This window comes from Rattus rattus, chromosome 2 (genome assembly GCF_011064425.1).
Source record: "Rattus rattus isolate New Zealand chromosome 2, Rrattus_CSIRO_v1, whole genome shotgun sequence".
NCBI lineage: Eukaryota > Metazoa > Chordata > Mammalia > Rodentia > Muridae > Rattus > Rattus rattus.
In genome coordinates, this window is record NC_046155.1 from 1,760,295 (window position 1) to 1,828,585 (window position 68,291).

Genomic DNA, 68,291 nt, shown 5'->3' on the forward strand with positions numbered 1-68,291 from the left:
AGCTCCGAAAAAAAGAACCAAAAAACAAAAAAACAAAAAAAAAACATTATTTTAAAAACCCCAGAATTATGGCTGGAGAGATGGCTCAGTGGTTAAGAAGGTTGCCTTCGGGATTGGGGATTTAGCTCAGCGGTAGAGCGCTTGCCTAGCAAGCGCAAGGCCCTGGGTTTGGTCCTCAGCTCGGGCGGGGGGGTGGGGGGGTTGCCTTCTCTTCCAGAGTGCCTGGGTTTGATTCCCAGCACCCACATGACAGTTATATACTGTCTATAACTCCAGTTCCAACTCCCTCATACAGATAACGTACGCAAGCAAAACACCAAAGTACATGAAGTTAAAAATAAAATCATTTTAAAAAAAACAACATAAATGAAGTTTGTCACATATCCCAAATAAAAATTTTTTTAGTTTTTTTTTTTTATTTAAAATTTATTTTATGTATGTGAGTACACTATCACTCTCTTCATTCACACCAGAAGAGGGCACTGGATCCTATTACAGATGGTTGTGAGCCATCATGTGGTTGCTGGGAATTGAACTCAGGACCTCTGGAAGAGCAGTCAGTGCTCTTTTTTTTTTTTTTTTTTTTTTTTAAAGATTTATTTATTTATTTTATGTATGTAAGTACACCATTGCTGTCTTCATTCACACCAGAAGAGGGCACCGGATCCCATTACAGATGGTTGTGAGCCACCATGTGGTTGCTGGGATTTGAACTCAGGACCTCTGGAAGAGCAGTCAGTGCTCTTAACCACTGAGCCATCTCTCCAGCCCAAATTTTTTTAGTTTTAAAACTAAACCACTGGGCCAGTTGTGGTGGTTTATGCCTTTAACCCTCGCACTCAGAAGCAGGTGGTCTATAAACGAGTCCAGGATGGGCTGTTACCCAGAGAAAGCTTGTCTTGAAAAACAAACCAAAAACTAAACCACTGGACTAACCAGACATAGTGGCATGGTAGCTTAATCTGTAATCCTAGGTAGAAGATCAAGACTCTGGGGCCCCAGGCGATGGTGGTTCATGCCCTTTACCCCAGCACTGGAGGCAGAGGCAGGTGGATCTCTGAGTTTGAGGCCAACCTGGTCCACGGAATGAGTTCCAGCAGAGCCAAGGCTACACAAACCTTGCCTTGAAAAACAAAACAAAAACAAGAGAGGTGAGGCCAGCCTCAGCTACACATTGAGTTCAAAATTGGAAAGGACCTTCTAAGGACCTGTGAGTTGCTTAAATGTATAAAGCTGTAAGAAGTTTGAGGTTCCAGAATGGTGGAAGCCAGGGGGCTGGACTCTGAATCATGAGTTTGTGTAGCCCCATCTGTCAGACATCAATGCACTCAGCCGGCCCACGAGGATGACTTGAGTCCTGGGAACCAGCCCAGCCTGTGCTTGAGAGGAGAGAAAGGGAAGAACACTCACTGTTCTGCTAGGAGCTGAGACATGGTTATTAGTCCAATTCAGCTTTGGGAGGCTGGCAGGGGTTGGGTATTATAAATTCACCCATAAAGAAAGCATTGAACAGCATTTGAACCTAAGAGTCACAGGGCAAAGGTCGGGATTGGAGGAGCATGGTGGGGATCTGGAGCAAGGACTGGGAAACCTCCAAAGACGTCCAAGATGGGCTCAATCAGCTGGGTCCCGCCAACTGGCCACCTCTCACTTACCCATAACTGTTCTGCTCCCTGTGGGAATGCCCTGGAAACGCCTAGGGTCCTAGAGTACACTGCCCTCAGACCAGACTGAACCAAAGCCAGCTCCACATTCCCAGCCCCACCCTCTTCCAGCCCCAGGCTCCTCCGAGCCCAGAGCCAGCCTGACAGCTGAAGGCCTGCAGCTGCCCTGGCCCAGAGGCCCCTCAGAGGTCTTAAGGACAGCTGCTCCCCATGACCCCAGTGACCCTGGTTCCTGGACACTTCTCTCTGAGAGCCCAGCCAACTCTGTCTCCACTGCCCACTCCACACTCCTGATCATGCCCAGAGCCTCCAGGGCTGTCCCCACACACAACGGGAGCAGGAACATGACGGGAGTCAGCAGCAGGAGCCATCAGTCCACCTGGCAGGAGCAGGACTGGGGAAGGAGGCTCACCTCTGACCATTACTGCACTGAGCGTATTCCAAGCACTCTCTTGCCAGGCGGGCCACAGGCGACCCCTCACACAAGCAGAGATGGACAGGAAAGTCATGCCTGACCCCAAGCAGTGTTCTCCTAAAGCCTGCTGTTCCCACAAGTGCCTGAGGCCCCTAGAATTTTTCTGATAACAGAAGGTGCCTCTAGGGATATATACGGGTCACAGGGTTTGGGGTTATCCCTATATCCTGTTCAAACTAAATGTATGGCTGAGACTGGCCTTGAATTCCTGGTCCTCCCACCTCCTGAGTGCTGGGATTACATGGGCATGCCACCATGCCCGGTTTATTCAGTGCTAGCGGCTGAACCCAGAGCCTCGCTCATACTTGCCAAGGATTTTGCCAACTGAGCTACATCACCAACCTTTCGGTTTTTACATTTATTTGTTCGTTTGTTTGTTTGTTCGTTTGGATGGATGGGGCATGCGTGCTACAGCCAGCTTATGGAGGTGAGAGACCCAACTTGTGAGAGCTGGGTCTCTTCTTCCGTCATGTTGGTTCTGGGGACTGAGGTCATCATGGTTTCTAGTCAAGTGCCTTTACCTGCTGAGCTATCTCACCGGCTTCTAAAAGACGATTTATCTTTATTTTTAACTTGTGTGTGGGGCGGGGGCTATGTGTATGTGAGTTTAGGTACCCTAGGAGCCAGAGGTGTTAGAACCCACTGCAGCCAGAGTTCCAGGCAGTTTCGAACCACCTGACTACAGATGCTGGGGATCGCACTGTGAAAGAGCAGCTCTCGGCCGCTGTGCCACCTCTCCAGCCACATCCCATCCTTGCCTTTAACAACAAAAATAGTCACAACTTTCTTGCCACTTCATTCCTGAAGTTCTCCGTAGCATGTCCCTTATGATATTCACTCGATCTCCAAGAACAAGGACAGTCATGTTCTCTGTTGTCTTAGTTTGGATAGAGTTCGAGACCAGTCTCAGTACCTTGTGCTGGGATCACATTCCTGCACCACCGTGCCTGGCTGGAATTAAAATTCATCCTGAGCATACTCAGGGAATGGTGCATATCAAACCACAGCAAGCAGTCTACAAAATATATTGCCAACAGAAAACAGCAGAGGCCCCACAAGAGATGGTTTTCCCCATCCCCTTCAGAATCATCTGTCTCCAGCAGTGCCTTCCCTGGGGCTTCCATTAGTCCCTGCAGGATTTGGGGGTTCAACTTGTCTAAATGTTTAGTATTTGTGTAAAAAAAAAATATGTTTACTAATAGTTCTGGGAGAATCTGTAAAAGCTGGTCATGCCATCATCTCTGGGAGAAGTGGATGCCTAGAGGTCAGGGGTGACTGGGAAACGACTCTTGATATGACTGAGTTTTGGGCCACATGATACCAAAAGATACCTTGTTGGAAAAAAAAAAAGAAAAAAGAAACCTGAATCTGGGTTGGGCATGGGAACGCAACCTGTAATCCCAGCCTTCAAGAGACAGGGTCAGGAGACTTAGACACAAGTTCAAAGCCAGTCTATATGGTGGGTGTCTTTTTTTTTTTTTTTTTTTTTTTTTTTTTTTTTTGGTTCTTTTTTTTTTTTTCGGAGCTGGGGACCGAACCCAGGGCCTTGCACTTCCTAGGCAAGCGCTCTACCACTGAGCTAAATCCCCACCCGGTGGGTGCCTTACTTAGAGTTTCTTTTTTCTTTTTTAATCCAAAATGTGTTTATTGGGAAGGTTCCCACACATCTTGAATCAGGGGCTCTCAGCGCTGCTTCCTCCTGAAGAAGCACCAGCCTTGCTTTTCCAGCTGTAGGTGGACAGAGTGCATCGTAGCCTCCAACACACAAGACTACCGTCTGTGCATGGCTAAAGACCGTGGTGATTTTTTTTTGGGGGGGGGGTCTTTTTTTCGGAGCTGGGGACCGAACCCAGGGCCTTGCGCTTCCTAGGCAAGCGCTCTACCACTGAGCTAAATCCCCAACCCGACCGTGGTGATTTTATGGCATTCTGGGTATTTCATGTCTATAAAGTAGGAATTAGCGCTCAGCACCTGGCACCTTTTCTTGTGTTTCCTCTTCTCCTCTCCTGGAGAGGGATGAAGGAGATCCTTTTCAAGAGGCATGTTCTCATGGGGAAGTCATCGCCACCAGAAAGGTTACTTAAGGTTTCTATTGCAGTGGCAATGAAACACCATGACCAAAAAGTGAGTTGGAGAGGAAAGGGTTTATGTGACTTACACTTTCATATCATTAAAGGAAGTCAGGACAAGAACTGAAACAGAACAAGAGTCTGGAATCAGGAGCTGATGCAGAGGACATGAAGGGGTGCTGCTTACTAACTTGCTCCCCATGGCTTGTTCAGCCTGCTTTCTTATAGAACCCAGGACCATCAGCTCAGCCCCACCCAGAGGTAGCTCTATAACGGGGTTCCCCATCAATCACTAATTAAGAAAATGCCCTATGGCTGGATCTTATGGAGGCATTTTCTCCAATTGAGGTTTCCTCCTTTCGTCTAACTCTGGCTTGTGTCAAGTTGACGTAAGACTAGCCAGTGAGTTTGAGACCAGGCAGAGCTACATAGTGAAACCCTGTCTCTAAACAACAAAAAGAATGCCTGGTGGTGATGGCACATGCCTTTTAATCCCAGCATTTGGGAGGCAGGGGCAGTTGGGTTTCTGTGAGTTTGAGGCCAGCCAGGTGTGTTCTAGGACAGCCAAGGCTGCACACAAAAACCCTGTCTGGAAAGATCAAAAAGGTGGAAGGGGGGTTGGGGATTTAGCTCAGTGGTAGGCGCTTGCCTAGGGAAGCGCAAGGCCCTGGGTTCGGTCCCCAGCTCTGAAAAAAAAAAAAAAAAAAAAAGGTGGAAGGGGGGAAAGAGGGAAAAGAGGATGAGGAGGAGGAGGAGGAGAAAGAGGAGGAAGAGGAGGAAGAGGAGGAAGATGGAGGAGGAGGAAGAGGAGGAGGAGGAGGAGGAAGAGGAGGAAGAGGAGGAGGAGAAGGAGGAGGAGGGGAGAGGAGGAGGAGGAGGAGGAGGAGGAGGAGGAGAAGGAGGAGGAGGAGGAGGAGGAGGAGAAGGAGAGGAGAAGAAGGAGAAGAAGGAGAAGAAGGAGAAGGATCTAATTGTGGGATACCCCTGTAGGACACCTATTGTCATTCCCGACACATCCAGCAACTGTCATGACTATCATCTCTGGTCCTTAGTCACACAATGAGCCTTTGCTTCTCAGTGACAAGTGACAGAAACCATACCAAAAACTCCGAGCAAAACCTGGAATTTGTTAGCGCACACAGGGAAAACGCATTGGGTATGTCTAGGACCAGGAGCACAGTCTCACAGATTCACTTTCCTGGCTCTGCATTCTTTATGTGGAGGGAGGGAAAGGCAGGTTTTGAGTAGTCTAGACTAACCTTGAACTCAACTTGGAGGCTGAGCCTGGCCTTGAACTCCTGATCTTCCTCCTGCACCTCCTGAGCTCTGGAATTACAGCTGTGCAGCCACACAGGAAGTACCTCTGCCTCTTCCGTGCTGCTCTGTTCTCAGGCAGGCCCTTCCCTTACAGCAGCAGAGCTGGCTGCCAGCATCCCTAGTCTTGGCCTTTGGAACCCTCACAGTCCCAGGATTTCCAAAGTTCGTGTTTACTGTTACCCCATTTCCACCCCTGAACTATCACTTGGCTCAGACTGGCCAAGTAAAAACCTCCACCGTTTAGAAGTTGGGGTGTGGGCTCACTCACACTGGAACCCAGGAAGTTGGGACGATAGCCAGCTAGCTTTCGCTACAGCCCAGACCCTCCTGCTGAGGGATGGTGCCGCCCAGTCAACAGTCTCAACAGTCTCCGGATGACATGGTCACAGCCAGTCTGATCGGATTTGATGCTTCCTCTTCTCGGGTCATTCTGAGTTGTGTCAAGCTGACTGCATCTTGCTCTATTGAATGTTGTCTCATCTATGGTCACACCCTGTATGTGCCAAGTCCTCTTGATCTTAGTCTCTCTAGGCTTCCTCTGCTCTCTGCAAACTCCAGCTCACCCATTAATACCCACTCAGTACTCACGTGTCCCCTTTCCTTGGAGCCCTGTTAACCCTCCTTTTTGTTTTTCTATTCCTGGCAGCAAATCCATCTCTGCAGTTCTGTTTTGTAGTGTGTGTGTGTGTGTGTGTGTGTGTGTGTGTGTGTGTGTGTGTGTGTGTGTGTGTGTTTTCATGGTGCACATGTGGAGGTCAGAGGATAACTTTTGAAAGTTGATTCTTTCCTTCCACCACCCTCTATGGTGTGTCCTAGGTATTGAACTGAGGTTGCTGGGCTTTGCAGCAAGCACCTGTACTCACTAAACCATATTGCAGGCCCCTTCTTTTGTTCTTTTGATACCCAGCCACTGACTAAGTCTTCCTGGCGGTGATTCAGAGCTTGATGCTGAATCACCTGGGGACTACATGATGTCACATCCAAACTGATTTAGAACTGATGTTTACATCAGCTATTCAGATGTTGGGTCTAGCTTGGCCACTGTGTCTTCTCTAGACTAGCAGGTCCTGAGCTAAAGGTCACATGCAAAAATGGCTTTTTGGCTCAGGACTCAAAAGACAGAGGCAGGCAGGTCTCTGTGAGTTAGAAGCCAGCTCGGTCTGCACAGTACATTGCAGGGCAGCCAGAGCTATGTAGAGAAACCCTGCCTCACAAAAAGGCCTTTTAGGATCTCTGTCGGCATGCACCTGCAACACCACCAGCCAGAGAGAGGTGGGAGGGCTGAGGGTGAAACTGTGATCAGAATGACATCCTAATAATGACGAGTCACCTAGGAAGTCTATACCGGAGATCATGAAGGCAGCCCCTAATGACACTTTCATTTATTACCGGTGGCAGCCATGGGGCCAAGACACTCCCAAAGGCTTCTAGGAGGAAGTGCTTGGGCTTGTCCCTACTAGGACAGGACTGTCACCACTCTGGAAAACCCCATGATACTGCACTAGAGGCCAAAACCCAAAACCTAAAGGAAAGTCCCCCAGGAAGGCCCTACCACCCAATTCCCAAGGAAGGCTCCAGGGCAGAGGCCACCATCTAGGGTGACTCCATGTGTGACTGCTCATCTGGAACCCCAGCCTTGGATGTCAAGTTCTCTGAAAGGGAACGCAAAGGGAGGAGGGGAGGGCAGGGCTTGGCAGGAGTCCCGGGGAGGAAGGAAACACAAAACAATCAAAGAAAAAAATCCAGCCCAGACCTGGGGTGGGCTCAGGCCACAGGCACTGCAAGCCAAGCTGGGCTGGGACATCAGAGGCTCCCCAGGGGTGCACACAGCTACTTCACCATTCCCAGACACCCCGTGACCCAGAAAAGGCGCTCACACACGTCTTGAGAACAGTGTCTTCCCTGGATGCCCCCAAGATGACTGCCCCTGACGTCTCTGGCGTCTTATCTACTTCTCGGGACCCTGTATTTCCAAGACGTGGAGAGCTGGCTCCAGCCCAGCTGAGAGGACTGACGGACTTCGCTTCTGTCTACCCTTGGGGGAGGGCTTCTGACTGTATCCTCTAGGGCCCGCAGAGGTCAGGGTCTAGGATGAGGGCAATTTCCAGGAAGAAGTGGCAGGGACGGGAAGGAAGGACTGAGTCAGTCTGTGTGGTCATCTCCGTGGGGAGGAAGCTGTAGGGCTGGATCTAGTGGGCCCGTCCGTCCTGGGGCAGGGAGGCTGGGGGCTGAGAGTGAAGCCAGATTCCCTCTTCTAGCCAAGCCATCATGGATTCCACTGTCTTTCTCTGTACCTTCTGGGTCCTACTCCTCAGTCACAGCAGTGCCCCCCAGAACTTCCCCAATGAGCACATCATATCCCAACTGGGATGTCCGACCTGAACACGGGGTCTAGGCTAGGAGCTGTCCCCAAAGAGTTAAGCTAGTCCAGCTCCACCCTACACACACCTAGATCTTTACACCACGTAGCCTGGGGTGGATGCGGAGGGGTTGTGTAAAAAACTAATTTAGTAACTGAAAATCTATTTTTTTTTTTTTGAGACACAGGGTATCATTCTGTAGACTAGCCTGGAACTCAATAGGTAGCCCAAGTTGGTCTAGAAATTATGGCAATCCTCCTGTCTCAGCCTTTTCAGTGCTAGGACTAAAGGCACATACCAGAGTGCCCCAACTAAAAATTCCATTCTATAAATGATTAGCTGTGAGACACCAAATGACAATGCCAGGTATGTCCGCACAATCCCATGCATGCACAGCCCAGCCCGCTGGGACTCTCTTCAAGGACTCTCTGTTTCTAGCCTGTTCATAAGCGGAGGAAAAGCTAAGTGTCCTCCTCAAACCCGTGCACAGGACTAGGTCGGAACCCAGGGCCAGGCCGTTCTGGGCACAGACCAGGTCATTGCCTTGCTCAGGATAACAGCAAGAGCCAAGCAGCCATCCAAGCAGTGTGAACAGCTCTGAGCAAAAGCTTTTCTCATCCAAGGTGACCGAAAACAATTCCCAGAGTGCTTTGTAGCTCCCTACTTACCCTCTGCAACCCACCATCCACCCCTACAGAAGCTGGCTACCCTGAGCAAAGAGCCTTGAGGTGCTTGTTGCCAGTACAGCCCTCGTCCTTGGAGAGGAGCTTAAGACCCCCCAGCCTTCCACGCCTGTAACTTCCTGTCTTGTTGTCAGCTCTGGTCCTGGAGGCTGGACTGTCTTGAGAACATCTGGCTAACAGCTGGCATCTGGTGAGGGTCCTCATATGGCTTCATCCCCTGGCAGAAGTCAGAAGGGAGACTGGGTAGGTGGGGGAGAGGGAGAGAGAGAAAGTGGGCTCGCACCCTCCAACCCTTCCAAGGCTGGAACTAAACTTTTTGTGGGCTTAGAGCCCTCTGACTGAAACAGCCCCCAGCAGGCCCCACCTCCCAACATGGTTGCCATGGGGAGTAAATTCCCAACATATCTCTTTCAGGGGCATATTCAAAGTTTAACTTTCACCCATACCACAGTGTGGCCCAGGACTCTATCCTGGACTGTCCTTGGCTTTTCTCTAAGCCATCAGACTAGCACTGATACATTCTGTGGAACTGAACATGAAGTACTGTCAGCTGAAGATTAAACACTGCCAGCCATGCTGGCACACAGAGTTCCACGTCAGTCAGGACTACGTACGTAGTAAGACACTGTCTCAAAAAAAAAAAAAAAATTAAAAAAAAAAAAAAGCGGGAGGGGGGGTTGGGGATTTAGCTCAGTGGTAGAGCGCTTGCCTAGGAAAGCGCAAGGCCCTGGGTTCGGTCCCCAGCTCCGAAAAAAAAAAAGAACAAAAAAAAATCCAAAAAACAAACAAACAAAAAAAGCGGGAGGGGGAGGGGGACGGGGACGGGCAGGAAAAGATTAAATTCTCAGCTTCCTTTATTTCATTTTCCACAGATTCTGGAACAAATTAACACAAGCTTGGTGGCTTAACACAGTACAACGGGGCTGGAGAGATGGCTCAGTGCTTAAAGTGCTGCTCATGCCAAGCAGCTGAGCCTGGCTCCCAGAGCCCAATGTCAAGCAGTTCCCAAACACCTGTAGTAAGGTCTTCTTCAGGTACCCTCAGAGGCTACCTGCACACATCCCCACAGAGGCAGGCATATGAACAGAACTTAAAACAATAACAATGGAGCCACAGAAATTCATTAGCATGTCATGTAGGTCAGAAGGTCAGTGAGGCTAAGGGGAAGGTGTTAGCAAGGCTGTTCACTCTGGAAGCCCCAGGGCAGAACCTGTCTGTCTCTGTCTTCTCCTGCCGTTGGAAGGTCCAGAGGTCCTCGGCCCCCAAGCCCTTCTTTCATCTCTAAGAATAGCACTCTGGTATCTTCCTGACTTGCCCTTCCCTTCGTTTTACAAAAATGACGTGTTTATTGATGTGTGTACAGGTTGGCAGAAAGCCTGTGGGAATTGGTTCTCTCTCCCACCATGTGGGTTCTGCAGCTCAAACCCAGGCCATCAGGCTTGGGGATAAGGTGTTTGGTTTACCAAGCGCTTATGGAGCAAGCACAAAGCCCTGGGTTCTGTCCTGAGCACTGAATAAACAGCATGTGATGATGTCTGTCTGTAATCCTGGCACTCAGAGGATGAGCTGAACCTTTTCACTGTGCCCCTCTCCCCTTTTTCTCTTTTGACACTGGGTCTCACTATGTTGTAGCCCTGCCTGGCCTAGAACTCACACTGTACACCGGGCTGGCAGTGCCTCTGCCTCCCAGCCTCCCCAGCCTCCCCAGCTCTCTAGCACAGGGTCACCAGCTCCCTGTCAGGTGGCTTCTGCTGCTTCTCTCATTCTCTTGCTGCTTTATTTGTAAGGGCCTTTGTAATTAATTTTGGCCCGTTCTTTATTCCTTTTCTTTCTTTAAAAAAAAATTACACTGAAAGCAGAGGCAGGTTAATCTTTGTGAGTTCAAGGCCAGGCAAGGCTACATAGTGAGTTCCAGGTCAGCCAAGGCTATCCAGAGAGACCTGCCTCAAGAAACAAATGACACTGACCTTTGTGGAGGTGGGGGGCGTGTGTGTGTGTGTCGTGGAGCACACGGAGATCAGAGAAAAACATTTAAACATTGGTTCCTTCCCCCCTCCACCATGTAGGCCCCAGAAATGAAACGGAGGTCGTGCGGCTTGGCCGCAAGCACCCTGACCTGATGAGTCTTCACTCAGAATGGTCTTCTTTTACTTTAGGGCTTGAATTTACTATACAGCTGAGGAGAATAATTTTGAAATCCTCATCCCCCGCCTCCACCCTCCGAGTGCTGGGATTACAGATATGGGCCATCACATGCCTAACCTAGGACAATCTCTGTGTTAAGTCATCTGAGCGGGACACGTGGCTCACATCGATGGTCCCAGCTCTTGGGGAGGTGGAGGAAGCTAGACTGCTTGAGCCCAGGAGTTCAAATCAATCATAATTCCTAGTAATTGAAATTCCCTTTTCCCACGTGACAAAATGGTCCCAGAGGTTAAAACATGGAGCTCTTGATCTAGTGGTGCATGTGTGTAAGTGTAAGAGTATGTGAATGTATGCGTGTGTGTGTGTGTGTGTGTGTGTGTGTGTGTGTGTGTGTGTGTGTGTGTGTGGTGTCCGTACATGTAGGACTGGGGATTAAACAGAAGAACTGACATACAGGGGAACTCACTGAGCTCCTCTGAGCTGTACTCCCTGGCCCAGAAGATGGTCATCTTAGGGAAGAATGACTCAGTCCTTCCCATTCTCCCCGCCTTTCTGGCTTGCCTGACATACTCCCCAACCCTAGCTTCCCTCCCTCCTATACATATACCCTTTCACATCTGCTCTCTGGAAGCCAAGCGTCCTGATGTCTCTCCTCCCAGAATTGTGCGCCTCTTCTTTTGCCTCACTCCTCTTAGCACTTATCCACCTGGAAGGGTACCAGCCTGTGCCTGGAACCTCGAATTTCTTCAGTCCTGACCCTTCAGCTTCCCTAATCACAAACACTCAACTAATTTACTCACAAAACGGAGCAATGAGAAGTTTCCTTCGGTTTATCTCGGACCTGCCCTTCAATAACTGTTTCTGATCCTGTCCTAAACCGCCCACCTCAGAAACCACCTAGCGGGACAGCAAACTCAGGCAAGCTCAGGCTGAGTCTCTGTTTTTCTCTGCGCCTCCGGACCCGGAATCTTTCTCACACCCTTCATCACTCTCTCTCCTAGGTTAGGGTAAACTCTTCAAAACGCTCCTAAGTTTGTAAGGCCCCTGCAAAGTCCAATTCATTCTTGTAGAGTCACAGTGCAGGCACCTCCCGGGTTCCAGTCCTTCCGTCAAGGAAACCCATCCAAGGATGCTCAGAGATTTCTCAAGAATTCTTTCTTCCGGCCTTTGTTGGCCCAATGCTTCTAGCCTAAAGTTTTTATTCCAACACGAACAGCTGGGGTCCTCGTGTGTATCCACCCTTGTTACCCCTCGGTGATCGCTCTCAGCGGTCTGAGGCTGAGGCTCTGGACTCTTGGAATCCGGCTCTGAGCCTCTGCAGAAAGGCGAGAACCTGGGCGGTGCCGCGGTGGGCGGGGATGTGTGGGTGGGGGATTCGAGAGGGGCGGCCCGGGATTGGCTCCTGGTACTGGGGGCGTGGCTTAGGCCCAAGGTCTGCACTGTAAGTTCCCAGGCCCTCCGTGGTCCTCTATCCTAGCCGCACAGCTCTGCTGCTTTGCCCGCGCTCCTCAAGGTGAGTTCGGACTGGGGTTTTGCGGGCCTCCTGTAGCTCCCTAGAGAGTGCTAGTCAGGAGGTACTCTGTTCTGGCCGAGATCAGGTCCATTACCTGGAGTCTGGGTTCCCGCCCCCTACCCATGACCTCCGGCAGAGCTCAAGGCGCTGCGCTGTCAGTCTCGCAGCTCCTAGCTGCTTGTCTTTGCCAGTCGGAGACCCGGGACCGGGGAACATCCTCTCTTCCGCCGGTGTCCCGGCCTGGGCTGAAGGCCATATTTTTAGCGGATGGTGAGGTGTCCTCCTATCTTTAGCTGCAGTATTACTGAAATGGATCTGGGCCGCTCTGGGCAGCGCTTGACTGGGGACCTGGAGGGGTCGGCGCGGGAACACCAGCCAGGGCTGAGCAGCCGGACTCCCGGGAGGGCGGGGGCCTGCACGTCCGAAGTCTGGCCGTGCGCCAAGCAGACATTGAGACTTAGCCCAGGCGGAGAAGCTCAGGCAAGGCCCCTCCCAGATATCGGGAATCTTGGGGGCAAGGTCCTCGATAATTGCAATTCTACCCTCACTGTGGTCCGATATGCAACCCAGAGAAAAAGGCCCTATGGGCGATCCACCTCGGGTACTGGAGCACGCAGTTCCTCGGTGGGCGTCTGCCTGGAACCGTGTATGCTCCTTGGGACCCTAGAACGCCGCTTTATAGCAGGGGCGCGCGCGCCACCTAGCGACTTTGTACTACAGAGAGACCGCTACAGGAGAGCCAGATTCTGAGCTGGCTCTGTCAGGGCTGGCGAGAGGAGACCCACGCCTGGGAAGGGTTTGGTTTTTATTCTTGTTGAAGCCACTACTTGAGGAAAGCCCTGCAGATATTTCCTGAATGTCCTTTGACAGTGACTATAGATTCATCTGTTGTGCAGAGGCCTCTTGTTTCCAGTATAGCAATGGGTCAGCTTATTTTAAAGATAGAGGTGAGTCCAGTCCCAAAGAGGAAAGGTTCATTACCTAAGGTCACAGAGTTCCAGGTGGAACTAGATTTCAAACCATTCCTCTTGGGCTGGCAAGATGTCTCAGCGGAAGCCTCTTGCTGAGCAAGCTTGGAGATGAGTTCCCATCAAAGGTGAACTCCACAAAGTCTTCTTCTGACTTCTACACACATTCCGTATTACATACACACTTGCGAGTGTGTGTGCACTCACACACATATCATGATACACTCACACAATAATAAAAACTTTGTTTCTTCTTTTCTTTCTTTTTTTTTTTTGTTTGTTTCTAGAAGTAGACAGATCTCTAAGGTTTTTTTTTTTTTTCTTTTTTTTTTTTTCGGAGCTGGGGACCGAACCCAGGGCCTTGCGCTTGCTAGGCAAGTGCTCTACCACTGAGCTAAATTCCCAACCCCCAGATCTCTAAGTTTAACTGGTCTGGTCTACACTACAAAGTGAGTTCCAGGATTCCAGGACAGCCAGAGCTACACAGAGAAACCCTGTCTTGAAAAACCAAAACCTAATAAATCTTTTTTTAAAAGGGGGGGGGGGCGCTGGAGAGATGGCTCAGCGAATAAGAGCACTGACTGCTCTTCCAGAGGTCCTGACTTCAAATCCCAGCAACCACATGGTGGCTCACAACCATCTATAATGGGATTCGGTGCCCTCTTCTGGTGTGTCTGAAGATAGCTATAGTGTATGTGTATATAATGAATAAATAAATCTTTTTTTTTTTTAAAGAAAAAACGAAACCATAAAACTTTTCAGTAAACCTTTAGAGAAGAGGCAAACGTCACACCTAGAGCTGGGCATGGTGGCACACTTTCTTTTTGTTTTGTTTTTTTTTTGTTTGTTTGTTTGTTTTTGTTTTTGAAACTTGAATTTTTTTAATTTTTTTTTCCTTTTCTTTTTTTTTCAGAGCTGGGGACCGAACCCAGGGCCTTGCGCTTGCTAGGCAAGCGCTCTACCACTGAGCTAAATCCCCAACCCCTGAAACTTGAATGTTTGACAGGGTCTCACTGTCCTGGTACTCACAATGCAAACCAAGCTGGCCTTAAACTCATAGAGATCTGCCTGCCTCTGTCTCCCAAAAGCACTCATCACCATGCCTGGCTGGGTGGTACACTTTTAATCCCAATACTTGGTTGGTGGAAGAAGGTGTGAGTTTTAGGACAGCCGGGTCTACACTGTAAGATCCTGTATTTTTTTAAAAAAAGTGTGTGGGAGCCCATTAATTTTGAAGTGTCTATGTAGAGAGGGGGATTTTCATGAACATCCAGAGTAAGCAGGGGCTAAACATTCTCCATGAGCAGAGGTGAGCTGCCCCTAGGAAGTCATTTTCTCTGAGGGAGGCGGGGCTTGTCCAGGGTAACCCATACAACTGGAATGCTTTCATCTCTGCCTTCCAGTGGTGGAGGAAGCTCCTCCTGGCAGCCTTGCCCTAATCGGAGCTCCTTTTAGCACAGCACAATTGCAAGCTGGGGAAGTGGCAGCCAGGAGATCTGACTATATGGACGAAGCCTGGAGACATGATCGCTTCTCTCCTGTCCCCCATTCCTATCACCATGGGTATGGTCCCTTGCCTTGGAACCACATGGACTGGCCTTGGCACCAGAGTTTTCCCTTGCTAGTTTGATGACCTTGGTAAAGTTCCTTAATATCTCTGCGGTTCCCCTCCAGCAGCTATCCACGGCAGTAGTGGCACCCACCACGACGTGCCTTATAGAGTTAACATGTAAGAACTCCATGGCAGGCTGGAGTCCCGGGTCCCGAGGTGGCCAGATCTTCTATTTTGCTGGTTGTTATTCCCAGCTTTCTCCTGGGTGGTTGATATTGGCCCCACCCTTCCCTTTAGCCTCTGTTCTCCTCACATCTGGATTTGGGCGGGAACATCTGGCTCAGAGTGGGACAGCTGTCAGGGACACCCAGTTTGCTGTGGAAAAACCCAAGCTGTCTTGTCGATCTAGTGTGATGGAGTGAGGGTAGGGAAGGACCTGGCCCAGGTTCTCAAGTCTCACCAGTCATCCCAACTCTCCCTCAGTGGAAAGGAAGGGAGAGTCACCCAGTGCCTCACACCGGCAAACTGAACAGACTAGGATATTGTCAGCCTCTAGTTTGGTGTGGTGGCCGCAAGATCCTAAGACTTAGGGTGTGTCTTCCCTAGACTTAGGTGGAATCTGCCACTAGAAAGTCATTCCTTTGTTTCCTGCTGGCTGCAGGTGCTCTGGGGTTGGAGGTGTCAGCTTCTATGGCTCATGACTGGCCTGGGACGTCTGGCCTTGGGGCAGAGTTTCCTGAGCAAGGTCTTGTTCAGGGATGAAGACAGTTAGGACTCTGCCCTGCCCTGCATACTGCCACCTTCTTCCTGCTCGCCCTTAGCCTAGGCAGAAGAAATGGTAAATGCCTCTTTTGCTCAGGTGTGGAGGAGGATGGGCTCCTCTGGCTTCAATCCTGGCCCTGCCCCTAGCTGCTATGTGAGCTTGGACAAGTTTCTTTGCCTTTTGTACAGGATTCTGCATGTAGACTTAAATGAGCTTGAGGGGACCAGTCAAGCCCTCCACATGCCAACCCCTCCCAAGGAACTGGAGGGTACCGCTCCACTTCCTTCTTTGTTAAATCAGCACGACACACGTTCACAGTGCATTTTTTTCCACCTTAAAAATAGCTTTGGTTTTTTTTCCTGACTACATAAACATTAAGAAACCCGATGGCTGGGGTGTAGCTCTTCCTTTCTTTCTTTCTTTCTTTCTTCTTTTTTTATTTGTATTTATTTTGTTTTGTGTTTTTAGACAGCATCTCAAAAAAGAAAATTGCATTTATATAAAACTCTGAACACTGTAACAGCATATACACTAAATTAGACAATACAGAGGTGCTCAGTGTGACCCCTGTGCAAGGATGACACTCACACTTGCAAGGCATCACACATTGTTTTTTAAAAAGATTTCTCAAGCCTGGTAGTAGCATTGGCGGCTGTGCACGCCTTTGACCCCAGCACTCAGGAGGCAGAGGCAGGCAGATCTCTGAGTCTGAGGCCAGTCTGGTCTACAGAGTTCTAGGACAGCCAGGGCTACAGAGAGAAACCCTGTCTTAAAACACAACAAAACCCCTAAATAAATAAACAAGATTTCTAATTTTATTTATGCGTGTAAGTGTGTATAAGTCTGGACACCTGTGGCATCAGATCTCATGGAATCTGCAGTTGCCATGTGGGGTCTGGGAACTGAACCCAAGTCCCCTGGAGTAGCAGTAAATGGTTTTTTTTTGTTTTTGTTTTTGTTTTTTTTTTTGATGGACATGAGATATGAGTACACTGTCGCTGTCTTCAGACACACCAGAAGAGGGCATCAGATCCCATTACAGATGGTTGTGAGCCACCATGTGGTTGCTGGGAGTTGAACTCAGGACCTCTGGAAGAGCAGTCAGTGCTCTTAACCACTGAGCCATTTCTCCAGCCCCAGTAAATGCTCTTAACCACCAAGCCATATCATTATTCAGTGCACCCCCTGCCTTATTATTATTATTAATCTGGGTGTGGTGATGCTCACCTTTAATCCCAACATCCAGGAGGCAGATACAGATAAATCTCTGAGTTCTAGGCTAGTCAAAACTACCTAGTGAGTCTCAGTCCCCCAAAAAGGTCTAAACAAGAGAGGGAAAGTCAGTCTGAAATGATACCATTACAGCCCCTCACACACATGTGTATTATATACATTACTTTATTATAGCAGTGGGGCAAAGTGTAGCAGATCACTCAGCTACCGGGGACAACCTTCCTTCCAACGCAGTGACCACACACCTCTCTCTCAACCCGTGTGGCGACCTTCCTGTTCTTTCTCATTTCTCATAAGACAGGATCCTATGGGGCTGGAGAGATGGCTCAAGGGTTAAGAGGATTAGTTGCTCTGCCAGAGGATCTGGGTTCAATTTTCAGCACCCATATGGCAGCTCACACCTGTCTATAACTCCAGTCCCAGGATATCCAACACGCAGAGTGTACAGACGCACATGTAGGCAGAACACCCATGAAATAAAAATAAAGGTTAAAAAAATGAAAAGGAGTCAGAGGCAGGAGGATCTCCGAGTTCAAGGCCAGCCTGGTCTTCAGAGTGAGTTCAAGGACAGCCAGAGCTACACAAAGGAACTCTGTCTCAACAAAACAAACAAAAGACAGGACCGTATCCAGGCTGGCATATATGGAGGTGGACAGCAGGTACACTGGTAGTCAATACTCTTAATACATGGTGCCCTCTCAGGGCTGGAGAGATGGCTCAGTGGTTAAAAACACTTGTTGCTTTTGCAGAGGTTGGGTTCCCTGAACCCACATGGTAGTTCACAACCCTCTGTAACTCCAGTTCCAGGACATGCGATGCCCTCTTCTGACCTGTGGGCACCAGCTGTGCATGTGGTACACTCACAACCTTGCAGGCAGCCACTCATACACGTGAATCTAAAAGCAAAAGTTAATAGCCTCCTTTTGACCACGTTTCCGAATTTTCCTGTGGGAACCCAACACATAGCTGATGCTTCACACTTGCCTCGCTCTGCTCCTCCGTTCCTCCGTAGGCATGGCTCTGCCTGGGGCTGCATGGCAGCCCAGAGAGTTTTAATGTTCGGGTGGGGGATCATAGGAGGGTTGTGATAACGTGTTTGCAAAATCTCAGCAGAATGCCAACCACTCACAAAATATTTGTACACCCTACTTCATCTCTCTCAGTGCTGGGACTGGAAGGGGGTTCAAACAGATTCCATTAGACCCAGCCTCGCTGCTAAGGACCTGACCTCACGGAGGAGAAAAGGGAAACCTCCAACTAGGAAGTGATGGATCCAGTGTGAGGTACTGACCATTCACTAGGATGGACCTGTTCCCAGCTCTGGACCAGGCCCAGGTAGGAGAGGCAGTTTCCAAACGCTCCACCCTCAGTTGAGTAGGGGATTAAGAGCAATGATGAGACTCCCATACAATGAGGCACTTCCTGTGTGGCAGAACATACCTGGTGGAGGTCCCGGATGCAAGTGAATACCTGGGCAGGAGCAATGAGCAGAGCCAGGAACCAGGGAAAGGAGTCTGTAGGATCTACCGTTCAGACTCTGGGCCTCAGTTTCCCCTCAAGAGAGTCTTGGGGAGGGCTAACATTTTAATTGCAGCATTTGAGAGGCAAAGGCAGGTGGATCTCATTGTGTTCCAGATCACCGGCGAGTGCTAAGTCAACCAGGGCTACAGAGTGAAAGGCTGTTTAAAAACAAAACAAAACAAAACAGGATTGAGGGGCCTGGCATCATTCTGTAAGACACCATGGGCCTGTAAAGACACGTACTTTTTATTAGGTGTCCCCTAAAGAGAGCACTGATACAGGGAGAGTAGAAATGAAAAAAGTTATCAGAGATGCCTCTTTTTTTCTTCCTGAGACAGTGCTTCTTTGTGTAGTCCTGAATGTCCTGGAATTCTGTTTAGACCAGGCTGGCCTTGAACTCACAGAGATCAGCCTGGCTCTGCCTCCTGATTGCTGGGATTAGAAGTTTACACCACCCGACTTTTTTTTTTCTTTTTCAAAATAGAGTTGAACTACATAGACCTGGCTGGCCTCAGAGTTAGAGGTCTACCTGCCTCTGCTTTCCTTGTGCTAGGATTAAAGGTGTAATCCACCAAGCCCCACAGGAGAGTTGGCTTTTTTAAAAGTTAATTTTATTATTATATTGTGTTTGAGAGTGTAGGCACACGTCATAGCCTCCATGAGGAGGTCCGAGAACAACTCCCGGAACTCAGGTCTCCAGGCTTTCTCTACCAGCAAGTGTTTTCCCCACTGAGCCATCTCACCTGCCCCTTTCCACTCATTTAGTTTTCTCCATCCCTTCAGACGGATCCCTGTATACCTGCAGCGTCACAGCCAGAAGTTGGTATGTAGTCAGGGATGAGCTCTTTGCCTCTACCTTGCAAGTTCGAAGAACACCAGGCATGCATGAATATAGGACCAGGGCTAAGCTTGGGCTCCTGCACATGAGGCAATCACTGTGACTGAGCTACACCCCCTACGCTTCTTGTTGTGTATTGTTTTGAGGCAGGGTCTTATGTAGCCTAGGCCGGCCTTGAACTCCTGATCCTCCTGTCTATGCCTTCTGAGTGTTGGGGTTATTGGTATACACCTCACTTCAACTTAACAGTTGCTTTGTCTGTCATCTTCCTGTTCCTCACGTATGTGTTCCTTTATTTCAGCTTCTCAACTCTGGACTAAGGAGAGAATCTTGGAACAAGAGCAAAACACATCGCTGCTGAGAAGATCTCACCTTTCTGCCTCCGGTTCTCCAACAGGAATTTCATCCACCTGGGAAGAGAGTGGGGTGCGTTCACGACCCTGTTTTTGTTGGCCTTTAGCTTGTTCTGATATCTTGGGCCAACTTGATCACATCTCACCCTCCGGTTTTTGTTTTGTTTTTGGCAACAGTGGACATTGGCCTCTGGAGCCTGTTGTAGGCAGACGGTGTTGAGAGGCACTGAGGACTGAGCAGCCAGGACTGTGTGCTGAAGTCACCATGTCCACCAAGGTCCCCATCTATTTGAAACGTGGCAGCCGCAAAGGCAAGAAAGAGAAGCTTCGGGACCTGCTCTCCTCAGACATGATCAGCCCGCCACTTGGGGACTTCCGTCACACTATCCACATCGGCAGTGGTGGTGGAGATGACATGTTCGGGGACATCTCCTTCCTTCAGGGCAAGTTCCATCTCCTTCCAGGAACAGCAGTGGAAGAGGCTGAGGAGGATGGCAGCTTCGACCTTCCCTTCCAGTTTACCCGCACTACCACGGTGTGTGGGCGAGAGCTCCCTGGTGGGCTGTCACCTTTGCTCAAAAATGCCATCTCCCTTCCAGTAATTGGTGGACCTCAGGCCCTCACTCTGCCCACAGCCCAGGCTCCACCTAAGCCTCCGCGCCTGCACCTTGAATCACCACAGCCTTCTCCAAAGTCCTCCCCACAGGAGGCAGGCAATGTGGACGTCTGGAGGGTTCCAGAGGCTGGCTCGCCCCACAATGGGATGAGCCCTGAGCCAGAGGCCGAGGAGCCCTTCCTGTCCCATGCCAGCTCTCTGCTGTCCCTGCATGTGGACCTGGGGCCTTCTATCCTAGATGACGTCCTCCAGATTATGGATCAGGACCTAGGCCGTGTGCAGATCCCCACATAAGACCCTTGGCTGACCAGGCAGGTCACCCAGGCTGTGGTGATGCCTGGAGACATCTATGGACAATGGCCCTAACCTAGGAGTCAGGGTCTCAGGTCACACCTATGGGTGCTGGCCAGTGACTGTCATTTTGAGCCTTTGTTTTCCCTACTCTCAATGGACAGAGTATATCTTTGTTTTCATCTAACAACATCCACAGGGGACCCATGCAGAAGTTGCCCTAGAGACTGCTGAGTCTCTTTGGTCATTTGACCCGCACTGTCAACTGCCCCCTTTCCCTCAGGTCCCTTGTGGGGAAGACTCTGCTAAAATGGAGCCCACCTCCTCTCCAACTACCTTCCATGTCAGCATCATTGGGTATGCTTCCCACCGGTCTGTGTGCGCTGGTCCATAAAGCATGCCATCTCCTGTCTGTGTCCTGTTCTGTCCCTTCCTTACCTGACCAGGGGATTCTGGTTGCAATAAAACGTGCTGCTGCTGTTGGCTGAGCATCCTGTTCCCTTTTCCCTGGTTTCCTCCTGAAGGTGGGCCAGTCTCCATGAACGCTGTGCTACATGGGAACAGCCCACCCTAGAAGATTCTGTAGCGGTTGGACCTTCCCTCCAGGGGTTATACTGCACCCACAGTGGGAAGGAAATAGACTAATCTGCCCTGGTTACTTTGTCACTGTGACAGATAGCTGATGAAAACAGCTTCTGGAAGGTTTACCTTGGTTCCTGGTTCCTGGGTACAGTCCAGTCCATTATGTAGAAGAGACATGAGAGCAGGCTTGAGGCAGCCAGTCACCTTGTGTCCACAGCCAGGAAGCCAAAAGTGATGACTGTGGGTGTTTCAATTACTTTCTCTTTTATTCAGTCTGGGACTTCAGTCCATGGGATGGTGCCACCCACAGTCAGGGTGGTCGTCCCCCCACCATTAACTAGATCTAGAAAGTCCTTCACAGATATCTCCAGAGTTTCCATACTAAGTCTGATCTCATTAAGTTGACCACCAAGACTAACTACCATCCAAACCAAGTGTCCATGGTGGCTATTGGACATTGATTTAGATGTGTGGCAGGGAGGGGCTGGCAGGGGCTGGAGAGAGATGGCCCACTAGCTAAGAATGCTCTGTTCTTACAGAGGGACTGGGCTCAGTTGATGTGGTGCTGTGGATTGAACTCAGAACGTCTCCCATGTTAGGCTGGTACTCTATCAACTGAGCTACATGTTTGCCCTTCAATTAATGCTATGCCATAGTTTCTAAATTACAAAAGATGGAGATGAGCTGATAAGGGAATGGCCACAGGAATGGGCAGAAGCTCTGTACTTGTGGTAAGACCTTTGTGTTTTCTGACAGGAAGAAAGATGCACTGTCCTGTGTATCTATGGGTTCTGCATTCATGAACTGGGCAAACCGTGGGTCCGTATACTTTTTTTTTTAAATTGCAGAGGACTGGGGCTGGGGATTTAGCTCAGTGGTAGAGCACTTGCCTAGGAAGCGCAAGGCCCTGGGTTCGGTCCCCAGCTCCGAAAAAAAGAACCAAAAAAAAAAAAAAATTGCAGAGGACTAGAGATGGCTCACTGCTTAAGAGAATTGGCTCCTCTTCCAGAGGATGAGGGTTCAATTCCCGGAACCCAAAGGACAGCTCACAACCGTATGATGCCCTCTTCTGGTCTTCCTACTACCCCACACCCCAGCACCAAGCACATAAGTGATTCACAGACAATTCCTGCAAACAAAACATTCATACGCATAAAATCAAATTTAACAAAAAAACCCCGCACTTGAGAGAGATGTCTCAATGGTTAAGAGTATTTGTTGTTCTCCAGAGGACACTTACAGAACACATTCACACACACATACACAAACTAAATCTTTAAAACAACAAACAGCAGATGCCCATGCCTTTAGTGCTAGTACTTGAGAGGCAGAAGCAGGTGGATCTTTGTGAGTTTGAAGCTAACCTGGTCTACATAGTGAGTTCAGGTACAGCCAGGGCTATGTAGACAGATCCTCTTTCTTTTTTCTTTCTTTCTTTTTTATTTTTTTTTCTTTTTTTCGGAGCTGGGGACGGAACCCAGGGCCTTGTGCTTGCTAGGCAAGTGCTCTACCACTGAGCTAAATCCCCAAACCCGACCCTCTTTCAAAAAACAAAAACAAATACAAATTTTAAAAGTCAGTGTACTGGGGTTGGGGATGTAGCTCAGTGGTATTGCACTTGCCTAGCAAGTGCAAAGCAAGCTGGGTTCGGTCCCCAGCTCGAAAAAAAAAAAAAAAAAAAAAAAAAGAAAAAAAAAAGCCAGTGTACTGTAGGAACACTTGACATTGTTAGCTGTCCATTAAACACTTGTGTGTGCTTTGGGACTTCCTTCTGATTATGGTATATTTGAAGGTCTGGTGCCTAGACAAGCTAAGGAGGGAAGGTCCTTCTACTTCTAGCTACCTCAGTGTAAGGAGGTGCCTGAGGTCAATGAGTTCAAAGCCTCAGGTTATCACTCTGACACAGGAGCTCCACGTATGGCTGGTGTCTGTCCCAGAACCCAAGGCAATAATGTCCTCTACCTGTGGCTCCTCTAGCTTCAGCTCAGGTCTCGAGTGAGACTGCATGAGTAAGAACATAAGAAAGGTGCCTCTCTTTTACCCTTCCCCACCCCGTCAGAAGAGAGGCTACGTCAGCACTGAGGCTGCAGGAAAGTGAGACATTACAGACTCTGCCAGGGCCTGCAGTTAATCCTGCATACAGTTGGTAGCCATGTGTAAGCTTTGGGGGTCTGTGGTGGTTTGAATATGGTTGGCCCAGGGAGTGGCCTTGTTGGGGGAGGTGTGTCACTGTGGGGGTAGCCTTGGAGAGACCTTCCTCCTAGCTACTTAGAAGCCAGTCTTCTCCTGTTTGTCTTCTGAAGAAGATGTCAAACTCTCAGCTCCTCCAGAGCCATGCCTACCTGAATGCTCCCATGCTTCCTGCCATGATGATAATGGACTGAACCTCTAAAACTATAAGCCAGCCCCAATTAAATACTATGCTTTATACGAGTTGCCTTGGTCATAGTATCTCTCCACAGGCGTAGAAACCCTAAGATAGGGTTCCATTGAGCCAGGGTGTCCATAAGTAGGTCAAAAGAACTGTGGGATCCTGGAGTTGGAGTTACAGACAGTTTTTTTTTTTTTTTTTTTCTTTTTTTCGGAGCTGGGGACCGAACCCAGGGCCTTTTGCTTGCTAGGCAAGCGCTCTACCCCTGAGCTAAATCCCCAACCCCGTTACAGACAGTTCTGAGCCTCTATGTAGTGTAAGCTTAGGTTTTTCAAAACCTACTTTATTTAGGGTTCTTAAATGCTTCAACCTCCCTTTTAGCCCACCGACGAGAGGTAGGGAAAAAGGCAGGTTAATAGGCAAAGGGGGTTTCGGACAGAGGTACCTAAAGGACTGGGTACCTCCCTGAACTTTCCAATCCTTCCCTATGAGTCAACCATGTGGCTAACGGTCAGCTAGGCAGGACACTGTTGCTCCTTCTAGCTCATCTGCGTGGCCTTTTCACTTTCTCACTTTCCAACCAAGCCATGTAGACTCTACTAAATGGAGGGGAGACAGATCTCCAGAATGAGCTGCAGAGGGCGCATAGTTTTCCAATCGCGCCTGCGCATCGGGATCCCCCTAGGCTCAAGGTCCGGTCGTTTTTTTTTTTAGCGCTCGCTCTCGTGAGCCTGTGCGTGCGCGCACCCTCGGGCTGCGCCTGCGCAAAGGATCGAGGACCGTGTGTCCAGAGAAGGCTTAGCGCCTGCGCGTTGCGGGCTTCGGGGCCTCCCGGCCTGAGGGAGAGGAACTGGGAAGATGGCGGCTGTGGTGGAGAATGTAGTGAAGCTGTGAGTGGTCTTCTTTTTTCTTTTTCTTTTTAAAAATCTCTCCTGTACAGGAAATCTTGTAGTGGGGCCTGGGAGTGGAGAGGGAAGTGCGGGAAGAGAAAAGACAGAGAGAAGGACATGCCCGGGAAGTCCTTGCTGTGCGACTGCTGGTAGGGAGGGCAACAGGAGACTCTGGAGAAGGCGCTGGGCTTCTTTTGGAAACTTGTGGAGACCGGGAGGGGGGCACACTAGAGCCCCCGACGAGCGTCCTTCTCGCGGGCAGAGCCCCGAGCGGAGCTGCGGACTGCGAACGAGAGGCTCACGGTCCCTGGCCCCTCAGTCCCGTCGAGCTGAGGCCGGCGGCCCTGGGAGATCGGGGTCCCCTCCCCGCCCACCGCCCTCCCTGGGACTACAGGCTCCGCCGTACCTGCTGGGATCCTAAGATTTAAGCAGCCCGGTGACATTAACCGGGAAATCCAGGGTACACGAAACTAAAACTGTTCTTGGGAAGAATTGTTCCAAGAGCAGATACAGAAGGGAAAGAACTTCGGGGAGTGGGCAACTAGACCGGAACCAGACAGCCTTCTGGTCCGCAGGAGCCCCGAGGTGGGCGTTCTCTGTACCCTAGATGCCATTGTGTGGGTCAGATTTCGAGCAGAGCTGAAGTTAACGGTTGTTGGGAAACACTGGGAACGGGGACTGGCCTGTTAGCCGCTTCCCCCGAGTTAGAGATGTTTGGGGTTTTGATGAGTCTCCTTCTTCCTTCTTGAAGAAGAATCGAGAGTTTTGGAACGGGGTTAAAAATGCCCGTTGGGTTTAAGAATGGCCTTCTCTTCCTTTAATGGCCATGTTGGGCGTGATGTAAGAGTAGAAAAATGGAAGTGTTCAGGTGTCCAGTCAAAGCTTTTGGATTCTGGATGGCAAAGTAATGGTTTAGGAACTATTCTGGAGGACTTTTCGCAGCTTCATCTGTCTTTGTCGTGGGCTGAGCCCCCATAGTCCCAAGAGGCTTTTTTTTTAAGGTTAAGTTGCTTCTCCCCCGCTGCTTGGAGCCCTTTTCTTCGAGAATGCTTTCCCACCTCCATTAAGCTAAGTGCCTTCTCTTGTGGCTTTTTTTTTTTTTTTTTTTTAACTTGCTTTTGGCTTCATCCTGCTGCCTCTTTCAACCACCACTCCTCCCAACACTATTATCCTTCTGATCTGCCCCCTCCGGCTTCCCCAGCCCTCTTTAGGCTGACATTTCCCTCAATTTAGAAATGAAGCTGTTAATTTAACATTTTTATGGTTCTCCTTCTAGACTCAGCTGTTAGGTCTTTGTTACTCTGCCTTTCTTTGTTGACCTCCCCTATTCCCGGTGGAAGGGGAGTTGTCCTGTGCCCCCACTCCTACCCCACAGGTTTCCTGTGAAAAGAGGAGCCACAGCTTTTACCCTGGAAATCTTACTTTCTAGAACGTGTTGCCTAGATTTTCAGAATTACATGTTAATGGAGCTCTTCATATTGAAAAATGGTCTTGCAGAGAATGGAGTTGCCAACTCATTGGTGTAGTATTTTAAGTGTTGGTTGCCCATTTAAATAGAGCAGTGCTGTTCCTGCCTCTTTAGCCACTGAATGGTTCCTAGTGTCAGCAAGATACTGAGTTGATTCTTCCCATTTGTAGGTGCAGAAGACTAGACACCACTAACACGTACCTCTCAGAACTTTCCCTTTATAGAGAAGACTTTGGTTCTCACACCATTCTCACTCTGGAAAGATGCCTTTCTGATAATTTCTTTTTTATTATAGTGTGCTTAAGTCTTCTGGCAGCTGACATCACTCATTGAGGGAAAGACCACTAGTTCATCTTTTTCTTTGATTTTTGCCTTGTGAGAAGACTTTCTGTCTTAATTTTCTGCTTTTCTCAAATACATTATCATGGTTGACATAGTCTTTAGAGTATAGAGTAAATACTAGTCTAAAAAATAACCATGACTGCCAACTAGTTTTTAAAACTTTATATGAGTTATATAAGGCTATCTGTAGAATAACAGAAGCTTGAGATTTTTTGCTACAGAGTCTTGACTTCATGTATTCTCCCCTTTGCTGCTCTCTTCACACACACGCACACACATACATGTACATAATTTCATCTGGTCATTTCTCCTACTAGAGCACTTGCTTCACCTTCTAAAATCTTACCTGACCTGCAGGAGCCGATCGGACATTCCAGTCCTTCTTCCAGGCCTTCTTCAGCCTCTATGCTCTGACTTTGCAGTCTTCAGCCCCACTGGGCTGGTCCTTCCTTCCGTTTGACTTCCAGTGTCAGCATCAATTCCATCAGCAGAAACAAAGGAGCTGCTGCACTCAGCCTTGTTTATCGGTTTTTCCTGTGTGGTAAGGACAAGGCTGCCTCCTAAAGGCGAGCAAATGTGAGCCTGCTCTCTTCTGTGCTGTGCACTCCAACACATTCATACCTTAATTATAGTTATTACTGCTCACTGAATCAACTCAGGCTGTACTTGTAGTGTTGCTGTGTGTGTGTTTTTATTAAGCTATGCAGTGGTCTCCTGTGACTGCTCAGTGAAAGTCCCCATCAGATCCTATGTTAGTGCTTGTCCATACAGCTTTAGTTGTAGGTATTGGCCACTGAGACTGAGACCTTCTCCCTCTTGCTTTTCATGCCTCCTCATCCCTACTCTCTCCATCATAATCCTGGCAGGCCAGAGATCATCTAATCTAACTGCCCCAATCTATAGGAGAGGAATGGAGGTTCATACAGGTTAATTACATGACTCTGTCCATGTGGTGCCTGTACCGAAATCAGTCTTTTTTACTCCCAAATCCATCCTGATGTGATCTAGACGACACCTTCATGGGTAATGGGATGCTATGGGAAAGAAGTCTCTTCTGCCCTCAGTGTTTGTTTTTTGGGGGTGGGGGTTGGAACGTGGCTCAGTTGGTGGAATACTTGCTTAGCATGCAAGAGATCCTGGTTTGATTAGCGAGCACCACATAAAACCGGATGTGGTAGTGCATGCCTTTTGGGGAGGTAGAGGCAGGAAGATCAGAAATTCAAGGTCACTATTGACTGCATATGGGGTTGGAGGTGAGAATGAGCTACACGAGCCACTATTAAAAAAAAAAAAAAAGATTGAGGGCTGGAGAGATGGCTCAGTGGTTAAGAGCATTGACTGCTCTTCCAGAGGTCCTGAGTTCAAATCCCAGCAATCACATGTGGTTCACAACTATCTGTAAAGCTCTCTTCTGGTGTGTCTGAAGATAGCTACAGTGTATTTATATATAATAAACAAATAAATCGTTTTAAAAAAAGATTGAATATGTGACTGGGATATAGCTCAGTGGTAGAATACATATAGCACTTTGGAGGTTCTGCATATGAGCCCCAGAACAACAAAAAGATTGATTGACTGATTGATTGATTAAAAATATGAGTCCTTCGGGTTGGGGATTTAGCTCAGTGGTAGAGCGCTTGCTAAGGCCCTGGGTTCGGTCCCCAGCTCTGAAAAAAAGAAAAGAAAAAAAAGAATGAGTCCTTACAAACTTACTGAACCAAAACAAGGTGGGGGTCGTTGAACATGCTTAGAACCACAAAACCCCTCGCTCTCCAGTTTCCTGTCTTGTCATAAAGTACTTAGAGAGCCCCTCAGATTTCAGATTGCCTCCTCCAAGACCAGAACATTCTTGGTGTCAGTTGGGAAGAGCCTGAGGTGGGCTTTAGTGTAACAGATTTTCTATTACTAGTCGTAGTGCTTAGTAAAAGTGGTCCTATCCCATGGCACTTCTCAGTACTGTGCCTGCCTTTCTTTTCCCCTAATTACCTTTGGATTGTTTGTACATGAAGAGCTTTTAAATTTTATCTTATTTGTATGAGTGTTTTGCCTGTATGTATGTGTGCCACATGTGTGACTGGTCCCCACAGACACCAGAAGAGGGAATTAGATCCTTCTAACTGGGAACCACTATATATATGGATTCTGGGAACCAGAGAACAGGTGTTTTGGGTTTGTTGGTTTGGTTTGGTTTGGTTTTTTTGTTTTTGTTTTTTTTTTTATTTTTTGAGACAGGGTCTCTTTTTTTTTTTTTTTTTTTTTTTTTTTTGGAGCTGGGGACCGAACCCAGGGCCTTGCGCTTGCTAGGCAAGCGCTCTACCACTGAGCTAAATCCCCAACCCCAAGACAGGGTCTCTCTGTAGTGTTTGGTTGGCCTGGAACTCTATCCAGATGAGACAGGCCTCGAACCCAGAGTTCCACCTGCCTCTGCTTCTTGAGGCATTTCTGTTGTGTTTTATTGGTTTTTTGTTGTTGTTTTGGTTGGTTGGTTTTTTAGTCTTATGTAGTTGAGGCTGTCCTTGAACTACATATCTAGCTGAGGATGACTTAACACCTATACCTCCTGTGTGCTAGGATCACAGGTGTGTGACACCATACAGCCTGGTTTGAGTTTTGAGGCAGAGTTTTGCTATCTGGCTCAACTGGCTTTGAAGTTAGGGTAATATACCTACCTTAGTCTTAATATTAGACATATGTACCATTTTCTAGAACTGAATAGCGTTTTGACGGGTGAATCTACTAATAGTGCACTAAAAATCTTGTGACGAGTCCTAGATCTTGTTGTTTTCCCCATTTGTCAGGAAGTTAATATCTACAGTAATGTCTGCAGCTCAGATGCTTAGGCTAAGACAGGTAACATTAACCAGCTTGAGCTGGACATATGGGAACCACAGAATGAGCCATTCATTTCTTTCTTGTCTCTTCCTCCCCCAGTAGTGACAGATTGAATCCAGAGCCCTGTTCGGGCTGAGCAAGCTCTCTACCACACCTGTTTCCTTGACCATTCTTCACTCTATGTAGATTAAGATTTAAGTTTGACTTGGCAGGAGGATTTTCATGAGTTTAGCACTTGGGCTGAAGAATGAAAGAGACCTTGTCTCAGAACAAACAAATATTTAAAAAGCTTATGTCTGACTATACACATGATAAATTTGAGTGTCCCATGATTATTATTCAGGGGCTCTGTAACTTATCTTTCCTCATGAGATAGCTTAGTGAAGGTTCTTCATGTCCCTTCAGGCAGAATAGGAGGCAGATGACAGAAAGAGAGTCTCTTAGATCCCTGAGCCTTTGAGAGAAGCAGTTGACAGGGAAGAAGGATGATTTGACCCCATCCCTCTGTTTTACCTTCCTGCAGCCTTGGGGAGCAGTACTACAAAGATGCCATGGAACAGTGCCACAATTATAATGCCCGCCTGTGTGCCGAGCGTAGCGTGCGTCTGCCTTTCTTGGACTCTCAGACTGGAGTAGCCCAGAGCAATTGTTACATCTGGATGGAAAAGCGGCACCGGGGCCCAGGTAAGGTCGCAGACTTCAGGAGCACGAGGAAGCATCTGCTGTCCCCTAGGAGATGCTCCTTAGGCAGTAGAAGGCTCCTCCACTGTTCACACTGGTAGATGAGAACCAGGGGGGATGTAGCAGCTGGCCTTTGTTTTCAGCCTCTGAGGCGCTATGATCTTCCGAGGACTAAGAACAGCTGTGTACTTCAGCTGACATCTGTTTTTCTTTACCATGAAGTATCCCCACCCGGCCCAGGCTCACTTGTTCTGTACCCTTGCTCTAGAACTCAATAAAGTTCTCATCTACAAGATGTTTGCCATTGTTTTTAGGCTGGATTAGGGCTTAATAGTTCTTCCTTCCCTTCCTTCCTTCCACAGGATTGGCCTCTGGACAGTTGTACTCCTACCCTGCCCGACGCTGGCGAAAAAAGCGTCGAGCCCACCCACCTGAGGATCCCAGGCTTTCTTTCCCGTCTATTAAGCCAGGTAGAGGCTGGGGTAGCTCAGTTGCTAGAGTGTCACCCAGCATACACTGGGCCCTGGGTTTAATATCCTGCTTTGCATAAACTGAACATGGTTGTATATTCCTATACAACAATATCATTGAGGAGGTTGGGGCAGGAGGATTAGAAATTCAGGGTCATTCTCTACTAATAGAGAGTCTGAGACCAGCCTGGGCTACATGAGAGCCTCAAAAACTATGAAATTCCCTCAAAATGATATGGGTTGGAGAGAAGTCCCAGTGCTTGTGTGAACACAAGGACCTAAATTCTAGTCTAGCATTTATACAAAGCTTAGTGTAGCCAAGGCCAACATGTTCCTGTAATCCCAAAACTCTGAGTACAGAGCTGGCGCTTCTAGCTACCAATCTAATTCAGTGAGAGACTCCAAGGCAATAAGGCAGAGCCCCCAGTGTCCTTCTCCCAACGTGTGTACCCACATGTGTTCATGCGCCATATAGACATATATGACTATGTCTTATATGTCATGACTAAAATAATCCAGAGTAAATAAACCAAGTAAGGGGCTCCCTTCTTAGGAAGGCCATGGTCTGTATGACGGGAGGCTTGCTGATTGCCGGCTCTCCCCAGGCTCTGTTGAGCTTGCACATACTCTGCTTCCGTCCTTCAAGGAGCTCACTGTTAGTGAAAACAGGTAATGCAGCTTATTCCAGTGCCGGCTGAACAGATACATCTTGGTTCCTGGAGAACAGAAGTGGCTGGGTTTGACTTGGCCCCTCGTGGTGTAGATTCAGCTTTAGACCTTCTGAGTTAGCTTCATCTTGACTTGTTGCAGACACGGACCAGACTCTGAAGAAAGAGGGCCTTATCTCTCAGGATGGCAGCAGTTTAGAGGCTCTGCTGCGTACTGATCCCCTGGAGAAACGGGGTGCCCCAGATCCCCGAGTTGATGATGACAGCCTGGGCGAGTTTCCTGTTACCAACAGTCGAGCACGGAAGGTATGTTGTTCCTATCTATGGCTAAAGGACTTTAATAAGGATCAGCCTCTTTTGGGTCTACTAATTGAACCACTAATCGTGTGCCACCAAGTGCTGCTGGGAATTGAACTCAGGACCTCTGGAAGAGCATTCCGAGCTCTTAACCTCTGAGCCAATTTTTGGGTCCAATTAGTAGAACTGAAGCAGATCATGGTAGAATACATGCCTGTTGATGTGTAAGCCCTAACACAAAAAACAGAAATAGCTGAAATGGAGGCGAAGGCTGCCCTGCAGTCCTGGGCTCTGCCGGCCCCAGCCCGGCTCCGTCTAGCCTTCCACACTCCTTCCCAGCACAGGCTCACGCACTCATTCTCTCTCACACAAGGCGAGACTGACTATTAGAGACTTAGATACCTGCTGTGACATAGGTGAAGCACACTTGGTTCCCACCTGTCAACTGGGAAGTTAATGCTAAGTTTAAAGATGAGAAGAGCTACAGATGAGCCAGGTACACTGCTAAGTATTTCCCATATGCTTCCTCTTGTGCAGCCTCATGAGGTAGGTCCTGTGGTTCCCATTTCATTGACAGGGAGGCAGAAGCAAAGCGGTTAAAACTTCCCAAGGTCAAGTAAGCAGAAAACCTCATTTAAAGTAGGACATGCATGTTGGAAGCAGAGCAGGCAGAACAGGGCGAGGCTGCCTGGGGTGCCAGGAGAGCTTTATGGAAACAGTGTTTGGCTCCTGAGAGATGGAGGACAGTCATTCTAGGCTAGGGGAGCAACTTGAAGAGGCACAGGAGAAAGAAAGCATTTGGGGAAGCAGTGATGGGATTGCAGGGTGAAGAATGATTGCGGATTAAGCCTCAGAGAGGCTTCTGGGTAGTTCCAGGGGGCTAATTCTATCTCATGAGGGTGCTTTGGGAGGTTCTTGACTTCTGCTCATTCCAATCTCCTGCTCCACTCAGCGAATCCTTGAACCCGATGACTTCCTAGACGACCTTGATGACGAGGACTATGAAGAAGATACTCCAAAGCGTCGGGGAAAGGGGAAATCCAAGGTGAGGAGGGAATAATGAAGTAGGCTGGTCTGTGGAGGCCAATCTTATGACATTTCTTGCTTTCTGCCTTGCTCTTCTGGCCAAGAGAACTTAGTGTTAGTGAGGGCATCATCTTTTTGGTTTTCTTGGCAGAGTAAGGGTGTGAGCAGTGCCCGGAAGAAGCTGGATGCTTCCATCCTGGAGGACCGGGATAAGCCCTATGCCTGTGACAGTGAGTGCCACCTGAGGGGTGGGGAGTTCTTGCCCCAGACCCAGCCCCTGCTCTGGATGTGGGGGTTGGGGGGGGGGGGTCATGTTCTTGCACTGAATGGTAAAACAAGCCTGGGTTCTTGTCCTGCCTGCCAACCTGGCCTTCGCTTCATAGTGGGTGGCACCTGCATGCTCTGGGGAGAGATTTCTGTGGGTCCTGGGGTGGGAGAATGAGGGAACTCAAAGCAGGCAGTGTTGGCCTCATAGTGGGCAGCATCTAGATCTGCTGACCCATCAGGGCAGGGCACAGGGGGCCGGCCAGCCCTGAGGGTTAGTGTCTGTCCTCTCTCCCTTTGCTTTGGCTTACCCTACTTCCGTGCCTCCAGCCTGAAGTGCCACTGCTGGGGTTCTCTCTCACTTGCTCTGTTTTCCTGCTGCTGCTGCCCTGTCTCAAATGTATCAAGGCCTTCTTCTCATGACTTTTCTTTCTGTCTTTCAGATAGTTTCAAACAAAAGCATACCTCGAAAGCGCCCCAGAGAGGTAGCTCTCTCAACTTTTCAGACTTGTGGTTTTCCTATCCCTTTCCCCTCTTCCCTTGTTCCTCCTACCTTTCTCATTTCCTGTGATACTAGCTTTGGAATCTGCAACGGTATGAGGGTAGTGCTGTGGTACCCGGTTTGTGCTCCGTTCTCAGTCCTAGCAGCTGTCTTTACCATTGCATCACAGACTGCCTCCTATGGCCACTTGGCCTAGTGTTAACAGAAACCCATTATGGCTAGATTCATCCGATGTTCCCCAAACCAGACAGCAGGCAGTCAACTCACATTTCCACCGTCAACACCACCATCTCCTCCCATCCTCCTATTCCTTCCTGCTGGCCTCCTTGTCCCTCTTGGTGTCATTGTTCAAGATAAAATGCCATGTAATCTTTCCTTGCTGGTTGGCAGGGGCTGGGCAGGGCACTAGTGTGGGAATGTATTTCAGTTTCTTTGGGGGAACTTATCCTGGCTGGCAGTTAGTAGGTGCTCACCAGGAGACCCACCCTCAGCCCTTTGTCTGTTCACCTGGGATTGGCATGCACAGGGTGGCATGAGCCTGACACATCTACATAGCAGAAAAAGAGCCTGGTCTCTCCTTGTCACATCCCCCTTTTTGCCATAAGACTACACTGTAGAACATTCCCGACCTGGAGCTCCCAGATGTTACTATTTCTTGGGCAAGTTAATGCGGCAGAGGCTAAGTCCTTCTACGAGCCAGCATGGAAAAATGTTGGTAGCTATGGGTCTGTGTTTTAGAGAGGGAAGAGAGTCCCAGAAATTAAAGAGGCCCAGGGCTTGATGCTCTTGGCTAAAGGGAAGGGGCTGTCACTAAAGCTTGTGCCAGAGTAGGGACACTGGGGCAGAGGTTTCCCTTGGGCCTCTTTTGGAGCTTCATAACTTGTCACAGTGGGAAAGTAGCACCTTTGTGTCCTAATATTTCTCTGCAATCTTTTTCCCACCCAGTTTGTGGAAAACGTTACAAGAACCGACCTGGCCTCAGTTACCACTATGCCCATTCCCACCTGGCTGAAGAGGAAGGAGAGGACAAAGAAGACTCCCAACCACCCACTCCTGTGTCCCAGAGGTCTGAGGAGCAGAAATGTAAGCTGAGCTGTCGGGGCAGGCAATCAGGAGAGGAACCAGCCTGTTTATAAAAATCCTCCGTTTAGAGAATGTAAGGTAGCCCAGAGCTCCCTTGACCATCATCAGAGTCTTTTTCTTTTTCTGTAGCCAAGAAAGGACCTGATGGGTTGGCCCTGCCTAACAACTACTGTGACTTCTGCCTGGGAGACTCAAAAATCAACAAGAAGACAGGGCAGCCTGAGGAGCTAGTGTCCTGTTCTGACTGTGGCCGCTCAGGTACCTCCATCCTCAAAAATCAGGGTGTACTCAGTACCCAGAACCCTCCTGGCCTGCTTCCTTGAGTGCTCTTATAGTCAGGCAGCCTCCCTTACCCACTCCCACCCTGGTCTCCAGCCACTGTCTGACTCCCTCCACAGGGCATCCGTCCTGCCTGCAGTTCACCCCTGTGATGATGGCAGCCGTGAAGACCTACCGCTGGCAGTGCATCGAGTGCAAGTGCTGCAACCTCTGCGGCACTTCAGAGAACGACGTGCGTGCCCGCTTTCTGTCAGACTGCACCCGTTCCTCCCTAACCCCCCCAGGGAACTTTATACTCATTTAAAAAAAAAAAAATCTTGTTTCTTGGGCATCAACAGCAAGACAGTGTTCTTAGCTTTCGTGTCGGTAAACAAAGAACAGAGAAGTTTATACTTTGATAGAATTTCGATACTTGGGGAACAGAGTTTTGTGTGATACACCTTGAGGAAAATTAAACTAGTGATGTGCCAAGAGGTAACTGGATGCCGAGAGAGGTTTGTAGTTGTATTTGCTTCTGGAGGAAGTGAGGTTGGTATTGGAGTTTGGACATTACAAGGATCCAGTCCCAGAAAGTATGGCTAGTGCAGAGGCCTTATGGTGGGCAAGCTGGCTGTAGTGAGGCCATTGTTACCCACTAGACCCTTCCTGTGTCAGGGAGGCAGATCAGAGAGGCAGATCCTAGTTTGTAGGATCTTGGGACAACCTTTTGAGCTCAGTGAGGAGTCCTCGATCTGCTGCACATTAAGGACCTAAAGATCTGCCTCATGCTTAGACCTTGAGGATGTTGTCTGAGGCTTTTTATTGGGCAGGGGGTAGGTAATACAGTCTTTTCAAAAGGTAACTGGCAGCTTTGTGGAGAAAAGATTATAGGGAAATAGTAGGCTTTGTAATCAGTTAGACTCTGAATGGATGGAGATGGACAGACTGACCACTGATCTTAGCTGCTTCTAGTCCCTCTTGGAAGTAGCATCAGTGTCATAACTTAGGTACATAAACCATTGCACCTTTGTTCTTTCTTCTTGCCTTCTGCAGGACCAGCTGCTTTTCTGTGATGACTGTGACCGTGGCTACCACATGTACTGTCTCACCCCTTCCATGTCTGAGCCTCCTGAAGGTAAATGGCCTTGATCTACTCAAAATATTTATCCCAGACAGCTCTGCACACCCAAGTAAAACATTGACACTGAGATTTATGACTTGTTATAGATTTGTGTGTAGTTGTGTAGTTTCAGCATTCTTATGTCTAGCAGCATAGATTTCATAACAAAATGTTGTGGATTAAAACAAAAACTTAGGTACTGGAGAGATGGCTCAGTGGTTAAGAGCACCAGTTGCGGGGTTGGGGATTTAGCTCAGTGGTAGAGCGCTTGCCTAGCAAACGCAAGGCCCTGGGTTCGGTCCCCAGCTCCGAAAAAAAGAAAGAGGGGAAAAAAAAAAAAAGAGCACCAGTTGCTCTTCCAGAGGCCCTGAGTTCAATTCTCAGCAACACTTGGTGGCTCACAACCATCTGTAATGGGATCTAATGTCCCCTTCTGGTGTGTCTGAAGATAGCAACAGTGTACTCATATAAATAAAAATTAATAAATCTTAAAAAAAAATTTAATGGGCTCGGCAGTTAAGAGCACTGAGTGGGGAGCTGGAGAGGTAGCTCCATGGTTAAGAGCACTGACTGCTCTTCCACAGGTTCTGAGTTCAAATCCCAACAACCACATGGTGACTCACAACCATCTGTAATGGGATCTGATGCCCTCTTCTGGTGTGTCTGAGGACAGCTACAGTGTATATAATAAATAAATAAATAAATAAATCTTTAAAAGAGAGGGAGAGAGAGAGAGAGAGAGAGAGAGAGAGAGAGAGAGAGAGAGAGAGAGAGAGAGAAAGAGAGAAACGGAGTGACCCTCCAGAGGCCTTGGGTCAGTTTCTAGCACCCATTGGCCATTCACCATGGTCTAAAATTCCAGTGCCAGAGAATCTCCTCTGGCCTCTGCAGACACCAGACATGCACATGTGCACAGATATTTTCTATCTCTAGTGCTACAAAAAGCTTTACATTTTTTTCTTTTGCTTTTTGTAGTACTAGAGGTAGAACCCAGAACCCTGTACATGCTGGCCAAATGCCCCACCCCTGAGCTATATCTCTGTTGTCCCTAACTCTTCAATTTTTTTTTTTTTAAGATTTATTTATTTATTTAATGTATACAAGTACACTGTAGCTGTCTTCAGACACACCAGACCTCATTACAGATGGTTGTGAGCTACCATGTGGTTGCTGGGAATTGAACTCAGGACCTCTGGAAGAGCAGTCGGAACTCTTAACCACTGAGCCATTTCTCCAGCCCTTCAATTTTTTGTTACCCAGAGTGTTGTGTAGTTGATCCATAGCACTTGTGTAGAGGTCAGAGGGCAAAGTTGAGAACTAGTCAAGTCCACTTTCACCATGGGTTCTGGAGATTATCGAGTCATCAGGCTTTGAGCCATCTTATGGTCCCACACTTTGTTTGTTTGTTTGTTTGTTTGTTTGTTTGTTTGTTTTGAGATAGGGTCTCACTACATTGCATAAGTAGCCTGAGCTAGCTTGGTAGGCCAGGTAGCCAGCCCTTGAACTTGCAGTCCTCCTGTCTCAACCTCTAGAGCAGCTGGGTTGGGCTTGATGTAGTCATATTTCTCCCTAAAAATAAGTAGTTTTACTTCTCAAAAAAATGGGTCAAACTGTAATAAATACCAATAGTGTTTTATCCAGTTATTTTTCTTGCACAAAACAATTATTTTCTGTTTATCAATTTTCTTTTTTTTTTTTAATTTTTTTTTTTTGGTTCTTTTTTTTTTCGGAGCTGGGGATCGAACCCAGGGCCTTGTGCTTCCTAGGCAAGCACTCTACCACTGAGCTAAATCCCCAACCCCTTTTTTTTAATTTTTATTTTTGTTGTTGTTTAGTTTTTTTTAGGCAAGGTCTCATTACTTAAAAGAGATTCATCTCTGCTCCCCAAGAACTGTAATTGTAGGTGTGCACCACCGTGCCTGGTTATTTCCTGTTTTTCTGTGCGATTAGACTTGGGCGATGAGTGGTAGGATACACAAGCTTACTCCTTTCCTCTGACTTCTGCTTAAACACCAGAGATGTTGGGATTTCCGACTTTCTCAAACCAGGCATGGTGGCACATGTCTTTATTCTGGACACTTGAGAGGCAGATGCAGATGGAATCTCTGAGTTCAAGGTCAGCCTGGACTACAGAGTGAGTTTCAGGACAGCCAGGACTAAACAGAGAAACCCTGTCTTGGAGGAAAATGTAGTAGTTTCTCTGGATCCTCTTTTCATGACCTTTTTTCTACCTTTGAAGATTTATTTATTTACTTAATGTATGTGAGTACACTGTCGCTGTCTTCAGACACGCCAGAAGAGGGCATCAGATCCCACTACAGATGGTTGTGAGCCACCATGTGGTTGCTGGGAATTGAACTCAGGACCTCTGGAAGAGCAGTCAGTGCTCTTACCTGCTGAGCCATCTCTCCAGCCCTTTTCTACTTTAGGCAATGACTCTTTTTTTTGTCTTAAGTTGGGAGCATTTTAAAAACCTGTGACTGGATTGGCAAGATGGTTCAGTAGGTAAAGTTTACTTGCAACCAAGTCTGGACACTGAGTTTTAAGAGTTTAACCCTCAAAACATATGAGGAAAGACAGAAGAGACCCCCACAGCTGCCTTTCACATGCATGCTGTGGCAATGCCCCCAAATAAATAAATATAATAAATTACAAAAAAAAAAGCAAAACACTTGTGTCTGCCCAGAGTATCCTGTGAGTCCCTGGGCCACTGATGTGACAAGACAGACAGGGTCTGGCATGTTTGGGGTCTGTCCTTACACTCAGTGTATCCATCTCCATGGAGAATGAGTTTTGTGTGTATTTTTAGTATATGTTAAGCGTCTTTTGTCTACGTGTATGTTAGAGTACTACATGAGTACCTGGTGCTCTTGGAGGACAGGAGGAGGAGGCATCAGATCCCCTGTAAATGGATTATGGATAGTTGTGAACCACCATGTGGGTGCTGGGAGCTGAACCAGATTCTCTTTACCTGCTGAGCCATCTCTCCAGTTCCAGTTTTCATGGTTTGAAGACCAAGCAGTTCCCTCAGCTCAGGATAACCATGAAGTTGCTGCTGCAGAACGTTCCCTGTCCTGCTTTGGGTGAGGTCTGAGGAGTAGAAGACAGTTCTTGTAGGATCCACTCTGACCCTCTACTTCTTTGTAGGAAGTTGGAGTTGCCACCTGTGTTTGGATCTGCTGAAGGAGAAAGCGTCCATCTACCAGAACCAGAACTCCTCCTGATGTGCCACCCAGCTCCCCTGCATCGAAGGCCGTTGCTCTCTCTTTACCTTGGTTTTCATTCCCCCTCTCTCCTCTTTCACCCTGTAGTCCTACCAACCTGCCTTTGGCAACAGCACAGGGAGGTGGCAGCTTTGACTGCCTCTGGCCCCAAGCCCTCAGGGAGTAAGGAGCAGCATGCTGCCCCAGGACTGACCTGTGGGCCCAACTTCTCTCTGTTCTCCAAGAAGTGCATTCACTCTGCTTGCCTTGGGCCCAAGACCCTGGTGATTACAGGGCTCAAATAGGGTCCTCTGAGAAGGAATATGAGAGCAGCTCACTGTCTCAAGCCTTGCCTAGCCTCACCCCCCACCCCCTTTGGTTTCCTGGGTTTTGCCCCAGAGATGAGCCAGGCTGGGCCTTTTCTGAAGCAGCTGGAGTGAGCTGGCTGAAGTGGCACTTGCCAGGACCTTTTCATATCCTAGTCTGCTTCCCTTTGCCTCCTGCCAAAGCAGTCCCCTGTCCTCTGCCATGCTACATGAGGCTCTGTGCTTGAGCTGGAGTGCTCTCAGAACCTCCTGGCTCTCCCTGTCCCACAAAGGGACAAGCAGCTTCAACCTGTCCTTCCTGTGCTTGGCTGGCTTGCTCACAGGTGCTCTCTGGCTACCCAAACATTTCCCATCCTCAGAACCTACTGTCTTCTGCCTCCTTCCTTGTTCCCTTTGGTTTTGTAGGGAGAGGGATAGTGTCAGGGGCTGTGCCAGCAGCTTGGGGCCGCAGGGAGAGGTTGGATAATGTGCCTGTTTTTTAACTCGATAAAAAAGCCTACCTCCAAAATCCCCTTTTCGTTCTTCCTGAACCTGGGCATTCAGCCTCCTGCCCTTAACTGAATCAGGAGCCTCTGCCTCCTGTCTGTGCATCCTGGTTCCCAGGTCACAGGTTGGTCCCCTTTCCTTGCACGCTAGCTAGTAGCTGGTAAGGTCTTCACACCCTGATTTTTCTGTTTCCTGCTTAGTGGCACTGACATTAAGTAGGAGGGGACAGTCCATGCCCAGATACTCTGGAGTGGGCTTCCCCCTTGGCTGTGGGCAGGCAGGCCCTAACTGTTGTTTTCTGCAAAGTTGAGGCCCCCTCTTCACATATTTAGTTCCTGTATTCAAAACATTAGTAAAAATAAACATTTTTACAGAGCCCTCTGCTGGATTGTTTGTTTCCTGACTTGTTGTTGAAAGGTCATTTCATTTCAGACTTACTTAGTTAGGACAGTGGGTTTTTTTGTTTTTGGGTTTTTTTTTTGTTTTGTTTTGTTTTGTTTGTTTTGTTTTGTTTTAAATTGAAACAACTTTTTCCTCCCCAAATCAAAGTTTTTGTTAAACTCCATGTAAAACATATTAAATTAGTTATTTTGTTAGTTTTGTTATGTAAATTCAAATTAATAGCAGTTGTTATAAAGAATGAAACTATTTTAATTAATAGAAAAATTGGGTTAAAATCAACTTTAGCACCCTCTCTATATTTGTGATTTTGGCCGGTTGGGAAAACTTTAGTAGATGTGAATGTGTAAGTGGAGGTGGGACAGATCTGTGACATTGCAATGTCTCGTAGTTAAAGTGGGCCCAGAAGCTTGTTTGTTTTAGAGCTGGGCCTGGTAGCTCAGCAGGAAGAGGGATGGATGCTCATTATCTTGCTGAGGTGCTGAGGGCCAAGTTCAATTCCCAGCTCTCAACTCAGGTGGCTCACAGCCACCTGAACTCCAGTTCCAGGGGATCAGAGGGCTCTGTGGTTTGTTTGGTCACCTGTGCTCCTGCAAAATCCCACCTGCCCACTCATCTTCATCCATATACAAGCCTACTAATGCCATCATGGAACTAGAGAAGGTTTTGGACAGATGATGAAGGCTGCTGGAGGAGTAACCTACCTCAAGTTTTGTCATCTGATGTACCTTCTTTAAAAAAAGTTTTATTATATATGAGTACACTGTAGCTGTCTTCAGACACACCAGAAGAGGCCATTAGATCACATCAGAGATGGTTGTGAGCCACTGTGTAGTTGCTGAGAATTGAACTCAGGACTTTTGGAAGAGCACCCAGTGCTCTTAACCACTGAGCCATCTCTCCAGCCCATATATTAACATTTTAAAAACATGAGCTTGGGGTTGGGGATTTAGCTCAGTGGTAGAGCGCTTGCCTAGCAAGCGCAAGGCCCTGGGTTTGGTCCCCAGCTCCAAAAAATAGAAAAGAAAACAAAAAAACATGAGCTTTGCCATGGTGGCACAGGCCTTTGGTCCCAGCACTCAGAAATCAAGGCTAGGCTGGTGAGCAGGGCAAGTTCCAGGACAGCTATGCTAAATATGGAGATCCTTTTTAAAATTTTTTTTTTAATAAGTACACTGTAGCAGTCTTCAGACACACCAGAAGAGGGCATTGGATCATGTGTATACCTACACACATACTACAAACACATTCATGTTTACATATATTTGACGCTTTTGTTTGTTTTATTTGTTGGCTAGGATGGTCTCAAACTTGTAATCCTCTCTCACCCTCCAGAAGTGCTGGAATTACATGCTACCATGCCTGACTTTTTTTTTTTCCCCCGGAGCTGGGGACCGAACCCAGGGCCTTGAGATTGCTAGGCAAGTGCTCTACCACTGAGCTAAATCCCCCAACCCCTTTTTTTTTTTTTTTTTTTTTTTTTTTTTTTTTAAAGATTCAGTTACCACCCGAAGTACCCTCAAATTTTCTGGAACACCCTGAGGTCATAATTGCCAATAGAAAGCTGAGCCCTGGCCTGCTACTGCACAGAGTGGTCTGTACTATGCACTGCTTGTCTACTGTGTAGGTCAGGGGTACAGGGAGTGGTTGGGGATTTGGCTCAGTGGTAGAGCACTTTGCCTAGCAAGCGCAAGGCCCTGGGTTCGGTTCCCAGCTCCGAAAAAAAAAAAAAAAAAAGAATAGGAGTACAGGGAGTGAAGCAGTTATCCTTGGCAACTGAGCAGTCTTGAGGGCCAAAAAAGAAATGTGCAAATGCGACCACTTAAAATAGGTTTAAGAAAAAATTTTAGGTTCGTAGGAGACCACACTTGGAGAGACTGACAGCATCCACTGGTAAATGGATGGGCTCTAAACCTATGGAAAAGACAGAAAAGTGGGGGTCCTGACTGTTTATGGGGCAGGGAGGGCTAAGTTATCTACACATAGATGAAATGTTAAGGAAGGAAATGACTAACCTAGGGATTTAGATCTTGCCGTGAGTCACCAAAACTGGCTTTAAAAAAAAAAAAAAAAGTCCTTTTTGCTACCTGTTTATTCTGTAGCCGGTTGGCCAGACTGGAGGCCAGCGCTGTCCATGGTAACTAGTTTTGTGACTAAAAGCTTACATTCATTTCCTCCTTTCATCTTGTTTCCAAAACAAATCCGGGAGGGCCGGCATCCCTGTTTGGTACCCTGTAGGGATGAGGTCAAAACCACCCGGGTCACAGGCAAGGCGCACTAGTCGACAAGAGATAGGCACTAAGGCCGGGTCTTCCCGCCAGACCCTTGCTCCCGCTCCACAGCTCAGGAAGCTCCTCCTCCAGAGGGCTGACGAACCGCCACTTCCACAGCGTCCAATCAGATGCAACTGGAGGCGGGACAAGTTTCTGCTGCTGGCTAATCAGGTTTGTTTGGGCGGGGCTGTGGAGGGGCGGGGACGAGGTTTTCCCAGCCTTGAGAGACCCGGGCGCCGGTGGCGCGCGCTGGGCCCTGCTTTGCGCGCGCCCGCTCCCGACCAGTCCCTCGGTGCGTTCTGCCCTCAGGGTCGCGGCGCCCGTCCCTCTCTGGTTCTGTCAAGGCCCTGGAACCTAGCTGGGGCAGGGACTGGAGCCGCGGGACGGCGCCTGGAGGTGGGTGCAGAGCGGGAAGCCGGGTGGTTGGGTGGCGGGGTGGGCGGGCGGGCTGGGTCAACGCCTGGGTCGGTCCAGCTGACTGACTAGGGGCGGAACGAGCCGGGGTGTAGAGCCCAGCTCTAGAGCTGCCTGCACCCTGCGGTGCTCTCTTCTCTCTGATATCCCTCCAGGCAGAGGACACTTCTTCCCTTTTGCTGCCCTCAGCCTCCTCGCCCTGTCGCCTGCCCTTTGTCGTCTTGGCACCTTCACTCTCTCCTTCAGGTTGAACCATTGACTAGCTTTACCACCCGCCTTGCCAGCACCAAATTGGACTAGCGCCTTCAGACCTCATCTATCTGGCTTTGTCATCTGTACCATCTCACCTGTTCACCTCGACTCTGTCCCTTCAGTCTACCACCAGCCTTCATTCAACCATCAAATTTCAACCTAGGCCCTCGTCATCTCCTCTCAGGGGTCCCCTTCCTGTCACCCTGTACCCACACCTGCCTCACTCAGCCTCAGCCCCAGGCCTCCCTGTTGTTGCTCCTTTGTTGTCTCTACAGTTGTCTTCTGGTTGTCTTTACAGCTGTCCTTTGACCTCTATTCATCCTTCCATCCCATCAATACCAAACCCCAGCCCAGAATTCCCTCTGCCTGGGACCAGAGACATTCTGTCAGCTCTGTCTGTTCTGGCAGTCTATTCCTCTCTTCCCTCCATCTGGCCATCCCGTGTCTCTTTCAGCTGGTCTAGATTAGCCTTCTGCATTACAGCTGATTGCCCTGTCCTCAGGCATCCTGTACTCTTCTGGTCCTCTTGCCCTCAGCCTCTGGCACGCTCTCCTACTTTTCTTCCCCCAGCAGGTTCCCAGGGAGCCATGGAGCTAAACACCAAGAAGAAGCTTCACGCCCTGTCCCTGGCTGAGAAAATCCAGGTTCTGGAACTCTTGGATGAGTCCAAGATGTCCCAGTCAGAGGTGGCTCGGCGCTTCCAGGTCTCACAGCCCCAGATCTCACGTATCTGCAAGAATAAGGAGAAGCTGTTGGCAGACTGGTGCAGTGGCACAGCCAACCATGAGCGGAAGCGGAAGCGTGAATCCAAATACAGTGGGATCGATGAGGCTCTACTCTGCTGGTACCACATTGCCCGAGCCAAGGCCTGGGATGTAACAGGGCCCATGTTGCTCCACAAGGCCAAGGAACTAGCCGATATCATGGGCCAGGATTTCGTGCCCAGCATTGGATGGCTGGTCCGCTGGAAACGCCGAAACAATGTGGGCTTTGGGACTCGCCAGGTCCTTGTCCCTCTGTTCCCTCCTGAACCACCTCCTGCAGTTTTCCCCTCTCAGGCCCAGCCACCTCTTTCTCTTAAAGACTTCTCACCAGAAGATGTTTTTGGCTGTGCTGAAGTACCCTTGTTGTATCGAGCAGTGCCCGGCAGAGTGTTTGAATGTGATCGGTTGCAAGTATTGCTGTGCGCCAACAGCAGAGGCACAGAAAAGAGAAGGGTATTTGTGGGTGGGCTCCAGCCTGCCCCAAGATGCTTCTTTGGGGTCAACAGTGAGGCACTGCCTGCCTCCTATCACCCTGACTTAGCCATTCCCTGGTCAGAGTGGCTGGCACAGTTTGACCAGGACATGGGACAGCAGGGCCGACAGGTAGCCTTGCTGTTGGCTTCTGGAGTGGTAGAGGAATGGGCCAGCCCTCCTGGACTCCACCACGTGCGACTCCTGCCTCTCTCCACCTCCAGCACCACTCCTTCCCTGCCTGGCTCTGTGGTTTTGGCCTTTAAGGCCCATTACCGTCACCGTCTGCTGAGCAAACTAGCTGCCATGCAGAGTGGGAAAGAGGGTACCTCACTTGCTGAGGCCAGGGCCAACATCACAGTTTTGGATGCTCTGCATATGGTGGCTGCAGCTTGGGCCAAAGTACCTCGCCAGCTCATTTTGACCAGCTTCATTCAAGAAGGGCTCGCTCCAGGCAAAACACCACTGTCTCTGGACAAAGATACTGAGATGTCACCAGTCCCTAGTGGGCTGAGCCAAGAGGAGTTTTCTCACTTTGTGGACCTGGAGGATGAGGACCCAGGGCCTAGAGTATGCAAAGAGGAGACCAGTACTGAAGACAATGGGAGAGAAGAAGATGGCTTTGAGTCCCTGCCCACCAAAGCTGATGCCCTGAGGGCACTGTGCACCTTGAGGAGGTGGCTTGAATGCAACAGCACCTCTCCAGAACTCTTCGAGAAATTCTATGACTGTGAGGTGGAGGTAGAGCAGCTCTGCTGTCTGTGAGGAGGCATGGCTGCCTGTAGTCTCCCTCTCCTGTTTCCCATGGAAACGCCTCTCCAGAGGCAGACTGGCTCTTTCCTGTGGAAATTATATGTGGAGGGTGTAGAAGGGAAGGAAGTTGGAGCACAAAGTCTAAGATCAGAGTAAAAGTTGTTGAAGCCTAGAGTTTCTATAGATGGGGCCTCAAGAATAGGAATCTGAGCTGTGTAGCTTCTAGGCCCTGGTGAAACTTCTAGAGCTTTGTGGGGAGTTAGTCTAAATAGGGTAGAACCTAGAAAGGTAGACTTCCTAACAGTGGCCCCATTCCTTGAATTTTGTGTCAAAACCAATTCTGCTTCAGGAAATAAAGTTTTTAACCAGAAAGTCAGGGTGTGTATTTTCTTTTTACTTTCTTTCTTTTGGGAATGTGGTCTTGTGTAGCCTGGCCTGGCCTCGAACATGCTCTATAACTGAAGATAATTTTGAATGTCTTGATCTGCTTGCCTTCCCCTCCCAGGGCCAGGATTACAGGGGTTCACCACCCTTCTCTGATTTATGTGATGCTAGGGATTAAACTTAACCCAGGGCTCTGAGCAGACTGAGCTAGCGAATTACCAACTGAGTTGCTCCCGACCTTCACAAGGCATGGTTTACATGAGAGAAGGGTGAAGTCTTTCTATAAGGAAGAATCCTTCACACATGGACCTTCCTCTTGGACCACACTTACAAGAAGAAAACTTGAAGACCATGTCTCAGGACAATCCAGACCTTTGCAGTTCTTAGCATAGCTTCAGCATCAGACTGTGTGTAGTGCAGTGGCCAGAGGCAGGGCAGGGAAATAAGCTCTGGAACACTCGTTCACTCACTACACTTTTTCATCCATTTATTCATTTCATCATAGTTCCCTCATCATGACCTCCTATGTGACAAGATTGCAAAGATGACATCTCCACCAAGCAGGACCAGAAAGTGGTAACAGACTTATGCAGAGTGCTTTGGCTCCACAAAGCCTAGTGAAACCCAGTAGTGGTGAGCTGGTTTTGCTGCTGTTTGTGTGTGGATGTTGTTTTTGGTTTTGAGACACGGTCTTACTATGTAGAGCAGGCTAGCCTTAACATCTCAGAGATCCACCTGCTTCCACCTTCTGAGTGCTGGCATTAAAAGTGTGTGCCACCAGGCTCAACCATGCCCAACCTTGTATTTCTTTTTCATTTTTATTTATTATTTATGTGGGGTGGGGGAAGCACACACATACATGCACACTTGCTACCATGCATACATGAAGATCAGAGGACAACTTTGTGGATGCTGTTCTCTCCTTTCTCTTCTATGTGGGTTCTGGGAATCAAACTCAGGTCTCCAGGCCTTTGTGGCAAGTGCTTTTACCTGCTGAGCTGTCTCACCACCCAGTGGTGAGTTTTGATATTTAGACTGCTGAATAGGGAGAAAAGTGGGAAAGATAGCCAACCAAAGGATAGCAAGCCCAGGCCAGTGGGGGGTGAGGGAGCACCCTGGAGTATGATGTGTGAAGGGGAGACGTTCTGAGAGCCCCCAGTAAACTGAGCAGCTGGTTATCCTGTGTTAGCAGTGGTTGGCTATAGGTGTTTCCAGTATGGGTATATTGCAGACACTGTAATGGGACACTTAACTCAGAGCCATTTGAGGTCTAGTACTTTGACCTATGACCAGGTCATTCATTACACGGGGAACTTGTTTATATTGGCAGATACCCTGTATCTCTTGTGTGTTCCATGTCAAGTTTATCAGTCACTGTGTCACTCAGGGCTAGACTGTGTTCTCCCCAGTGGAGAGGTCAGTCTCACAGGATGGATGCTAGTGTGACACATAGGGGAATGAATATTCATTCATTCAATTGGGAATGAAACCAGGACCACTATATCCTTTTGCTTTTGTCTTTATTTTTTTTAAGATGTGGAAGGTTTTAGTAATTTTTTTTTTAGATTTATTTATTTTTACTTCCTGTATAAGAAGGTTCTGTTATGCATGTATGTATGGGTTCCACATTCGTGCTTATTGAAGCTCCTGCAACTGGGGTTACAAATAGTTGTAAGCCACCATTGGTGCTAGGAATTGAACCTGGGTCCTCTGTAAGAGCACAAAGGCTCTTAACACCTAACTGTCCCTCTGGCGCAGCTTCTCCTCTCACTGTAGGAATGCTGGTTCACAGATCCTCAGCACTGCATCAGGCTTTCTCTGTGGGTTCCAGAGATTAAAGCAGGGCTATGCAGCAAGAGTTCTTATCATTGGGCCATCCCCTCAGCTCATCTTTTGTCTTTATTACAGCCATTGTAATAGAGGTGACAAGGGACACATTGTACCATTACAGGTTTCTTTCCACTTCTCTCTCTCTTTTGTTTTTTTAAGATTTATTTATGTATTATATATAAGTACACTGTAGCTGTCTTCAGATACACCAGAAGAGGGCATCAGATCCCATTACAGATGGTTGTGAGCCACCATGTGGTTGCTGGGAATTGAACTCAGGACCTCTGGAAGAGTAGTCGGGTGCTCTTTTTTTTTTTTTTTAAGTTCTTTTTTTTCGGAGCTGGGGACCGAACCCAGGGCCTTGCGCTTCCTAGGCAAGCGCTCTACCACTGAGCTAAATCCCCAGCCCCTAGTCGGATGCTCTTAACCACTGAGCCATCTCTCCAGCCCTCTTTCCACTTCTCTTAATAATGTGGAAAGTCGTTTAAAGTTCCTGCATCTTTCTGTTTGTGTTTAATCCACGTTAGCCTTGAACTTTTGTCTGAGTACACTACCTAGAATGGTGGATTACAGATGTGTACTGCCTCACCCAGCAAATTGTTTGTTGGTTGGTTGGTTGGTTGGTTGTTGTTTTGAGAAGGAGACTCACCATGTGCCTCTGACTGACCTGGGACTCACTATGTAAACCAGGCTAGCCTCTAATTCACACAGACGATGCCTTTGCCTCCAACTGAGATTAAAGGCACACACACCTGACCCAGCCCTTTGTCCTGTTCTTTCGGGCTCTCTGTATCTTGTTCGTGAAAAATGTCTGCGCAGAGCTAGGTATGACTGTCTCAAAGGAAGAAGGGGAGGCTGTATGGTTAGGTACTCTGCTTATGTCATCATGGGCATTACGTCTGTACTGGGGAAATCTTCACTGTTCCAGCTTAAACCTGTGAAACACTCAGTGGCTTGCCTCTAGAAAAATGTGTAATTGCTTCTTCCGAACAGAAGGGGTCATAAATAAGATGCAACGTTAGCTTTTCAGAAGCAGGCTCTAGGGAACAGGAATGTGGTTCCTGGTTCTCTAGGGGAGCCAGACCTTGTGGCTTGTGGCTCTACCTATGGTAGAGAAGCAGTCTTCTTTTTCTTTTGCTGGTGGCCGAAGGTTTTCTAGTCCGACCTTGTACTGGTGTAGTCCCTTGAGGATCTTGGCTCAGTTTCTGAGTCTTGGACTCAGCTTCCCCAAGACCTAATAACTTAAGGTTTAGCATGCTGCTCCTGGGCAGTTAAGAGCACTGACTGCTCTTCCAGAGGTCCTGAGTTCAAATCCCAGCAACCACATGGTGGCTCACAACCCTCTTCTGAATTTGTCTGAAGACAGCTACAGTGTATTCATAGAAAATAAATAAATCATTAGAATACTGCTCCCAAGTTTCTCTCCTCATGGTTCTGTGTGTCCCAGGTCATGGAGTCAGTGTTTACTCCTGGAGGCAGCCCTGACCTCACAGCCTTGCCTCATATCCCCTATTTCTGGGACTTTGGGAAGTTCCCTCACTTCTTGATCAGTTAGCAAGCTTAAAGTTATGTTTGTAAAACTTTATTTTTCTGAGACAGAGTCTCTTGTAACCCAATCTGGCTTTGAACTTGGTATCTAACAAACCTTGAACTTCTGATCTTTTGTCTCCACCTACCTAGTGCTAGGATTGTAGGTGTGTCACCATACCTATGTGTACAGGAGATCAGTCCAGAGATTTTTGCATGACAAGCACTCTACCAACTGAGCTGCATCCCTAGACTCTCAGAACGATTTCTTAGACAACCCTCTGTGCAACTCTAGCTTTGATGATAAGGAATTAGGAGTGAACCATGGAGTTCATGGTTTGGGGTTTGTTTGTTTGTTTGCTTGTTTTTTGTTTTGTTTTTTAGAGATTTATTCATTTATTATATATAAGTACACTGTAGCTGTCTTCAGATACACCAGAAGAGGGCATCAGATCTCTTTACAGATGGTTGTGAGCCACCATGTGGTTGCTGGGAATTGAACTCAGGACCTCTGGAAGAGCAGTCGGGTGCTCTTAACCGCTGAGCCATCTCTCCAGCCCTGTTTGTTTGTTTTTGTCTTTTTAGTTTGGTTTAGTTTGGTTTTTTGAGACAGGGTTTCTCTGCATAGCCTTGGCAGTTCTGGTACTTGCTCTGTAGGCCAGGCTAGCCTCCCAAGTGCTAAAAGGCACTTTAAAAGATTAAAAGGCGGGGTTGGGGATTTAGCTCAGTGGTAGAGCGCTTGCCTAGCAAGTGCAAGGCCCTGGGTTCGGTCCCCAGATCCAGAAAAAAAAAAAATTAAAAGGCAGAGTTCATGGTTTAGAGAGACAAATAGAATCACACAGAAAAGACACTCAGAGGTGAGCATGTAATGACAAACCAAGGAAGAGGAGTGACATGAAAAAAATGTGTCAATTGGTTCTCAGTATGTGGCCCACACCTGGCTGGGAACTTAGGGAAGTATGCATCCTCTTACCCTCCAAAAGCCTACTGACTTGGCAACCTCGAGGTTTGGCTCAGCAAACTGTTTGAACAAACCCTCCAGTTGCTTCGGAACCATTGGCATAGCTGGAGGAAACAGAAAGATGTTACAAAGGAGGAGCCAAGAACTGAAAGGTGGGGAGGTACAAACTCAGGGAGAAGAGCAAGAGCAAATCCTTGTGGGAGAGACCCAGATGTGCTCAGCAGAAGTAGGTTAAAACATTTATCAAAAGCAAATGTCTACAGGCATCCCCTGCTGGGGAAAGGAGTTCAGAGAAACTAGAGGCTGTTAAAGAGTACAGTCTAGCTAGCTAGCTAGTTATGGTTTTTCTTTCGAGACAGAGTTACTCTGTGTAGCCCTGGTTGTCCTGTAACTCACTCTGTAGACCAGGCTGACCTTGAACTTAGATATTTGCCTGCTGACTTAGATATATGTCTCCTGAGTGCTGGATTAAAGGTCTGTGCCACCAGTGCCCAGCTCTCAGTTAGTTTGTTGTTGTTGGGTATCATTCTGGTTTTTAATATTTTTTTTCTTTTCTTTTTTTTTGGAACTGGGGACCGAACCTAGGGCCTTGCGCTTGCTAGGCAAGCGCTCTACCACTGAGCTAAATCCCCAACCCCTGGTTTTTAATATTTTTATGCTGGGCTAATGCCTTTAACCCCAGTACTCAAGAGGCATAGACTACCAGATCAGCCTAGCAAGGTCAACCTGGTCTACAGAGTGAGTTCCAGGACAGCCAGGGCTACACAGAGAAATGCTGTCTTGAACCCTCCTTCAAAATGTTTTATTTATTGTTTTGTGTGTATGGGAATTTTGCCTCCAAGTGCATGCAGTTTCCACAGAAGCCAGAGAGGGCACTGGATCCCCCAGAGTTACAGATGAGCGAGCTGCCCTTTGAATGTTGGGATTTGAAACTGGTTCCTCTGGAAGCAGTGACCTTAATCACTTGGCTATCTCTCCAGCCCCTCAGGCAGTTTTAAAATCTAATTCAGCAATTGGGATGGATAATCAGACAAATACAAGGAAAGATGTGAGTGAGGGACAGACAACCTGGAGAGGGGCCAGGGCACAGACATGGAGGTTGGAAGGCTCACAGCCATGTGTGTGGTGGGAGCAGAGACAGAAAGGGACCATCAGTACTGCATCAAATGAAACTTTATTGCATGTATCTGTTCAAGAGACAGAAGTATGACCTTGACCATAAGACTCTCACAGACTAACAACTCAGAGGAGCAAAAAACTAACCACGAAGTACTGTTCACAGAGGTTTGACTGAGGTAGGCAGGAGGGCTGGGGTGCTTGGGTACCCCACAGTCAGCACAGATGGGGCTGGAAGGACCCCCAGATAAAGAACTCTGCCTGGATCTTGAGGAGAGTGGGCCACTGGAGGACAATAACACCACCCACCGAACTCCTGGGACATGAGGGACCACACCAGGAAGTAACCAAGAGAAGGCCACCCAGTCGGGCAGGACAGCCAGGAGCCTGGACCTGGGTTTCCCTAAAGGTTTCTGGACATGAAGAAGACAAAAGCCATTCTCCTATCCAGGGAGTGTTTTGAACTCCAGGGCTAGGTAAAGCCAGGACAGTGGCTGCTCTCTGAGAGCTCCTTCACAGGGACAGTTATGGCATGGTGGCCTGGATGATTTTCATGTACTTTGTGCCCCTGCTTCCTGGACGGAAGTGGCCTGGTGAGGTGGGCTGGAGGGTGTGTGTGTCTTGGAGTCTGTACAGGGCCAGGTTCTTTGGTTTCTTGCACATTGGCTCCTTAACAAGGCGCCTCTTGCTTTTGCACCTAAAAGCTGGGTGCTTTAGCTTGGTTTTCCAAGCTGCTGTCAGCCATAATTCTGCTGTAGAGCTGCCAGTGTCACTGGGCCAGGCTCATCTCCACAAGCGCAGTAGGTATTCATAGCTGAGGAAGGTGGCAGCATTGACAGGAAAGGCACGGGCACTATTGAGTGTCATGCCCTTGAAAAAGACTCCTATCCCCTCCTGCCGGAAGCTGCTTGCCATACAGTCCAGCATCCCTCCATACTTTCTCCCCTTCAGCCCATCCATCTGCATCCGGGACTTGATCACGTCAAAAGGGGTGGCTGTGATCCAGGAGGCTATGCCTGCAAAGCCCCCTGCCACCAGAACTGTGGCTGAACCTGGGATAGAGGGAGCCAAGGTTGAGTCAGACTGGAACAGGGCATCTTCCGATCCCAGTCTTCAGTACCCTCTATAGCCTCGGCTGTACCCCCACCCCACCCCACCCCACCCCACTTACTGGGATTCTGGCCTTCTGGTGTGTACTGGCGACATAGCCCTTCATAGGTGACAAAGTACATTCCCAACGTAGGAGTGTCTCTCAACACCAGGGCCCAGGATCCTCTGAACAGTCCCTGAGGTCCTTCTTCTTTCAAGATGGAGGCTGCACAGTGCACAGGTCCCCGGTACCGGGGTGTAGAGCTCCCTATCTGCATCCTTGGCTCTGTTTGGTTTTGTAGACGGACTTTGATGAGGTCAAAAGGAGCCAGGCAGTAGGCCTGTGGAGAAAGACATGGGGAGGACTGGGTGGGGCTTAGGCTTGGAAAATGTCTGCTTTTAATCATAACAGGACAGAGAGGGTCCTGACTTCAACTCCTAGCCTCCCACATGGGAGTTGGGTTTGGCCAACCGTCTGGGTGCAATTGAGAACACGATGCCTCCCTTATTATCAGGCCTGATAGGCTCAGCACTGGCCCCTCCTCCTGAGATAGCAGGCACAGGCGTTCAAGGACATGTGGGCCTGGCTCCTGGGCTCCCTGATTCCAGGGAGGACCACATGTTTGCAGTGTCTGGGGCTCAGTAAAGTTTCAGCAGCAGGAAACAGTAAGGAGCTGAAGCTGCAGAACAGACCCAACATCATCAGAACAAAAACGAATGCTCTCTCCCTTCTGCATCACACCTCTTTGAAGCCCCAGGTCAGCCCTCCTTGCCTCTGACCAAAAAGGCTTATGGGGCAAGATGGTGGTAACAGGTGGGATTTGGTAGGCACAGAGCCCTTCGACAGCCAGGATACAGATCTGGGGTGAGCCTGGACTGAGCTGAGAGGATGTGGGAAAGAGGAGGTCACCACACCAGTGAGATTTGAGTCAGGGATGTAACCAAGTCAAGCAGCTAGGCGTCCAGGGTGTGCCTTTAATCTCAGCACTAGGAAGGCAAAGGCAGGCAGATCTCTGTGAATTCCAGGCCAGCTTGGTCTACAGAGCAATTCCAGGCCAGCCAGTGCTAAGAGTGAGACCCAGACAAAGCAAGAGAAACTACTGAAGCTCAAATGAGATTCTGGCTGGGTGTGTTGGGCTCCTGCCTGTAGCTGGTGTTCTGGCTGGTTGTGCTGGGCTCATGTCTGTAACCTAAGGCTGCAAAAAAAAGAACTACAAAGAGTTCAAGGCCAGTCAAGGCTACATAGTGAGCTCCAGGCCAGTGTGGGCTACAGCAGACTGAAACTGTCTCAGTAACCCAGTGACTGGGGCTGGAGAGATGGGGGCTCAGCAGTTAAGAACACTGGCTACACCTCCAGAGGACCCGGACTCAATTCCCAGCATCCACATGGTGGCCCTGAATAGCCATCTGCATCTCCAGTTGCAGGGGATCCAACACCCTCTTCTGGCTCCTGTAGGCACAGGCATGCATGCAGGCAAAACATCCATTTGCATAAAATAATAATTAATTTAAAAACATTCACTACGAAAGGAAAACAAAAGCCAACCAGAGCTGGAGAGATGACTCAGTGGATTAGAGTTCGTAGTGCTGTCCAAAGGATACCAGTACTCATCTGGGACAGCTCACAACTGTCTGCAACTCCAGTTGTGGGGTATCGTACACCCTCTTCTGGCTTTCAGAGGCAGAATTTAAATTTAATTTTAGAATGAAGAGAAATCACTTCTTGGCCTTTTGGCTAACATCAAGTGTAGAATTAAGATAAATCCTTTTTTAATGAATGAAACCTGCTTGCACTCTCACATGCTGTGTCCCAGCACTTAGGGTGGCTAGAAGCATGTGAACTCTTGTTCAGCTCTAGGCCTGGTTGGTAGTGGAGGGGCTGGAGGCTGACTGGTGCCAGGTTTGAGCAGGTGCAGGCCACATCGCGTGCTTCTGCTGCAGCAGAGGATGAAGCCCCTTCGTAAGATGGGGCTGATGTTTCTTCTAGAGCCTGCCAGCAGGGCTAAGCTGAGACATTCAGAGATGGGTTCCTGATCTGGAGCTCCAGGGCTGAAGCAGGGGCATCTTGTGGTTTGGGAACCATGGAGCCTAAAGGTTACTTAACCCCTAACCAAGGCAGCTTCAACCAAGGCCCAAGCAAAAGTTCCGTGCCAACAAAAGCCTTCGGCTCCTGCCCCTTCCTCTCACTTCCTCATTGAAACAATTGGCTCCGAAACCCTGTTGACGGATGTCCCAGGACACCCTGGCTGTAGCAGGTTCCTGAACCCAGGCACCATTTGTGGCCCTAATAGTTCCTGGTTCTGCTTTTCAGAGAAATGAGGAGGTCACTGAGAAGTAGAGCCTGGCTGGGCCTACGTCAGGCTACTTTGCCGAGGTTCTTAAGCCTCTTTCTGTGTTGGGGGTTACAGGCCTCTGAGTTTAAGACGTGTGTATCTAATAAGGAGCACAGAGCTTGGTCGGGTGGCGTAGAGCTATAATCCCAGAATTTGTGGAAAAGGCAAGAGGGTTTTGTCATAAATTTAGGTTAGCCTGATCTACATGGTAAATTACAGGCCAACCAGGGCTACATAGCAAGATCCTGTTTTGAAAACACTAAAGGGAAGGGGGTTGGCGAGACAGTGCAGTGGTTAAGAACACACGCTGCTCTTGCAGAGGACTGGAGTTCAGTTCCCAGCACCCACATGGCAGCTCACAACCGTCTGTAGTAACTTTTGTTCCAGGAGATACAACACCCTCAGGCCTCTGCAGGCACTTGGCGTACATAAGTGTATATATGTAGGCAAAGTGCTCACACACATAAAATGAAAAAATAAGTAAATAAAAAAACCTAGGAGGTGGGAGAGGAGGAAGAGAAGGGAAGAGAAGCGAGCACTTGTCTCCGAGGCCTCTGTAATCATTAACCACTGCTATGCACACCCTGACTTTGTCCTCTGAGCTTGCTCTCTGCCCCATGAAGTATCAGTGGCATCAGGGCAGGTACCCATTAGAGGGTCACCTAGGAGCCCATCTGGGGTGTAGAGCTGAGCTGGCACTTGCCCCTTTGTTCTGTTCAGCTCAGACACTCCCTTTAGCTCGGGTTCCTTCTGGGACCTAGAAGCTCTCCTAGTCTTCACCACACCCCACAGAAACCTGGTCACTACAGTGCTGAGAACAAAGACCGACATAAATGATGGGAACGACTCACGCAGGGATTGGCTGGCCATGACATCTGTGACCTGTGGGAGGCTCGGAGATTGATTATGGTTACTCGGTGCTGCAGGCAAAGGCCTGGTAGAACAGGTAGGATGATCTCTAGGACCACTTAGGATCGCTTCAGGACAAAACTCAACCCTACTGAGTATGACAGCTCCTCAGGGTCAAAGGTCACCATGCTGTATAGTCTTCCCACAACTCTGGGACTGGTAGAGCCCTTTGAAGGTAGACAAACCTGAGAGCAGGCATTAGCTGCTTCTGCCTGGCACCTTCTTCACACGGACCCCCAACTTTCTGCTTTTTGCTCCTCATCCCAACCCCTGGTCTCTATGACCTTCCACCTCCAGCCTGGCAAGGCACAGCATGGCTAGACCAATGGGAGCAACGTCTACTAGCATCTCTTAGGATGACCTTCTACACGGCTGGGAATCCCTAGGGGTGGACAACTCAGATCTGTCACTGTGCCACCTACATGTGTGCCCGTGCACGACCCTCTCACCTGCAGGAGCCCCCCAGTACAACCTGCTATGAAGATGTTTGTGTAGCTGGGTGGCTGAGCCCGTCGCTCCTGATGGGAGGTGGCTGTAAGTGCCAGCAAAGTGTTGCTGTACACTCCGAACAGGACAGAGTTGACCAGGGCTACACTGGCAATGGGGAAGCTCATTCCTTTGAAGAAGCCCAGGACCTGCAGAACAACATGGTAGCACCATTAGTCATGGTGGGTTTCTGTGTCCCACTTCCAGCTCTGGCCAGGCCTCTGAGCTGTACAGCACTTCTACCCAAGCCCTGTCCCAGACAGACAGCAGGTGGAGGAGGCTGTGAGGACTTCGGCTCCACTTTTGAGGTGCTAAATGACTACTAGATAGCCTCAAGGGTGAAGACTTAGAAGTTGTTTGCAAGCAGCAAGCAAAAGGAAATAGGCACCACCTGCCCCAGATGACTCTCACCCCAAAGAAGTGGGCTACCTACTGACTCATGGCGATAAGTCTTGACCACGCAGTCCACAATGCCCTGGTACGTGTTTTGGGTCTGTAACCGCACCTGGATGGAAAGTGCTGGGCATGTGAGGCAGATGGGCAAGCCAGGGCTGCTCCCACAGTTGCAGCCAGGTCACCCACACAGCAGACGCTGGCAGGCACGCCAGTGAGCCGATGGTCAGCCAGGCCCAGGCTCTCACCCAGGATCTAGCCAGACCATCTACTCCTCTGGTGTCTTTGCTACACTCACCTTTACAGTGTCAAACGGGTGCCCCAGGACCAGGCCCACGGCTCCTGCAGTGGCAAGAAGGTGGTATGAGTGAGGCCTGTGTGCCAAAGTCTAGGAAGCAAGTCTCTGCTAGAGGAAAGAAGGGTGCAGGCTGGAGCAGGAAGCCTGTGTGTACTCAGACACCCACCATCTACATTCTTGGGGCTCCACAAATATTTCAGCTGCCTACCCCACTGTACCACACCTGGGACTGGGTCACTAAGGTCCTGGGACAAAGGAAGGAGACCCATGGCCTCACTTGAGGCCACACAGACAATGGGAAAGAGCCAGGTGTAACACTATCCCCAGCTTTGACTACGGAAGATGAAGCTCTAGGCCAGTGTTTCTCAACATGTGGGTGGTGACCCCAAGGGGGTTGCATATCAGATAGCCTGTATATCAGATATATATGTTATAATTCATAATAGTCGCAAACCTAGTTATAAAGTAACAACAAAATGATGTTATGGTTGGGATTCACCATAACAGAAGGAACTATATTAAAGGGTCACAGCATTAAGAAGGTGGAGAATAACTGCTCTAGAAGAAGTGGCTACTATTCCAAATTGTGTCAGCCTGTCCTTCTGCCTTCCTTGAAGAATTCTGTGGCCTTGAATGAGAACAGGCCCTGCTGGCCTGTCCCTCCTGCCTTCTACCTTGTCACAATTATCAGAACAGAGCGGAGAGCCCTTCTTAGCGTCCTACCAGACCCAGGGGAGAAAGCCACCCACTAGCAGTCTTATTCTCTGCAGAAGATGCTGTTTCTGGGGTTTGGGGTGCACCACCAGGGGCAGGTTCATAGTGTCCTTTCTCAAGGCCCAGGAGTGCACCCACTGCCAGGCAGGGCAGATTTCCAAAGGTAAAATAAGGACAGCCGGAGAGGTCAAAGGTGAACGTGTTCCAGGCCCCTCACACTGGTCTGGGAGAAGGGCTTGGCTGAGGCTGTGCTTTGGCTGTCAGATCCCTACCACTTTCTGACAGCATGGCCTCCGGATACAGAAGCATTCCTCCTTGCTTCTTTCTCCTCTGCCTCCTTGGTCATTCCTAGAAGGCTCTGGGGACAGCTGGCTGCTGGGTGCTCCAGAGAGAAAAACTCCTCTCAACAACCCATCCTCCCAGGAAAGTGATCCACCCTTAGGGATGATATGACAGAAAGAAGAAAAATGTCTCACCAGAGATCCAGCCAGCCACAAACTCTTCCACAGGCATTTTATGGGCTCCGGTGGAAACTGGTACTCCAAGCAGGCCCGCGGGAGACTGTTGCAAGTGCGATTCCCCACCCCCTTTCCAAACTCGATAACCTCCCACTAATGTTTAACCCTGGCTGGAGGGTGACTGGTGGCCCAGTGCCCAGACCTCAGGCAACCATTAGCGAGAGTGAGCCAACGTCTGTGAGCCTGAGACTGGAAGAGGCCTGAGAAGTACGGAATCTCTAGGGGCAGGTTGACAGCCGCAGCTAGGCTGAGTTCCGTGCCTAGACAGTGACAGCCATGCTGGGTCACAGAGGATGGCAAGCGAGTCCTAGTTTAGTGAGCCTCTCCACAGCTGCCTTAGTGTGCAAGGATGAAGGCCTGCTTGACCAGCCGGTTCATAGCAAATTCCCATTCATTCCCACCCACCCTGACAAGCTGTGGCTATGTGAAGTCAGAACGTGGCCACGAGGTGGCAGTCCCAGGCTACAGTGGCCTGCAGCAGCCACCTAAGCCTAGTCAGGATGAGAATAACCCGAGAAAGAGAGGCCCTGGCCCCAGAAGTGACTCACCAGGCCCTGAAGCCTGTTTGTCTACTCTCTCCAGAGTTGTTTACAGCCATGAATCAGAGTCGCAGCCTCCTCTTGCCCAGGGGAAAACAATGGGGCTTCTGACCGTACAGTGGCCCCCGCTACACTACATCAAAATCCTGCTCTCCTGCCTCTCCACCTCAGGACGATGGGGCAAGAAGGCCCTTAGCAGATGCCAGGCCTTAGATTTAGATTTCTAAACTGTCTCTAAACTGCAACAAGCACATTTCCTTTCTTTAATAATTAAAAAGGAAGAGGCCGAGTCTCTTCTACGCTGAGTCCTCACTGTACCGCCCTTCTCCTCTGACCTCATGTCCTGCTTCCTGCTCCACTGAAAAGGGCTCTCAGCCTCCAGGCCCTAATGCCGCTTCCTCCTTCTGGATATACTGTCTTGGGCCTCCTTCAAGCTGGGGCTGAAACCTCCTCTTCTGAGTGAGTCCTTTCTCCACAAGGCATCTCATGGAGAATTGTATTCGCTCCCCACGCAGCCCTCGCCTCTGCACAGCCCTTGCACATGCACAAGACCCTTGATCTGTAATAGGAGGTGGGGAAGATTCATGAAAACCAAGGATGAGGGCGCGAACTGTGCAGCTACCGCTCCGTGTGACTTGACTGGGCCCCTCTCTGAAGTGGAGATGCTTCCCCGGGACCCACCTGGTGTCGCAGTCCTCTCAGGCCTGTTCTGAAGGCCTGAAGGGGCACTGGCCCTTGACCTCGGACAGAAGTTGGGCCCTGGACAAGTCCCTTGCCCTTGCTCTTGTTGCTGACCTATCATAAGCAGCTAACGGGTTGTCTGTACAGCTGAGGATCTGTGACTGCTTGACCACTTACGTCCCTTACATGTTTAAAGGTTAGAGAGCATGGCGCAGGGTAGATGGAACACATGCTAATGAATGACCAATGGATGGATGCATAGAAAGGTCAGGAACAGCATCAGTGGCCAAAAGAATGAAAAAGAGCAACAGAGGAGTGGACAGAGACAGTGTGGCACACACATGTACACGGTGCAGTTTTAAGGTGTAAAGGACAATAAAATGGTGCCATTTGCAAGTAAATGGTTAGAACTAGAAGATCATCATGCTAAACAAAGTAAGCTGACCTCAGAAAGATAAGTATCACACACTTTCTCATAGACAGATATTTAATTTTAGAGTACACACACACACACACACACACACTTTCATTCTTATAAGATTTATGTGTTTTGAGTGTTTTCCCTCCCTGTTTCTCTCAGGAGTAGCTCAGCTCTGTTCACATGTACGAGGCCCTGGGTTGAACCTGAGACACACACACACACACACACACACACACACACACACACACGCACACACACACACACACACACACACACACACACACGCACACACACACACACGCACACACACACACACACACACACACACACACACACACACACTCACACACACACACGCACACATGCACACACACACTCACACGCACACATGCACACACACACACGCACACACACACACACACACGCACGCACACACACACAGAATTTTTAAAGCATTCAACATATAAATGGTGACTACTAATCCTCTTGATTCCACTCACAGAGCCCATAGGTGACACGTGACACAGAGGAAAGGACTTGGCCTAGGCCCAGCACATAGCAGATAAGAAGGAACTGAAGACTTTCTCCTCTCTGCCTGTAGCGGTTTGTATCTCCTACAGCCACCCTGTGGCCCTCTGTAACATCTGTTGTTGTTGCTGCTGCTGCTGTTTGTTTGTTGTTCTGTTTTGTTTTGAGACAGAGCCTCACATATCCTAGACTGATTTTGGACTAGCTATGTGGCCCAGTATGGCCTTGATTTGTGCTGATCTTCCTGCTGCATCATCCAGCGCTATTATTACAAGCATTTGCCCCCGTGGTCGGCCCGCCTACTATAGTTTTGCTGGTTCCCTGCCCTGCCCAGCCCGCCCCCTAACCCCCATACAAGGTCTCCCTGTATAGTTTAGCTCTGGCTGCCCTGGAAATCAGAGATCTGCCTGTCTCTGTCTCTCTTGCTAGGATTAAAGGCTTGTGTGCCATCAGGTTTGTCCCTAAACGAATTAAATTGAAGAGCTCTACAAAACAAAAACAAGCAGGGAAGAGAGGCCAGGAGCTTTCATCTGCTTTCCAGCAGAGAAACCAGGTGGCAAGGAGCACTCATGTCCCTGCTCCTCATCCCAAGCCACTGTTGCCACCAGGAACAATTTCTGATTCTAGTGGCATGTATATGGCCCGTGGACTTGTTTTTCTCCACACATTCCAGGCCTTAGGCACACACGTGATGGTTTGTCAGAACAATTCGATGGTAAGACTTTGGGAACCACAATGCCTGGAACCTCATGTTCTTAGAGGCTATGGCTTATGGGATAGCCAGGCTTATGGGAGTGGAAGCACAGCAAGTCCTATGTTTCCAACGTTCACACATAATTTGAGAGTGACAGGGATTGTTGAGAGTCAAATACAGTCTCATGTTACCGGAGGGCAAGACACTTGTCCAGGGCCCTGACTCCTATCCAAGGCCAACAGGCCCAAGAGGACTGCGACACCACAGCCCACCAGGTGGAGTCCCAAGGAAGCATCTCCAATTCAGAGAGGGGCCCAGCCAAGTCAGAGGTAACTGCACAGTTCGTGCCCTCATCCTTGGTTTTCATGAATCTTCCCCACCTCCTATTATAGATCAAGAGTCTTATGCATGGGGGCTGGAGAGATGGCTCAGTGGTTAAGGGCACCCGACTGCTCTTCCAGAGGTCCTGAGTTCAATTCCCAGCAACCACATGGTGGCTCACAACCATCTGTAAAGAGATCCGATGCCCTCTTCTGGTGTGTCTGAAGACTGTTACAGTGTACTTATATATAATAAATGAATAAATCTTAAAAAAAAAAAAGAGTCTTATGCATGGAGCAACATTGTTCATGTAGGTGGCTATGAGGGGGTGGGAGCGACGGGGTACGGACCACACAGGACCGGGTATGTCAGGGGCCTGGCTAGACCGCGGATTTTGGACTTGCCTGACATAACTAAGCGAAGAATCGGGGTAGGAGGGACCGAAGGACGAAACGCGTGAGTACGCGTGCGCCGAATCTCCCGGCTCCGATTGGCTCCTTCAGTCTGGGAGGCAGGGCCTCGGGTTTGTGCTTCCTCCCGCGGCAGCGTCCCCGGCGCAACGCAAGCAAGTCGACCCTCAGCGGGACCTGAGACCCCGCCGGCGGGCGTAGTGGTGGGTCCAGAACTGGAGGCCTAGTCGGGTGGCATTCTGGAGTGAGGCAGCGGACTCTGCGACCCTGGGAGGTGAGAGCGTGGCCACACCCTGCCCGTGTCCCCGCCCTTGACAGGGGCGCGCCTTGACTTGTCTGGCTATTTCTTAGGAGAGACTTAAGACCCCTGCACCTGACGGTCACTGCCCTGACCCAGCCCACCCTGATCTGCACTCGGCTGCGGGTCACTCTGTACTTTTAGCACATTTGATCCCTGTACATAGATTAAGAATTGTAGACCGAGCCCGGGACCCCTTTGCTTCTTGGTTGAGAGCTTGAGGAGACCATCTCAAGACCTCCATTAATTGTCTGACGCTCCTCTTGCAGATGGAGGGGGCAGAAGGCAACGCGGGGCAGCCCGGCCCTGCGGAGCGTTCCCACCGAAGTAGCGTCTCCTCGGTGGGTGCCCGAGGTAGGTCTCTACTTGGTTTTTCGTCTCTTCCATACCCCTTTTGGTTCCAGCCCTGGGGACGTGACTCCAGTTTGTCTTTTTCAGTAAGTTAATCATGTAGTAAGTGATAAGATGTGTTAAGGTGTAGCAGACTCATAGACGTCAAAGGACTTAGCTGGGCCGTCTCACTAGCTTAGTAACTGAGCCATCCATACTCCTGAACCTTCTCCACTTTGTGAAAAGGCATGTTTCCAAACGAAGACACATGCTTGGAAAGTGACACTACTTTCTTTGTCCCGTTTCTTTCTTGCGGACAACTCTTTGAAAGCAGGGATTCTCCACCTCTTCGTTTTATTGGGAGGAAATTAGGCCCTAGAGAGGTTGTTAGGTCTCCGACTACTGAAGCAGACCAAGGTTGATCATGAACTTGAGCCTTTGGGGCTGGTTTTTCTGCCTGTAAAGTGGACCTGATCCTCAGTCTCCTGGTCTCCCAGGAGCTGTTGGAGCAGAAGAGACCAGAATCTAAAAGACTGCTTCACTGTGCTGACCGTATGCACTAACCAGCCTCATTGGGTTGGTGATGACCTTTTGAAGAAGCGTTATTGTTCTTACAGATTTACAGCTGACACAGAGACTCGCTGGAGTCAGCTAAGAAGCAGAAAAGGACTGCAAGTTGAGAACGTGGGCCTCCAAACTCAGGACTGTACCGTTACTGTACCTGTGGTTTAGGGATAGGGTGTTTGAGTCTGGCCAGCCTGCGAAGCATCTCCCTATGGCTCTAGCTTCAAATGGGAATCCAGATTGTTACAAGGAAATACTTGGCTGTTTGAGGCGTCTTTCCTTCCTAGACTGCTTAAAGCTATCTGCAGAAGCCACAGCATTAATCCTTAAAGTTCTGAAGAGTCCTAATGAAGCTGAGACCTGGAACCCGCTGTAACCCAGGGTGACCATAGAAATCCTGATTGTCCTCTTAGTGTGACCCAGACAGAGTCAGGTCACTAGTTGGCCTTGCTCCCAGCCTGATAGGGAATTGTGACCTCAGGATGGGTTATCCCGTCCTATCTCTCCACCTGAGAAATACTGGAAACAGCAGTGCTTGGTGCTGCAGTGGAAGGGAGTTAGTTTTTATCACCCGACTTTGAGCCTTAGGGGTGAAATAGGGCTGGTACCTGGGCCATAGTTTCTGAGTGCTTTGAGGTCTCAAGAAGTCCTTAAAGGCAGCACTTTTATTTATTTAATTTTAAAGTACTGGGTCTTGACACTGACTTGTGGGCTGGAGAGATGGCTCAGCAGTTAAGAGCACTGACTGCTCCTCCAGAGGTCCTGAGTTCAAATTCCAGCAACTACATGGTGGTTCATAACCATCTGTAATGGGACCGGATAATCTCTTCTGGTGTGTCTGAAAAAAGCTACAGCGTAGTCATATACATAAAATAAATAATTATTTAAAAAAAAAGACATACACTAAAAATGCTGGGTCTTGCTATGTAGCCCAGGCTGGCCTGGAACTTGAAATCCTCCAGCTTTAGCCTCCTGCGTCCTGCCTTGGGCTACAGGTGTATGTCACCATAATCCATAAGCATCCCTGTTAGTGGAGTCTTGAGGAATGTGTCATTGTGGCCAGGGTCATGATAAGGAACAAAGGTTGTTGGAGAATGCTGATTGGCCTGGTGGTGGACCTCAACTGACCCTGCCCGACCTGTATTCCAGCAGCTGATGTACTGGTGTACCTGGCTGATGACACAGTAGTGCCCCTGGCCGTGGAGAACCTGTCCTCGATCAGTGCCCATGAGCTGCACCGTGCAGTCCGTGAAGTCCTGCAGCTCCCAGACATGGCCCTGGAGGCCTTTGCACTCTGGCTTGTCTCCCCTCTGCTGGGTAAGGTCTGGCTGTGAGGGAACGTACTGGGGAGGCCAGGACACTTAGCTGGTACAGAAAGAGGGTTTAGGGACCAGAACCTGTGGCCACTCCCTGTCAGGGATGAGGGGACCCAGTGTGTCCCAGAGTCCTGAGGAGGGGTCGGAATCCTTTGTCCCTGCCTCGTTTTTCTTGTGCTGGTGCAGTGCTGCCAGAGCCCCGACCTTCAGAGCAGCAGGAGGGTCCCCTGCCTACAGGGCATGCAGTCTGGGCCCCGCCTGGGGAGCATAACTTCAGTGTTCCCCATGGCGCGGTCCGTCCTATCGTGTGAAGTTCTGGGATCTGGAGCAGCGGACTGGTGGGTGTCAGGACTGCGTGTGTTGCTGGCAGTGGGGAAGAGGGTAGATGAAGCTTAGGAAGTGGCCTTGTACAGTGACTCCTTTGCTTAGGTGTGGGCTGCAGGGAGAAGAGGAACATGGGTTTTCTGTCTGGGGCCTCCACCCTACCTGGTATCTGGCACCATGACCACACACTTCCTGCCCCTGTAGGCTGGGGCCCCACTGTGTAATGGGAATGAAGACAGAGTTTTATAGACTCTCAGGCCAGTGAATAAAGTCCCTCATTATGGTCCCTGAGTCTGTTGACATGGAAGTAAAGAGACAAAAGGAGGCTCAGTGTCGTCATCTGGGGAAATAAATCAGTGCTGGCACTGGGGATGTTTTCTTGGCTTAAATTTCCCCTTAAGGGCTGGCATGGTGGCTCAGTGGGTAAAGGTGCTTGTCCCTAAGCCTGGTGACCCTAGTTTGATCCCTGGAACCTGTATGGTGGAAGGAAAAAGCCAGTTCCTCCAAGTAATACTCTGACTTCCACATTCATGATGACACATGCATATGTAATAATAATGACATAATTTTTGAGGTTGAACACATACTAAAGTATACTTTTTTTTTTTTCTTTTTTCTTTTTTTTCGGAGCTGGGGACCGAACCCAGGACCTTGCGCTTCCTAGGCAAGCGCTCTACCACTGAGCTAAATCCCCAACCCCAGAGGCAGAAACTTTAGGGCTTGCAAACAGACACCCCCACAGCTCCCCACCCCTAGGGCCTGACCCAGGTAGTCTTGATCAAATTATTGAGACCAAGTGTGCCCCCTTCCTCCACAGCAAGGGGAAAGGTCACTTTTTTGATGTTTCCTTTTTTTTTTTTTTTTTTTAATCCCAAGACAGGGTTTCTCTGTGTAGCCCTGGTCATCTTGGAACTCACTCTGTAGACCGAGCTGACCTTGAACCCAGAGATTTGTCTGCTTCTGCCTCCCAAATGCTGGGATTAAAAGTATGCACCACCCACCACAGCCTGGCTGTCGTTTTCAACACTGGAGACTGAACCTGGACTGTGCACAGGCAACAACTCTACCAGTGAGCTGTGTTCCTGGTCCTGAGGGGGGTTTAAAAAGTATACTTTAGGGGTTGGGGATTTAGCTCAGCGGAAGAGCGCTTGCCTAGCGAAAAAAAAAGAACCAAAAAAAAAAAAAAAAAAAGTTTCTGCCTCTGTCCTGTGGGTGTTTGGAGGAGCTCCAGCCCCATCGTTGTCCCTCTCTGCCCCCCTGCCCCTTCACTTCCTGCACAGTTGTTGTTCCCAGGCTCACGCCCACACTCTTCCTGCTGGCCCAGCCCCTCCTTTGCCCTCTGAGCCTCTGGTCAGGGCTGTGGGCCCCTTGGCTGTGGAAAGCTGGGGATAGCAGGCCCTGGTGGGTGGCCACTGCTCTGCCACAGGAGGCTCTCAGTGCTGCTGCCGGGCAGCCTGCTCCTCCTCCACCTCATCCATCCCACTCCCTCACATTCCTGCAGCCCGCCTGTGGCTAGAACTGAAAGCATTGCCTGTGTGGCCCGGCCTGGCAGGAGATGCCTGAGGCCACAGCACACTCAACACCCATGTTCTTCCCAGGCTGGGGTGGGAAGCTGAAAGGCTGGGATCCTGAGACGGATGCACACACGCACACACACACTCACATTCACACACACACACACTCACACACACACACACTCACACACACACACACACACACACACTCACATTCACACAGACAGATACACACACACTCACACACAAACACTCTCTCTCTCATACACACACACACACACTCTCTCACACACACTCTCTATCTCACACAGACACACACACACACCGACACACACAGTGCCTGTGAAGCGGGGGCTTTCATTGCTCTTCCTCAGTTTGATGTCTGGCCTTCTCCCCATCCTCTGCATGGAACGGGCCTCACGAACCGTTAGTCTTACTTGGATGACGGTGGCTAGGGAAGAGGTCCCCACTCAGAAGTCTGAGGCTGGTGTGGGGATAGCCCTATTTTAATGGCAGGATCTCTGGGACTTGGGAATGAACAGGAGGAACACACACCTGTCTGCCATCTACTGTCCCACACTGTGAATGCTGGGACAAACAGGGAATCAGACCAGGGGTTCCTCTGACAGAGTCCAAGCGTATGCACTGGAGAGAGGCTTGGGAACCTAAGCTCTGGACTTGTGTAGCCACTTGTTTCTGTATGGTCCTAGGACACTGCCATCCCTTGTGGGCTTCAGGTGAAGTGAGTGACGTTGCTGCCCCATGGCTCCCTCTCATGAACCTGTGGATGGGGGCAGTGGGGGAGGTGAAGGAAATGATGGCTGTGGACAGAGATATGACAGGAAGGGACAGGAACTGATGCAGAGATTAGATGGAGGTGATGAGGCAGAAGGACCTGAAGGCAGGGTTGCTATCTGGTCAGGGTCCAGGAGGAAGGTCCAAGTGTCAAGGGAGTCATCAGCATCTGGCTGGCAGGACAAGGTGCCCTGCCGTTTGTGGGGACGGGGACAGCTAGAGGGAGGATATTCGTGTCAGGAGGCTGGCAAGCACTAGTAGCATCCTCACCACACATCTCCATACATCCGTCTGTGAGCTCACCAACACCTCAGCTCTCAGGTGGCCAGTCACCCACTTCATAGGCCCTGGTGTTGTACAAGTTGAATCTATCACATACCATGACTTGGGCATAGATGACCTAACCACCCTGAGCCTGGCTCTCTCCAAGGAAGAATGGAGGTCAGGGTTATTCCAGGGTGAAGACACTCGAACCCTTTGGATGGCTCTGGACCTGCAGTTGTTGTCGGTTGTGGCTGTCCTCATTGTTGGGTGACAGTATAGTAGGTGCTAGGCACCACTGGCCTGGTCCACAGCTTCATGGCTTCTCTCTTGCTCTGCAGAGGTACAGTTGAAACCCAAGCACCAGCCCTACAAACTGGGCCGCCAGTGGCCAGAGCTCCTGCTGCGCTTCACCGACGCCTCGGACGATGACATAGCCATGGGTCAGTGTTGGTGGGGCAGGGGCATCTGAAGGGCACCTTGTGAAGGGTGGGCTGGGAGGGGCTGTGAACAGAGATGCACTGTGTGCTGTCTGGTCAGGAGGGCTCTGTCCATGGAGAAGAGTGAGGTAGGGAACTGGGGCGAGGGCTGTGCAGGGTAGGACAGGATGGGGCTGCCTTAAGCAAGGGGACCAGAAAATGACTCTAGCTCCTCTCTCCAGATGAGCCTTCCCTTCAGTTCCGAAGGAATGTGTTTTTCCCAAAGCGCCGAGAGCTCCAGGTAAGGCAGAGTCCAGGTAGTGCCCCTGGGTTCCTGCATGCCCAGTGCCATTCCCCCCGCCCCCAACCCCTAGACACCTAGACGGTCACCTTTGCCCAGCTCCTCTGAGCCATCTTCTTCATGCAGGTCCATGATGAGGAGGTCTTGCGGCTGCTCTATGAGGAAGCCAAGGGCAATGTGCTGACCGCTCGGTACCCTTGTGACTTGGAGGACTGTGAGGTGCTGGGTGGCCTCGTGTGCCGTGTGCAGCTTGGGCCCTACCAGCCTGGCCAGCCTGCTGCCTGTACGCTGAGGTAAGAGCAGTGCAGCTTGAGATGGGCACCCATGGGAAAGCTGCTGTGCGAGATTCTACCGAGGAGTGGGCCTGGGCCTGCAAGGTGGATGGTCCGCAGTCAGGCCTCTGGTGCATGCATGCTCACTGGATGGCCTTCGTGAGTTCTCCACTTCTCTGAGCTTCCTTTTCCTTCATAACAGTGGATACTCACATGAAGTGATGTCTAAGAGGGGTCCTCAGCACAAGGATGCACAGACACATGCAGGCGGAGCCCCATCTCTAGCTGAAGTCTGGAGGAACGGCCAGGAACTGACTATGTGTTGATCCCCCAGTAACCACAGATAATTAAGCTCCAAACTCCAAGAGTAGACTCCTGTTTCCCGGGCACTTACCAAGCCCCACTGGCTGCTGCTGGTCTGTCTAGAAAGATGAGCGTTAGAGGGCAGTGGTGGCGCACACCTTTGATCCCAGTACTCAGGGTTAGGCTAGGAGACAGAGGCAGGTGGATCTCAGTGAGTTCAAGGGCAGCCTGGTCTACAGAGTGAGTCCCAGAACAGCCCAGACGACACAGAGAAACCCTGCCTTGAAAAGAGAAGAGAAAAGGTGAGAATGAGTCTGCCTAATAACAGACGAGGTTGGGTTCTGCCTCCATTGATGTGACCCTGAGGTTTGGAATAATCCCAGGGGTCAGGTGCGAGTCACACCTGTAATGCCAGCACTCAGGAGACAGACAGGATTGCGGTGAATTCCAAGCCAGCCTAAAGAGCTAGTTCTGGCCAAGGCTAAAGCATTGTGAGCCAGGCTTGGTGGCTATAGTCATAGTTGGGGAAAACAGTGATATCAGGAGTTCAAGGTCGTTCTTAACCACTAGAGTGAGTCAGCCTGCACTACATTGGAACCCTGTCGTAAACAAAACTTCCGGTAACTGTAAACTCGCACTGCAGACTGTTTCTAATCTGGGCTCTTTGTTTCCCCAACCCTGCAGCTAGTGGGGAAGTCAGCAAAGCAGTTGACGGGACCAGAGACCCAGTGCTGATGACTGATGTTTGCCCTGGGTATACAGTCCCCTGAAGGCTTATAACTGAGCTGTGTAAGGCTAGTGGCCATGGCCCTGGGATCCTGGACCTTAAGATGGGCTGGCCTGTTTTTCTTGGGCCTGGCAAACTCAACTGATTTGCACAGGAAGT

The 68,291-nt window shown here is 49.3% G+C and overlaps 5 protein-coding genes and 2 pseudogenes across 9 annotated transcripts in view; 6 read left to right on the forward strand and 1 right to left on the reverse strand.

Annotated features, from left to right (window-relative positions):
• Positions 1-12,130: 12,130 nt before the first annotated feature.
• Cdc42ep2 (CDC42 effector protein 2) lies at positions 12,131-20,852 on the forward strand. 3 transcript variants are annotated; one of them, XM_032891102.1, is made up of 2 exons: positions 12,131-12,226; positions 19,403-20,852. In XM_032891102.1, the coding sequence occupies exon 2, from the start codon at positions 19,720-19,722 to the stop codon at positions 20,362-20,364; it is 645 nt and encodes a 214-aa protein (XP_032746993.1). In that variant the 5' UTR covers positions 12,131-12,226; positions 19,403-19,719; the 3' UTR covers positions 20,365-20,852. The 3 variants fall into 3 exon arrangements, 2 of the variants coding, with proteins under 2 accessions (XP_032746993.1, XP_032746995.1); XR_004386778.1 differs by lacking the exon at positions 19,403-20,852 and adding an exon at positions 12,797-13,013 and having other exon boundaries at positions 12,165-12,226; XM_032891104.1 differs by lacking the exon at positions 12,131-12,226 and adding an exon at positions 15,504-15,584.
• Positions 16,023-16,121, forward strand: LOC116894901 (annotated as a pseudogene).
• Positions 20,853-24,100: 3,248 nt separating the features above from the next.
• On the forward strand, positions 24,101-39,611 carry Dpf2 (double PHD fingers 2). Of its 2 annotated transcripts, XM_032891105.1 has the most exons (12): positions 24,101-24,204; positions 29,370-29,530; positions 29,890-29,997; positions 30,808-30,971; positions 31,915-32,007; positions 32,140-32,218; positions 32,696-32,737; positions 33,700-33,837; positions 33,967-34,095; positions 34,236-34,348; positions 35,149-35,230; positions 38,363-39,611. In XM_032891105.1, the coding sequence occupies exons 1-12, from the start codon at positions 24,173-24,175 to the stop codon at positions 38,437-38,439; spliced, it is 1,218 nt and encodes a 405-aa protein (XP_032746996.1). In that variant the 5' UTR covers positions 24,101-24,172; the 3' UTR covers positions 38,440-39,611. The 2 variants fall into 2 exon arrangements, with proteins under 2 accessions (XP_032746996.1, XP_032746997.1); XM_032891106.1 differs by lacking the exon at positions 32,696-32,737 and having other exon boundaries at positions 38,363-39,608.
• A 2,534-nt stretch (positions 39,612-42,145) lies between these two features.
• Positions 42,146-44,932, forward strand: Tigd3 (tigger transposable element derived 3). 2 transcript variants are annotated; one of them, XM_032891109.1, is made up of 2 exons: positions 42,146-42,298; positions 43,142-44,932. In XM_032891109.1, the coding sequence occupies exon 2, from the start codon at positions 43,156-43,158 to the stop codon at positions 44,566-44,568; it is 1,413 nt and encodes a 470-aa protein (XP_032747000.1). In that variant the 5' UTR covers positions 42,146-42,298; positions 43,142-43,155; the 3' UTR covers positions 44,569-44,932. The 2 variants fall into 2 exon arrangements, with proteins under 2 accessions (XP_032747000.1, XP_032746998.1); XM_032891107.1 differs by having other exon boundaries at positions 42,174-42,298; positions 43,139-44,932.
• A 5,481-nt stretch (positions 44,933-50,413) lies between these two features.
• Slc25a45 (solute carrier family 25 member 45) lies at positions 50,414-57,953 on the reverse strand. Its single transcript, XM_032891110.1, has 6 exons — positions 57,073-57,953; positions 55,883-55,926; positions 55,625-55,696; positions 55,155-55,340; positions 51,546-51,804; positions 50,414-51,426 (listed from the first exon to the last, which is right to left on the reverse strand). Exons 1-6 carry the CDS (start codon positions 57,107-57,109, stop codon positions 51,158-51,160), a joined length of 867 nt encoding a protein of 288 aa, XP_032747001.1. The 5' UTR covers positions 57,110-57,953; the 3' UTR covers positions 50,414-51,157.
• Positions 53,179-53,308, forward strand: LOC116895107 (annotated as a pseudogene).
• Positions 57,954-60,814: 2,861 nt separating the features above from the next.
• The window catches only part of Frmd8 (FERM domain containing 8), a 19,801-nt gene continuing 12,324 nt past the window's right edge, over positions 60,815-68,291 (forward strand). Inside the window, 6 exon segments of the mRNA XM_032891111.1 lie at positions 60,815-60,982; positions 61,276-61,360; positions 63,050-63,217; positions 66,452-66,553; positions 66,772-66,830; positions 66,957-67,123. Of these exon segments, the coding sequence (XP_032747002.1) occupies positions 61,276-61,360; positions 63,050-63,217; positions 66,452-66,553; positions 66,772-66,830; positions 66,957-67,123 (581 nt within the window). The 5' untranslated portion in view covers positions 60,815-60,982.

Coding starts and splice junctions, on each gene's coding strand:
- Tigd3 (XM_032891109.1), top strand. CDS start 43,156: ATGGAGCTAAACACCAAGAAGAAGCTTCACGCCCTGTCCCTGGCTGAG.
- Slc25a45 (XM_032891110.1), bottom strand. CDS start 57,109: ATGCCTGTGGAAGAGTTTGTGGCTGGCTGGATCTCTG. Junction 55,341..55,624: donor AGACTTATCGCCATGAGTCA/GTAGGTAGCCCA, acceptor GTTGTTCTGCAG/GTCCTGGGCTTCTTCAAAGG. Junction 51,427..51,545: donor ACCAGAAGGCCAGAATCCCA/GTAAGTGGGGTG, acceptor CCTCTATCCCAG/GTTCAGCCACAGTTCTGGTG.
- Cdc42ep2 (XM_032891102.1), top strand. CDS start 19,720: ATGTCCACCAAGGTCCCCATCTATTTGAAACGTGGCAGCCGCAAAGGC.
- Dpf2 (XM_032891105.1), top strand. CDS start 24,173: ATGGCGGCTGTGGTGGAGAATGTAGTGAAGCT. Junction 32,738..33,699: donor CTCGAAAGCGCCCCAGAGAG/GTAGCTCTCTCA, acceptor TTTCCCACCCAG/TTTGTGGAAAACGTTACAAG. Junction 34,096..34,235: donor TTCTGACTGTGGCCGCTCAG/GTACCTCCATCC, acceptor CTCCCTCCACAG/GGCATCCGTCCTGCCTGCAG.